Source organism: Triticum aestivum, chromosome 7D (assembly GCF_018294505.1).
Source record: "Triticum aestivum cultivar Chinese Spring chromosome 7D, IWGSC CS RefSeq v2.1, whole genome shotgun sequence".
Lineage (NCBI taxonomy): Eukaryota > Viridiplantae > Streptophyta > Magnoliopsida > Poales > Poaceae > Triticum > Triticum aestivum.
In genome coordinates, this window is record NC_057814.1 from 603,053,057 (window position 1) to 603,122,939 (window position 69,883).

A 69,883-nucleotide genomic window follows, 5' to 3' on the forward strand; every position below is an offset into this window, starting at 1 on the left:
AGCTAATGCCTCAAGGGCTAGGGATGCGGTTTTGTTTTCAACGCGGAGTGCTATCTCCGGATCACTGGTGAGAGTGATTATGCCGTTGGGCCCGGGCATCTTAAGCTTCATGTACCCGTAGTGAGGTATAGCTTGGAAGCGGGTAAATGCATCTCGCCCCAAGAGGGCGTGATATCCGCTGTTGAATGGGGCCACTTGGAAGGTTATCTCTTCGGACCGATAATTCTTCGGCGTGCCAAATACCACGTCAAGTGTGATTTTTCCCGCACACCGTGCCACCCGACTGGGAATGATTCCTCGGAAGGTCGTGCTGCTTTGCTCGATGCGGCTCCTGTCTATTTCCATTTTGTGGAGTGTACCCTCATAGATGAGGTTTAGTCCGCTGCCACCGTCCATGAGGACCTTGGTGAGCCGAAAGTCGTCCACGATTGGACTGAGGACCAAGGCGGCTGGTGCTCGGACTGTCCTGTATTTTGGTTCGTCACCGGCGTTAAAAGTTATAGCTGTGTCGTTCCAAGGGTTTATTGCTGCGATTTGGCAGACTTCGGTGAGTTCACGTAGTGCCCTTTTGCGCCTATTGTTTGAAGCAAATGTCTCAAAGACCGTCAATACTTTGAGGTTGTTGTCTTCTGGGGGGTGTTGTTCTGGGGTATTCTTGGTGAGGATATCCTTGCTGCTCTTGGCCACTTGCCGGAGTATCCAACATGCTCTAAGGTTGTGGGTTGGCGTGTTATCCGGTGTTGTGTGTATTTTGCATGGCCCATTGAGCCATCCGTCCAGAACGATTCCGCGCCCCATAATGGGCTTATATTTCTTTACTATTGGACCGGGCGTGCCATGAGGGTGCGCCCTTTTCGCATGAACGAGGGGTTGAGTGGGGACCGATGATTCCCAGCAGGCCGCCTGAGTTTTCCAGGCGCTTTCCATTGTGCTGTATTTTTGTACGATCGTTGCCAAGTCAGCGAAGTGTAATATGCGACGACGATTGATGGCGTTAAGGATTCCATCGTCTGTGTAGTTGTTGCGGAATGCTGAGATCACATCCTCATCGCGGCAATCTTTAATCCTGTCTTTGACAAGGAGGAATCTGGCCCAAAAGTGATGGACCGTTTCCTGATACTGATGTTGTATGCTCATGAGAGCGCTTATGTTCGGGTGGGTGGGTGGATTTAAATCCGAACCATGTCCCAACTTTGGATCCGGAGTCTGAAGGTCTTCTTGACTTAACAGTTCGGGCTCCGAGATATCAACTGATTTTTTAGGCTTGCCATGCGATTCTATGTTCGGAGAACAAGGCGTATCTTTCTGCCGGTGAGTATCCGGCTCTACGAGGTCGGAGATCCGAACATAGTTCGTCCTCAACATAGAGGAAGGGTTGTCTTGCTCATCGACTACCGCTATCTGGTGGGTGATCGGCGGGGTTTTAATCTCTCTCTGGTCGGGTTTAAGCCCAATCCGATCATAGTCTATAGCGACTCCCAAGGCGGCAATGCGATCTAGGAGTTCGTTTAAAGATGATAACTCCGTCGAATCCATCCTTTTGGAGTATTCGGGATCAACGCGGAGGCGATTTTGGATGACTCGAGAGGTCATCGTCGGCTTAAGGGCCGAACAGGCGGTCATGACGAAGCCGGCCAGCCGGAGGGTTTGACCTGGGGCCAGGGCTCCTCCGGAGGTGATATTTTCCTTAACGACAAGGCGAGCCATCAATCCTTCTGACGACGGCACAGTGGAACTCTCAATGAAAGCACCAATGTCGGTGTCAAAATCAGCGGATCTCGGGTAGGGGGTCCCGAACTGTGCATCTAGGATCGATGGTAACAGGAGACGGGGGACACAATGTTTACCCAGGTTTGGGCCCTCTCTATGGAGGTAATACCCTACTTCCTGCTTGATTGATCTTGATGAATATGAGTATTACAAGAGTTGATCTACCACGAGATCGTAATGGCTAAACCCTAGAAGTCTAGCCTGTATGACTATGATAATGAGTATCCTCATCCGGACTAAGCCCTCCGGTTTATATAGACATCGGAGGGATCTAGGGTTACATAAGGTCGGTTACACAGAAAGGAAATCTTCATATTTGATCGCCAAGCTTGCCTTCCACGCCAAGGATAGTCCCATCCCGACACGGGTGAGAGTCTTCGGTCTTCGTATCTTCACAGCCCATCAGTCCGGCCCATGGCTAATAGGCCGGACGCCCGAGGACCCATTAGTCCAGGACTCCCTCACATGTTGTGATGTGATATGGTCAAGACATGATGCTAAATTTTATTGTATGAGATGATCATGTTTTGTAACGGAGTTATCGGCAACTGGCAGGAGCCATATGGTTGTCGCTTTATTGTATGCAATGCAATCGCCCTGTAATTGTTTCTACTTTATCACTAAGCGGTAGTGATAGTCGTAGAAACAATAGTCGGCGAGATGACAACGATGCCACGATGGAGATCAAGGTGTCGCGCCGGTGACGATGGTGATCATGACGGTGCTTTGAAGATGGAGATCAAAGGCACACGACGATGATGGCCATATCATATCACTTATATTGATTGCATGTGATGTTTATCTTTTATGCATCTTATTTTGCTTTGATTGACGGTAGCATTATAAGACGATCTCTCACTAAATTTCAAGATACAAGTGTTCTCCCTGAGTATGCACCGTTGCGAAAGTTCGTCGTGCCGAGACACCACGTGATGATCGGGTGTGATAAGCTCTACGTTCACATACAATGGGTGCAAGCCAGTTTTGCGCACGCAGAATACTCGGGTTAAACTTAACGAGCCTAGCATATGCAGATATGGCCTCGGAACACTGATACCGAAAGGTCGAGCGTGAATCATATAGTAGATATGATCAACATAGTGATGTTCACCATCGAAAACTACTCCATCTCACGTGATGATCGGACATGGTTTAATTGATTTGGATCACGTGATCACTTAGATGATTAGAGGGATATCTATCTAAGTGGGAGTTCTTAAGTAATATGATTAATTGAACATTAATTTATCATGAACTTAGTACCTGATAGTATTTTGCATCTCTATGTTGTTGTAGATCAATGGCCCGTGCTACTGTTCATTTGAATTTTAATGCGTTCCTTGAGAAAGCTAAGTTGAAAGATGATGGTAGCAATTACACGGACTGGGTCCATAAGTTGAGGATTATCCTCATTGCTGCACAGAAGAAATACGTCCTGGAAGCACCGCTGGGTGCCAGGCCTGCTGCAGATGCTACTGATGACGTTAAGAACGTCTGGCAGAGCAAAGCTGATGACTACTCGATAGTTCAATGTGCCATGCTTTACGGCTTAGAACCGGGACTTCAACGACGTTTTGAATGTCATGGAGCATATGAGATGTTCCAGGAGTTGAAGTTAATATTTCAAGGAAATGCCCAGATTGAGAGATATGAAGTCTCCAATAAGTTCTACAGCTGCAAGATGGAGGAGAATAGTTCTGTCAGTGAACATATACTCAAAATGTCTGGGTATAACAATCACTTGATTCAACTGGGAGTTAATCTTCCTGATGATAGTGTCATTGACAGAATTCTTCAATCACTGCCACCAAGCTACAAGAGCTTCGTGATGAACTATAACATGCAAGGGAGACAATTCCCGAGCTCTTCGCTATGCTAAAGGCTGCGGAGGTAGAAATCAAGAAGGAGCATCAAGTGTTGATGGTCAACAAGACCACCGGTTTCAAGAAAAAGGGTAAAGGGAAGAAAGGGAACTTCAAGAAGAACGGCAAGCAAGTTGCTACTCAAGTGAAGAAGCCCAAGTCTGGACCTAAGCCTGAGACTAAGTGCATCTACTTCAAAGGGACTGGTCACTGGAAGCGGAACTACCCCAATTATTTGGTGGATAAGAAGGATGGCAAAGTGAACAAAGGTATATTGGATATACATGTTATTTATGTGTACCTTACTAATGCTCGCAGTAGCACCTGAGTATTTGATACTGGTTCTGTTGCTAATATTTGCAACTCAAAACAGGGACTACGGATTAAGCGAAGAGTGGCTAAGGACGAGGTGACGATGCGTGTGGGAAATGGTTCCAAAGTTGATGTGATCGCCGTCGGCACGCTACCTCTACATCTACCTTCGGGATTAGTTTTAGACCTGAATAATTATTATTTGGTGCCAGCGTTGAGCATGAACATTATATCTGGATCTTGTTTGATGCGAGACGGTTATTCATTTAAATCTGAGAATAATGGTTGTTCTATTTATATGAGTAATATCTTTTATGGTCATGCACCCTTGAAGAGTCGTCTATTTTTGTTGAATCTTGATAGTAGTGATACACATATTCATAATATTGAAGCCAAAAGATGCAGAGTTGATAATGATAGTGCAACTTATTTGTGGCACTGCCCTTTGGGTCATATTGGTGTAAAGCGCATCAAGAAACTCCATTCTAATGGACCTTTGGAATCACTTGATTATGAATCACTTGGTACTTGCGAACCATGCCTCATGGGCAAGATGACTAAAACTCCGTTCTCCGGAACAATGGAGCGAGCAACAGATTTATTGGAAATCATACATACTGATGTATGTGGTCCGATGAATATTGAAGCTCGCGGCGGGTATCATTATTTTCTCACCTTCACAGATGATTTGAGAAAATATGGGTATATCTAATTAATGAAACATAAGTCTGAAACATTTGAAAAGTTCAAAGAATTTCAGAGTGAAGTGGAAAATCATCGTAACAAGAAAATAAAGTTTCTACGATCTGATCGTGGAGGTGAATATTTGAGTTACGAGTTTTGTCTTCATTTGAACCAATGCGGAATAGTTTTGCAACTCACGCCACCCAGAACACCACAGCGTAATGGTGTGCCTGAACGTCGTAACCGCACTTTATTAGATATGGTGCGATCTATGATGTCTCTTACTGATTTACCGCTATCGTTTTGGGGGTTATGCTTTAGAGACGGCTGCATTCACGTTAAATAGGGCACCATCTAAATCCGTTGAGACGACACCTTATGAACTGTGGTTTGGCAAGAAACCAAAGTTGTCGTTTCTTAAAGTTTGGAGCTGCGGTGCTTATGTGAAAAAGCTTCAACCTGATAAGCTCAAACCCAAATCGGAGAAATGTGTCTTCATAGGATACCCAAAGGAGACTGTTGGGTACACCTTCTATCACAGATCCGAAGGCAAGCCATTTGTTGCTAAGAATGGATCCTTTCTAGAGAAGGAGTTTCTCTCGAAAGAATTGAGTGGGAGGAAAGTAGAACTTGATGAGGTAACTGTACCTGCTCCCTTATTGGAAAGTAGTTCATCACAGAAATCAGTCCCTGTGGTCCCTACACCAATTAGTGAGGAAGCTAATGATAACGATCATGAAACTTCAGATCAAGTTACTACCGAACCTCGTAGGTCAACCAGAGTAAGATCCGCACCAGAGTGGTACGGTAATCCTATTCTGGAGGTCATGTTACTAGACCATGACAAACCTACAAACTATGAGGAAGCGATGATGAGCCCAGATTCCGTGAAATGGCTTGAGGCCATGAAATCTGAGATGGGATCCATGTATGAGGATAAAGTGTGGACTTTGGTTGACTTGCCCGATGATCGGCCAGCCATAGAGAATAAATGGATCTTCAAGAAGAAGACTGACACTGACGGTAATGTTACTATCAACAAAGCTCGACTTGTCGCGAAAGGTTTTCGACAAGTTCAAGGAGTTGACTACGATGAGACCTTCTCACCCGTAGCGATGCTTAAGTCTATCCGAATCATGTTAGCAATTGATGCATTTTATGATTATGAAATTTGGCTTATGGATGTAAAGACTGCATTCCTGAATGGATTTCTGGAACAAGAGTTGTATATGATGCAACCTGAAGGTTTTATTGATCCAAAGAGTGCTAACAAAGTGTGCAAGCTCCAGCGATCCATTTATGGACTGGTGCAAGCCTCTCGGAGTTGGAATAAACGTTTTGATAGTGTGATCAAAGCATATGGTTTTATGCAGACTTTTGGAGAAGCCTGTATTTACAAGAAAGTGAGTGGGAGCTCTGTAGCATTTCTAATATTATATGTGGATGATATATTGTTGATTGGAAATGATATAGAATTTCTGGGTAGCATAAAAGGATACTTGAACAAGAGTTTTTCAATGAAAGACCTAGGTGAAGCTGCTTATATATTGGGCATCAAGATCTATAGAGATAGATCAAGACGCTTAATTGGACTTTCACAAAGCACATACCTTGCTAAAGTTTTGAAGAAGTTCAAAATGGATCAAGAAAAGAAAGGGTTCTTGCCTGTGTTACAAGGTGCGAAGTTGAGTCAGACTCAATGCCCGACCACTGCAGAAGATAGAGAGAAAATGAAAGATGTTCTGTATGCTTCAGCCATAGGCTCTATCATGTATGCAATGTTGTGTACCAGACCTGATGTGCGCCTTGCTATAAGTTTAACAGGGAGGTACCAAAGTAATCCAGGAGTGGATCACTAGACAGCGGTCAAGAACATCCTGAAATACCTGAAAAGGACTAAGGATATGTTTCTCGTTTATGGAGGTGACAAAGAGCTCGCCGTAAATGGTTACGTCGATGCAAGCTTTGACACTGATCCGAATGACTCTAAGTCGCAAACCGGATACGTATTTATATTGAACAGTGGAGTTGTAAGTTGGTGCAGCACTAAGCAAAGCATCGTGGCGGGATCTACGTGTGAAGCGGAGTACATAGCTGCTTCGGAAGCAGCAAATGAAGGAGTTTGGATGAAGGAGTTCATATCCGATCTAGGTGTCATACCTAGTGCATCGGGTCCAATGAAAATTTTTTGTGACAATACTGGTGCAATTGCCTTGGCAAAGGAATCCAGATTTCACAAGAGAACCAAGCACATCAAGAGAAGCTTCAATTCCATCCGCGATCAAGTCAAGGAGGGAGACATAGAGATTCGCAAGATACATATGGATCTGAATATTGCAGACCCGTTGACTAAGCCTCTCTCACGAGCAAAACATGATCAGCACATGACTCCATGGGTGTTAGACTCATTACTGTGTAATCTACATTATTGACTCTAGTGCAAGTGGGCAACTGAAGGAAATATGCCCTAGAGGCAATAATAAAGTTGTTGTTTATATTTCCTTATATCATGATAAATGTTTATTATTCATGCTAGAATTGTATTAAACGGAAACTGAGTACATGTGTGAATACATAGACAAACAGAGTGTCACTAGTATGCCTCTCCTTGACTAGCTCGTTAATCAAAGATGGTTAAGTTTCCTAGCCATAGACATGAGTTGTCATTTGATGAACGGGATCACATCATTAGAGAATGATGTGATTGACTTGACCCATTCCGTTAGCTTAGCACTTGATCGTTTAGTATGTTGCTATTGCTTTCTTCATCACTTATACATGTTCCTATGACTATGAGATTATGCAACTCCAGAATGCCGGAGGAACACTTTGTGTGCTACCAAACGTCACAACGTAACTGGGTGATTATAAAGGTGCTCTACAGGTGTCTCCGATGGCGTTTGTTGAGTTGGCATAGATCGAGATTAGGATTTGTCATTCCAATCTTCGGAGATGTATCTCTGGGCCCTCTCAGTAATGCACATCACTATAAGCCTTGCAAGCAATGTGATTAATGAGTTAGTTGCGGGATGATGCATTACGGAACGAGTAAAGAGACTTGCCGGTAACGAGATTGAACTAGGTATTGAGATACTGACGATCAAATCTCGGGCAAGTAACATACCGATGACAAAGGGAACAATGTATGTTGTTATGCGGTTTGACCAATAAAGATCTTCGTAGAATATGTGGGAGCCAATATGAGCATCCAGGTTCCGCTATTGGTTATTGACCGGAGACGTGTCTCGGTCATGTCTACATAGTTCTCGAACCCGTAGGGTGCGCACGCTTAACGTTCGGTGACGATCGGTATTATGAGTTTATGTTTTTTGATGTACCAAAGGTAGTTCGGAGTCCCGGATATGATCACGGACATGACAAGGAGTCTCGAAATGGTGGAGACATAAAGATTGATATATTGGACGGCTATATTCGGACACCGGAAGTATTCCGGGTGATTTCGGAGAAAACCGGAGTGCCGGAGGGGTTACCGGAACCCCCCGGGAAAGTATTGGGCCTTAGTGGGCCTTAGGGGAGAGAGAGGGCAGCAGCCCAGGAGGTGGCGCCCCCCCCCCAAGGGGAGTCCAAATTGGACTAGGGGAGGGGGCACAGCCCCTCTTTCCCTCTCCCTCTCCTCTCCTTCCTTCCCCCTTCCTCCTCCTAGTTGGACTAGGAAAGGGGGAGTCCTACTCCTACTAGGAGGAGGACTCCTCCCCCTCCTTGGCGCGCCCCAAGGGCCGGCCGGCCTCCCCCTTGCTCCTTTATATACGGGGGCAGGGGGCACCCTAGAAGCACAACAGACATTGTTCTTAGCCGTGTGCGGTGCCCCCCTCCACCATAATCCACCTCGGTCATATCGTTGCAGTGCTTAGGCGAAGCCCTGTGCCGGTAGCTTCATCATCACCGTCATCACGCCGTCGTGCTGACGAAGCTCTCCCTCGACACTCTGCTGGATCGTGAGTTCGTGGGACGTCATCGATCTGAACTGTGCTGAACTCGGAAGTGTCGTGCGTTCGGTACTTGGATCGGTCGGATCGTGAAGAAGGAAGAGGGAGAGGGAGAGAAGGAAAGGGGGCGGCCCCCGTCCCGATTCGGATTGGGCTTGGGCGGGGGCGCCCCCACCTTGGACACCTCCTCCTCTCTTCCACCATGGCCCATTAACTCCCCGGGGGGGTTCCGGTAACCTCCCAGTACTCCGAAAAAATGCCCGAACCACTCGAAACTTTTCCGGTGCCCAAACATAGCCTTCCAATATATTAATCTTTATGTCTCGACCTTTTCGAGACTCCTCGTCATGTCCGTGATCGCATCCGGGACTCCGAACAACCTTCGGTACATCAAAACACATAAACTCATAATATCGATCGTCATCGAATGTTAAGCGTGCGGACCCTACGGGTTCGAGAACTATGTAGACATGACCGAGACTCATCTCCGGTCAATAACCAATAGCGGAACCTGGATGCTCATATTAGTTCCTACATATTCTATGAAGATCTTTATCGGTCAAACCGCATAACAACATACGTTGTTCCCTTTGTCATCGGTATGTTACTTGCCCGAGATTCGATCGTCGGTATCATCATACCTAGTTCAATCTTGATACCGGCAAGTCTCTTTACTCGTTTCTTAGTGCATCATCTCGTGACTAACTCATACATTGCTTGCAAGGCTTATAGTGATGTGCATTACCGAGAGGCTCCAGAGATACCTCTCCGAAACACAGAGTGACAAATCCTAATCTTGATCTATGCCAACCCAACAAACACCATCGGAGACACCTGTGGAGCATCTTTATAATCACCCAGTTACGTTGTGACGTTTGATAGCACACTAAGTATTCCTCCGGTATTCGGGAGTTGCATAATCTCATAGTCATGGGAACATGTATAAGTTATGAAGAAAGCAATAGCAATAAACTAAACGATCATAGTGCTAAGCTAACGGATGGGTCAAGTCAATCACATCCTTCTCTAATGATGTGATCACGTTCATCAGATGACAACACATGTCTATGGCTAGGAAACTTAACCATCTTTGATTAACGAGCTAGTCAAAGTAGAGGCATACTAGTGACACTCTGTTTGTCTATGTATTCACACATGTACTAAGTTTCCGGTTAATACAATTCTAGCATGAATAATAAACATTTATCATAATATAAGGAAAGATAAATACCAACTTTATTATTGCCTCTAGGGCATATTTCCTTCACGGCCCCCCTCCCAATTCGGATTGGGCTTGGGGGGGGGCGCCCCCACCTTGGCCGCCTCCTCCTCTCTTCCACCATGACCCATCAAGGCCCATTAACTCCCCGGGGGGTTCCGATAACCTCCCGGTACTCCGGAAAAATGCCCGAACCACTCGGAACCTTTCCGGTGTTCAAACATAGTCTTCCAATATATCAATCTTTATGTCTCGACCATTTCGAGACTCCTCGTCATGTCCGTGATCACATCCGGGACTCTGAACAACCTTCGGTACATCAAAACACATAAACTCATAATACCGATCGTCATCGAACGTTAAGCGTGCGGACCCTACGGGTTCGAGAACTATGTAGACATGACCGAGACTCATCTTCGGTCAATAACAAATAGCGGAACCTGGATGCCCATATTGGTTCCTACATATTCTACGAAGATCTTTATCGGTCAAACCGCATAACAACATACGTTGTTCCCTTTGTCATCGGTATGTTACTTGCCTGAGATTCGATCGTCGGTATCTCAATACCTAGTTCAATCTCGTTACCAGCAAGTCTCTTTACTCATTTCGTAGTGCATCATCCCTTGACTAACTCATTAGTCACATTGCTTGCAAGGCTTATAGTGATGTGCATTACCGAGAGGGCCCAGAGATACCTCTCCGAAACACGGAGTGACAAATCCTAATCTCGATCTATGTCAACCCAACAAACACCATCGGAGACACCTGTAGAGCATCTTTATAATCACCCAGTTACGTTGTGACGTCTGATAGAACACTAAGTGTTCCTCCGGTATTCGGGAGTTGCATAATCTCATAGTCATGGGAACATGTATAAGTTATGAAGAAAGCAATAGCAATAAACTAAACGATCATAGTGCTAAGCTAACGGATGGGTCAAGTCAATCACATCATTCTCTAATGATGTGATCCCATTCATCAAATGACAACACATGTCTATGGCTAGGAAACTTAACCATCTTTGATTAACGAGCTAGTCAAAGTAGAGGCATACTAGTGACACTCTGTTTGTCTATGTATTCACACATGTACTAAGTTTCCGGTTAATACAATTCTAGCATGAATAATAAACATTTATCATGATATAAGGAAATATAAATAACAATTTTATTATTGCCTCTAGGGCATATTTCCTTCACAGCGCTCCTTCGGGCAGCGGCGGTGCTGACCTAGAGAGAGAGAGGGGGAGGGAGGGAGGGAGGGAGACAAACCTGACAAGGGGGCCCCACCCAGGTCAAAACCGCCATTGACTAGTGCCACATCAGCAGCGGGTGGAGAAAATCCAGCCAGGGGGTGTTTTGTCCGGTTTAGGTTTGTTTGGGGGGTAAAAGAAGCCGAAAAATAGATCAGGGGCTAAAGTGAACCACCCACTTTATTCAGGGTAGTAAAATGGACTTTTTTCAAGGAAAAACTTGACGAGATGCCTCTTTATATGCAAATGAATATAAATTGGGATTAAAAGGTTGCTTGAGACACTCGAGGTTTGAGAGAATAAAGGAATCTAACGCAATTCTATGACCTGTGTAGAGTGAAAGAGACATGGATAAAATGCACTAGTAAATGAGAATGAGAAAAGACGGTCATTTGGGCTTTCAGAATCAGACGAACGCATTAAGAACACGTGAAGCCTAATCAAATGGTTAGACAGGGACTTCTGTTCTACGCCTGGAGTGGATTGGATGACGTCAAGACATTTACAAATAGCAAAATAAACCTAGGATGACGTGACTGCTTGAGAGTGCACGAAAAAAATAGTTCATGGTTATTTGTGGCAGACTGCATGCGCATGAATAGTTAGTGGGAAATGATTTTTAGATGGTGGACCTATTTGATGATGTGGATAGCTTGCATGGCAAGATAAATAAGATAGTGAGGATAAATCTCTTAAGTATATAGGATGTGTTTGCTCTTCCAAAAATGAAATTTGTTTTTCTCCTGGAGAGACACGACGTATGGTTTCTTGACTGATGGATGTGGGACTTGATCAAATGCATTCTTGCCAAGTCCTTCTATTTAATCTTTCTTGTTACTACTATCAAAATGTGTCTGATGACCTCAGCAACAAAAAATAAACCAACCTAAAAATAAGCAACATATAGTTTTGCTATGGACAATTTTATATTTTATGTCTGCCAATATATATTTTCAGCAGTACCTGTCATTTAATTGTAAAACTTGTCGGGCGCAGCAACGTGCTATCATGGTCTAGTCTTTCATGTGATATATGATTTTTGAAATTAGCATGTGAACACATAAATATTACTGGATTGGTTCAGTTTCCAGAGGATTGGATATTTTCAGTGAGTAGAGAGAAAGGCCACACCATAGTATACAAAACTTTAGATTTCAAATAGTCATGGATATTACCAGTACATGATTTTGATAAAGGAAAAACAGATTATGCATTGGATAAACCTTTTTTCTAAATGTCACGACATTTGTATGAAACACATAAACATTTTCTAAAAAATCTAATACACATTTTTGCTTGCTATAAATAAAATTGTTTTTGAATTACACGAACATTATTTTTACATTGTATAACATTTAATAAAATCACATTTGTTTCTAAAACGCGTGACCATTTTTGAATTGTCACATACATTTTTTCAAGTCGTATAAACATTTTCTTAAAATTTTGAGTGAATATTTTTTAATGTGCAGTGGACACTTCTAACTACATTTACGATTTTTATTGTGCAATGAAAAGTGTTCAAAATATTCTTTTTCATAATAGATGCATTTAGTTAAAAAAAATAAGAAAAAATACGTTATGCCAGTGTGACGTTAGCATAATGGGGCCATGTGGTTACTGGGCCGGCCCAGTACCAGCTCCCTGCAAGCGACCCTCAAATAGGAGTCTTTCTTTTTCATAATAGATGCATTTAGTTAAAAAAGAAGAAAAATTACGTTATGCCAGTGTGACGTCATCATGATGGGGCCATGTGGTTACTGGGCCAGCCCAGTACCAGCTCCCTGCAAGCGACCCTCAAATAGGAGTCTCTGTGGGCGGCGCTTCGAGCATCTCCAACAGACGCCCAAAAAGAGCTCCGCGCACTAAAAATTCATTTTTTTTTTCGGAGCCCAACAGCTCCAGCAGATGCTGTAGCGCTAAAATATTTTGGGTGCGCACTGAAAAACGCTATCGCCGCAGCATATTTTGGGCTCCGGATTGCGCGCGCTTCACAATTTGCACTGTTTGCTTTTTGGGCGCGCGTCTTTGGGCGTCTGCTAAAGCAATATTGGTGCCGGCGCACTAAAAGTGCTAAAGTGGCGCACTATAACTTTTATTGGACGTGAGATTTTTGTGCGGCCGTTGAAGATGCTCTTGGGCGCGGCTTGTAAATAGTGTATAGATACGCTTGGTGCAGGCTGCGCGTGGATTGTGCAAATAAGACGGTACATTAAGCATATCGGCAAATAGTCTGCACATATATTTTCACATGTTTCGAAAGCACATCGTCTTTTTTTCCTTTAGGGAAAGAGGGGCCTCCCCTCCGATTTCATATAATGAAATCAGACGGTTTAAGTGGCAAATCAACAAATTCAATGTTAAAAACAATACTCATAAAAATATAGGAACATAACTGTAGCCTCCTTTTTCCTCAAGAAAGGTCTTCATCCTCCTCTTCCGCCAACCCGTCCCACTTCCAATGGTCTTTGGGTCATGGAGGTGTGGAGGATCTCGCCCCCCCCCCCCCCCCCACACACACACCCTCCCGCGCGCGAACGCTGGCGGGAAGGACCCCGCTCTTGTTTTTATTAGGTTCAGCGTCTTGGTTGGGACTGTGTGGCGGTGGCGATATCCCTCAGTAGGAATAATGTCTTTCATGTCTGATCCCCGTCTAGATGGTGCGAATAGCATCGTCCGAGGACATGTGGAGCTGTGTCTCCGTCGTATCTCGCGGGATTCGGTGCGTGTTGGCCTTCGGTGGTTCTATTTGGATCCAATTTGTGTTCATCTTCGTTCGTGTGGTTACAAATTTGATCTTTCCGATCTACAACTCTCTTCATCGGCGATGGTTGCTGCTCTGATGCGTTGGTCCTTTGGGGCCTTAGCACGACGACATCCCAACTGTCTACTACAATAAGGTTTGTCTGGCTCCGATGAGATAGGGGCGATGACGGCGGAGCGCCTTCGGCTCGCTCCCGTGTTTGTAGTCGTCGCTAGGTAGTCTATGGACCGGGTTGTAATTTTTATTACCTCTGTTCTTTGTACTGCCATGATTAATGAATAGATTAGAAATTTCTATCAAAAAAATAATGGCAAATCAAACCTTCAAAAGTTCACATGTGTACTACAAAATACTATACTCCGTCCTTCGTTCAGTTGCCGATCAGAGAATGGATACGTTTTTCTAGGCAACATGCATGGCCTCCACCTTATCACGCTCCACCACCAGCGGCGAGTCCGCCGTTACCTTGCCGTCGGCCACCATCTCAGTCTCGGCCTCAGGCGTCCCCATCGTGCCGTTGTCCTCCAGGAACTCTTTCTTGTACTTGTACCGCATCGCGACCCACACGAAGAGCGCCATGTTGGCCACGGAGAGCACTAGCAGGAACACGTAGTAGTAGTCGAGGTGTGAGTCGTTCAGGTTGTCGCCGATCCAGCTCTTGCCGACGCTCGCCCTGGTGGTCCGGTCGACGAGCGTCACGAGCAAGCTGTTGAGGAAGTTCCCGACGCCGAGCCCGCTCGTGTAGAAGGTGGTTCCGAGGCTCTGCATCCCCTCCGGCGACTGGTCGTAGAAGAACTCGAGGACTCCGATGGTGTTGAACACGTCGCCGATGCCTAGGAGCACGTACTGCGGCAGCATCCAGAAGACGCTCATCGGCACCGTGTCGTGGGGGCCGTGGATGGAGCGCTCCCGGATCACGCGCATGCGCCTGACCTCGACAAGGCAGGCGCATGCCACGACCAGCGCTTGCAGCAAGCACCCGACGCCAAGGCGCTGCAGGAGGGTGATGCCACGCGGGTCGCCGGTGCGCCGCCGGAGGAGCGGCACCAGCACGCGGTCGTAGATAGGGATCGAGATGAGCATGGAGATGGTGATGAAGCTGCCGAGGGAGGCGGCCGGGATGCGGACGGCACCGAGTGAGCGGTCCAGGGTGGTCCCTTGCTTCACGAAGAGGGTGTTCACTTGCGCAGGGATCATGCAGGGCACCAGAGTGACAAGCCATACCACGATCATTCCGGCTATGAGCTTCACCTCCTCGACCTCGGTCACTGTGCATGGCGCATGGCTGGCCGTCTCACTGTCTGTGTCTGACACCATGGCCGCCTTGTCCAAGAACCTGAAATTATCCCGCGTGTGGAGTAAAAGCCGCTTCCCGTCAACGGCAGCAGCCGTGCCATGCTCGTTCAGCTCCCCGGTGAGCTGACATCCCCGGTTCGCATAGGCTGCCCTGAGCACCCTGCCGATCAGCCTTGCTGGACCTGCCGCCGTGCTCCGCCTGACAGGCTTGTGCCGGTAGAACGGCATGCCCACATAGAACAGCACAAGAGACAGGGCAAGGCCGACCGTCGGGATCGCGTACCCGACGCCCCAGCCGACCTCCTCCTGGACGTAAACGAGGACGAGCATGGCGACGAGGCCGCCGGTGAAGGTGCTGAACGTCCACCAGTTGAAGAAGGAAGCCTTGATCTCGCGCTCCCGTACGTCCAAATCGTCGAACTGGTCCGCGCCGAACGTCGAGACGTTGGGCTTGGTCCCGCCCGCGCCGACGGCCATGGTGTAAAGCGCCGCGTAGAAGAAGGCCACCTGCCGCCGGGTCGCCGGGGCGCAGTCACCGTCCGCGGTGCAGTGCGGGTGCAGTGGCTTCAGGGAGACGGCCAGGCTTATCATAACCATGCCCTGCAACAAAATTATACGTACGTGCTACACATATAAGCTCCACCTGATGTTCTTATCTATTAATTGGACTGGACTTATGATGAGATGATTTTGTGGCTGGAGCTACTGAGTACTGACCACGAGGTATATGAGCGAGGCGCCGGTGAAGGTCCAGAAGCGGCCGAGGAAGGCGTCGGCGACGTAGGCGCCGGCGATGGGCGTCATCCACACCGCCCCCGTCCAGTTGTTGACGCTGCGCACCGACGACACCGTCTCCTGCCGCATCTGAGTCGTCAGGTACACCACCAGGTTCGATGCCACCCCGTAGAACGCCATCCGCTCGAACGCCTCGTACCCTGCGCGCGTGCGTGTGTTCACCGGGAAATCAGATGGATCGAGGGAAGGTCTCCGGCGGATGGACTCCGGCGTGATGTACGGCAAACAGCTTCGTACCTAGTAAAAAGGAGCACGCCTTCCACCGGCCGGTCCGGGAGGCGATGATCGGTTGGCCGCGGAGGTCGACGGAGCCATCCTTGGTGAACTCCATTGGTGGTCGAGCGAGCGACGTAAAGTTTTTCGTGGTGTGTCGAAATCGGCTTGGCTGGAGCAAAATAATTTAGTTTATGTATAGATAGAGAGTGGCGGGTCGCTACTTGGTAGTTGCTACGGATGAAATGCACCAAGTCACAAACCTTGGTGGCGGGGTCTAGCCGTATCCTCTTGCTTTGATAGTGCAAATTACTTTTCACTTTAAAAACATTAACAAATTTCCAACGCCAAGACATATGACGCTAGCATAGACAGTTTCAGCGCCGGAAACATTGACGTTGAGCAAAAGGGGTAGATTTTGATAATATTCATGAGGGTTATCTTTTGCCCAATTTTCAAAAATGGTCCGTTTTGTCAGTTTCGAGTTTCGACGTGGCTCCATCTTACAGCCCGTAGGCAACGTTGGTGGGAGAAGAGGCACGATCATGCGTTCACCAAGCGTGCATCAGCATCAGCTGTTTTTTTTTAGCAAAAGAGGGTTTTCGCTCCGATTTCATTTAGAGAAACCAAAGTCGTTTTAACATCATTCAGCGCATTCTCACGCACACACTAGCCTAAAACACAGACACGTTCTACTACGGAACATATTACAGACCTGGCCTGTCGTGACGCTCATCGACCGGACCACCAGCAGGGCGAGCGTCGGCAAGAGCTGGATCGGCGACAACCTGAATGACTCACACCTCGACTACTACTACGTGTTCCTGCTGGTGCTCTCTGTGGCCAACATGGTGCTCTTCGTGTGGGTCGTGATGCGGTACAAGTACAAGAAAGAGTTCCTGGAGGACAACGGCACGATGGGGACGCCTTAGGCGGAAGCTGAGATGGTGGCCGACGGCAAGGTAACGGCGGACTCGCCGCCGGTGGTGGAGCATGATAAGGTGGAGGGCATGCATCTTGCGTAAAGGACGGAGTATCATATTTTGTAGTACATGTGAACTTTTGAAGATTAATTTTAATAAAAGGCTAAAAATATGAAATTGATGTTAGGCCTGTTCGAGCAAGAGTGAATTGCACAGAACATCAACTTCATAGACACTTATAACAGCTAAGTTCTTCGAGAATCGTTTTTCGAGATCAACGGAAACGGTCCATCGAAAGTTCAAAGAGGTCTTGAATTGCTTGTGCAAGTTAGTAGGACATGACATAACACCTCGAGATGATACTTTCACAACCGTGCATGCAAGAATTCAAGATGAGAGATTTTGGCCTCATTTCAAAGGTGCGAACGGTGCAATAGATGGCTACCACATCCCATGTACAGTGCCATCGGATGAGGTTGTTAACCACACAGGTCACCATGGATGTTATGGCGGTTTGCGACTTTGACATGAGGTTTACTTTTGTTGTGGCTGGTTGGCCCGGTTCAGCACATGACACAAGGATCTTAAATGATAGCTTGGTAAAGTATGCACATCGCTTCCCTACACCACCACCGGGTACTAATATGTGTTGTTGCCCTTACTTGCTTGATGCCATTACGTACTATCCCCTTTTATATTGCTGCCATTACTTGCTCCTCAACAAACATGCATAACAATGTTGTTGCCTTTTTTATAGGAAAATATTACCTCATCGATTCGGGATATCCAAACCGTGAAGGATATCTTGCTCCTTACAAAGGCCAAATATACCACATACCATAATTTCGTAATGGACGAAAACCGGTGGGCAAATATGAGGTGTATAATCATAGCCACTCTTCACTTAGAAATGCTGTTGAGCGATCATTTGGAGTGCTCAAAGCTAAATGGCGCATCTTGAAGGGTGTACCTAGTTTCAAACCTCGTACACAGAGAAAGATTATTATTGCTTGTATGGCGTTGCACAACTATATTCGTGAGACCAAGTTGCCCGACGAGGAGTTTGACAAATGTGATGAAGATGAAGATTATATTCCTGATGAGGACTTGGAAGTAGCGCCAGTCCAAGGAGTTCGTGATAGAATTGCTAACTCCTTGATGAGCTCTACTGCATCATAGAGTTCTTTTATCTGCTCATGGATGAACTACTATTCTATTTTGTGATATGTGTAGAAGTGTATATAATATTTTGGGCCGCTACTAGTTGATGGGCTTTCGCTTGTAAGAAATGTAAGCGTTCTAATGTACTAACGTATTGATCAACGTTGAAATACTTGGATTCAACGGCTAGTTCATTCTATCGTAAGTTGTTTGCTATTTCTTTTTGTGTGCTGTGTATTTAACCTTATAAAAATATGCCACTCTCTTGCCGTGTCAAAATATCATGTCGATCATAAGACTCATCTAATTATTTAATTAATTTTTATTAGTGCTCTAAATCAACTTATAATGATGTTATTATCATTAAACAGCGTGCAAGCAATCTTTCAGCTTTTAGGGGTATTTCAGCCATTTATCTCCACAGCCACAGCTCATACAGCTAGTTTGCCAAACGGCCTACAGCTTTCTCACAACAGATTTTTCACAGCTGCTTTCAGAAATCTACAGCACAACCAAACAGGGCCCAACTCCGGCTACTACTCCTCCTAGCCGTCCTGATAGCCACGGAGTCATACACGCACACAAGCACTGGCCAGTCACCACTGCACTACTCTATGGCACCACGGTTGCACAGGCCTTAAATAGCACTCAACAGGCAACGCATGCACTAAGCCACACACCAGCTAATCCTAAATGTTGCAGGCGCTCATCGTGACCAGCGCCTACCTCGTGGAGGTCCGGCGCATGCGCGTGATCCGGGAGCACCCCGTCCGCGGCCCCCACGAGACGGTGCCGATGAGCGTCTTTTGGATGCTGCCGCAGTACGTGATCCTTGGCGTCGGCGACGTGTTCAACACCATCGGAGTCCTCGAGTTCTTCTACGACCAGTCGCCGGAGGGGATGCAGAGGCTGGGGACCACCTTCTACACCAGCGGGCTTGGCGTCGGGAACTTCCTCAGCAGCCTGCTCGTGACGCTCGTCGACCGGACCACCAGGGCGACCGTCGGCAAGAGCTGGATCGGCGACAACCCGAACGACTCACACCTCGACTACTACTACGTGTTCCTGCTGGTGCTCTCCGTGGCCAACATGGCGCTCTTCGTGTGGGTGGCGATGAGGTACAAGTACAACGGCGCAATGGGGACGCCTGAGGCCGAGGCTGAGATGGTGGCCGGCGGCAAGGTAACGGCGGACTCGCCGCTGGTGGTGGAGCGTGATAAGGTGGAGGGCGTGCATCTTGCGTAATGGACGGAGTATAGTATTTTGTAGTACATGTGAACTTTTGAAGATTAATTTTAATAAAAGGCTAGAAATATGAAATTGATGTTAGGCCTGTTTGAGCAAGAGTGAATTGCACAGAACATCAACTTCATGGACACTTATAACAGCTTACACCACCTTTTGAGAAAATTTCAGAGAACCACACCTTTTGGGTAACTATCAACACACAGCCCAAATCCTTTGATTAGCGGAACGAACAGCTTAGGCCCACCGGGCAGGCCACCGTGGATCGAGCTACTAGTTCCAACTTCCAACTCGTGCGTGTGCTTCTCTGTCTGCCACTTGGAGCTCCTGTGTGCGCCTCCTTTCATTTGCTTCTCTCTTGTCTGGTGGCAACTGCGCGGCGGCTGGGTGCTAGCGGCGGCGACTGGCCAGCGCAGCACCATGGAGTCATTCACTTGCAGACGGACGACGGGGTCCCTTGTCATGCCGACAGCGAGAGCCTTTGTAAGGCCGGCGTCGCTGGGGACGAGCTATGTACAGGACGGCTGGCGGCGTTGACCCGAGAAGAACAGTGTGGGGACGACGGCGCTGGTGATGATGGGCGGACGAGAAGGCGCCGAGGCGGAGGAGGAGGCGTTGGTGGCGCTTGGGTGGAGAATACGATATTGTGGCGGAGGATTCAGCGGGCAAGCGGGTGCCGGTTTGCAGCGAGGCTGCGGGGGCGGCTTGGCTGCCGGTTCGGAGCGAGGAGACCGCATGCGCGTACGAGCTGGAACTGTGGCTTTAGGACTTGGTCTGTTTCGGTCGATCCAAGCTGTTGGTCAGGTTGATCAGAGAGATTGGAGCTCTGTGTTGATGATTAGCACAAAAGTTGTGGTTCTCTGAAATTTTTCTCAAAAGGTGGTGTAAACTGTTATAAGTACCACTGAAGTTGATGTTTTGTGCAATTCACTCTTCGAGCAATTGTTGGATTGAAGATTAATTTTAACAAAAGTGAACTGTTCTGATTTGGGAGAGCCAAAGACGAACAAGATGGAACTGGGTACCCTACTGTTTAGTTATCTGGGCATATCAATTCACAATCGCAAGCTTTCTAACAAGGAGTGTAATTGTATTGAAGATCGACTTGAAAAAAAACTAAGCTGCCGGAAGGGTAGGCTTATGTCTTATGGTGGTCGGTTGGTACTGATAAACTCAGTGCTCACAAGTTTGCCGATGTTTCTTTTGTCTTTCTTGAAGTACCTGTAAGGGTACGGAAAATGTTAGACGTCTATCGATCACGATTATTTTGGCAATGCGATGAAATAAAGAGAAAGTACATGCTCACTAAGTGGGATATCACCGAAGGACTAGGGTGGGCTCGGGATTGAGAATTTAGAGGTAAAGAATAGATGTCTGCTCAGTAAATGGATGTACAGGCTTTCTATTAAAACCAAAGGCACGTGGGTACAAATTTTGCGTAATAAGTACCTACAATCTAAGACCTTGGCCTAGTTTACCGTTAGACCAAATGATTCGCCTTTCTAGAAGGGATTAATGAGAACGAAACCAGTCTTCAGCAACTCGACTAAATTCTGGGAGGATACTTGGTTAGGGGAGACGTCTTTAGCCACACAATATCCGTCTCTGTATAATATTGTACAGTGTAAGGAAGCTTATGTTGCTACAGTTCTACAGTCTACTCCTCTATACATTCAATTCCGGAGATTTTTAGTAGAAGACCGATGGGACGCATGGCTACATCTGGTGCGGAGGTTGATGGACGTTTAGCTCTCGGATGAGCTAGATACTATTCATTGGAGACTATCTACGAACAAAATTTTATCAGTGAAATTTATGTACGTAGACTTAATTGACTCTGATCTAATCCTGAAATCGATACATATTTGGTAGATAAAAGTTCCATTAAGCACAAGGAGGTGATTCTGACTAAGAATAACTTGGCAAAGCGAAGATGGGAGGGTAGTCAACGATGTCGCTTTTGTGATCAAGATGAAACTATTAAACACCTCTTCCTCGATTGTCCGCTAGCCACACTACTAACAAGGCGCCTACGCGCCGCCCGCAAAGACTCCTATGTGAGGGTTGCTTGCATGTGGGAGCTCGTACTGGGCTGGCCTAGTAACCACGTGGCCTCATCATGCTGACAGCACAATGACATAACGTGTATTTTCCTTTTTGAACTAAATGCATCTATTACGAAAAATAATATCTTTAAAAATGTTCTTTTCACATAAAAAATGTAAATGTAGCTAAAATTGTTCATTGCACATTAAAATAAATGTTCGCTCAAAATTGTAAAAATAATTGTTATACGATGTATAGAAATGCTATACAATGAATAACATTTTTCGTGTAATTGGAAACAATTTTTTACCATTAAAAATTGGGTGCTCAATTTTTTTAAATCACGCGTCTCATACAAAATGTTATGACATTTAAAAAAAGGTTTATCCAATGTATAGAAATGTTCACATAGTTTAAATTATTTTTTTGTATCATAAAAATAAGGTTTCAACGTTTATTAAAAAGATGTTCAGACAGTTCATGTATTGCAAATGTTGAATGTATATAAGAAAATGGTTTAGATGTATGAAAAATTGTACAATGTGTGTAAAAAATTAGGCATCAAAACACATATTTGAAAACATGTTAATCAGGGATTAAAAAGATGTTAAACATGCATACAAAATGTTGTTGATGTATACAAAAAATATACAATGTGTTAAAAAAGATATATGTTGATCAAAAAAGGAAAAAAACAAAGAAAACCCAAGGAAAACCTTGCTACAAACAATGAAAAACCCAAAGAAAAAGAAAAGAAAAGAACTCACGCTTGGCTATAGCATTGGGCCAGTCCGATAGCCGCTCGATGTAGGGTTTTTTTTTTAGTCTAAACACACTTTATTAATTAACGATGTTCATAGGGATACAATGAAGTTCCGGTGAAGCCAGGAGCCAAAGATGGCGTCCATGATCCAGACCGAAAGCATGTTTAGCGAGGCTATGTGCCTCAAGATTTGAACTACATCCTTCGAAGATGAAGGGACACTGCACAAACTGTCTCGTGCAAGCTTGAATCTCCTTAATGATGCCGACATAAGTACCTCCAGTGCCTCGGTGGATGTCATTGACCACAACATTGCAGTCAGAAACGATCCCTACATGCAGTAATGCCAGGTCAAGAGCCAGTGCCTGAGCCTCGTGGCAGGCGAGTGCTTCGAGTGATGAAGTATCTGTTATACCCGTTGTTTATAGACTACAGAAGCACCAAGGAACTTCCCGGGTAAGCCGCTCGATGTAGGCGATTCCTAATAGGAATCAGTATGTGCGACACATCGCTACTCACAAGAATGTGTCTGTGGGCGCGGCTACGTCTCGCCTATTGCAAGATAGATGTAATGGACCGGCCCAATCATAGTTAGTTCTTTCATTAGGTTCTTTTCTTTGCTTCATTCTTTTATTTCTTACTATTATTTATATTTTTGCAATGAAAAATAATTACTTAAATTTTAAAAACATTCATTGCACATTTACAATATTTTTCTGCAATAAAAATATTTTGATCGTGGAAATTTTCTAAAATATCCATACATTCAGAAAAGATTCTTCCCAATCAAAAAATATTCACACATTTAAATTTGTGTTTATGACATTTAAAAAATTCTTGAAAATGTAAAAAATTGTTCACTTGGTCTCTAAAAAATGTTCGCACGATTCTATAAATCTTTCATGTCATTTAAAAACTGTTCACATATAAAGTGAACTATCGAAATGAATTTCTCCGCCCCTCTAATTACATGCACATATTTACTGGAATGACTCCCTCTCCTCCCACATGCACTTATTCCTCTAATCACATGTATACATGCACTATTGGTTAGAAACCTGATGTAATTCCTGATTAGCACAAGTCGTATTCCTAAAACATTGGCACAAGTAGCATTCCTAAAACATTGGGATTGAATCTGGAAATTAGACTTACTATTGCATTTAGAGTGGGCGGCGGACGTTACCTAGTTACCTTGGGTGACGGATCCAAGGACGGATGGGATGCAGGAGGGACGGCGGTTGAGGCGGCAGATCCGGCAAGAGAGGCAGCGGTGGTCATGAAAGGTGGTTTCGGCAGTCGAAGCGGCGGACGGCGCAGAATGCGGCTCCGGCGGTCTAGGCGGCAGACCTCGTGGAAGGTGGCACCGATTGTTGAGGCGGTGGACGGCGTGGAGGAGGTGGCTCCAGCGATGGTGGTGGTGCCTTGCAGGGAATGCGCGGTGGCGGCGGCTCGTATGGAAAGCGGGCGCAGGCACGATTTTGAGATTTGGGGAAAATGAAACGGACTAGGTTTGGGGGAAAACCGACCGTGCGTCCACAACTGGATAAGGCAATGTAAACCTGTCACAGGCCCCACACACTGTCCGCCACTTCTACTTTGCAGTGGCGGGCCATAATTATTTCCCGCCACAGCAATGTAAACATGTACACGTCTAATATTTTGAATATTTATGGTGCGGCTCTTCTAAATGTTGTTGTGGCAGGTGTATTACTTGCCCACCACTGGTTCATGCCACACTAGTGGCGGGCACATAATGTATGCCGGCCACTGCTGTTTCCACCCCCTCGGGCGAATTTAGAAGAGGTTACGTGTGGCGGGTGTGTCCCAGGGCCTGCCACTGGTCGGCGCGGAGCAGTGGCGGGCAGTGTTTGCTACCCGCCACTGCAACTTTTCTGAAATAGCAGTGGTGAGTTTCAAGCCATGCCCGCCACTATTTTGAGACCACCTATAAGCATTTTCCCAGTAATGTGAAGCGCGTCGTGAAAGCCCGCTGAACCTCTGCGGGATCCACCTTGGGACAAGCTCCCATCGGCATTGCCAGCACCGCCATCTGGGTGAGGCCTCTGTCCATCTCCGCCATCTCCGACGTGCGCGCGCGAGGGGGGGGGCACGCACCAGCCCCTGCCGCAAAGTGCCGGCGCCTCCATGACCCGCTTATCTCCGCCTCTCCCTCCTGGTGCGGCAACCAGAGCGACAACCGGTGAGCTCTGCCCGTCGCACCGCGTCGTGCACCTTCGCGCCTTATGCCCCACCCCACCACACAACAAGCACTTAGCAAGGCTATGACAATCTTTGATCATGTGGCCTTTGGTGAGACACTTGAAGCACAGACCCTTCGCCCTCACCCTCTTTAAGATTAGCTCGTCGAATCGGTTGTCCCCCTCCTGGGATCAGGGCTTGGGCTCCTGGTTCTTGCACTTGTCCTTGCCATGCACCTGCATCCACCCACCACCATCGCCCTCATCAATGCCATCAATGCGCCCATCCACCTTATCAGGGACAATGATGACGGATCTGAGCCGCGGACACGAGGGATCCACGAAACTCGATTGTGTGACGTGCCTAGACGGCGGGGCCGAGGCAAGCATGCAGGGCCTCCCTGTACGAGGCAGGGCTCGCAGTTGACGGCATGGGCGAGGGGGACGGATCCGCCATGGGAGATGTGCGCCGTCGCCGAGGGGGCGACGGGAGCGGGGGAGCGGGGAGGTGGGCAGATCTAAATATGGATTGAATGATAGTATAATTTTGTAACACACAAACCACCTTTTGTTCGTTAAAATTGAATCTCGAAATACATCGACACTAGTAAATAGGGACAAAGAGAATAAATCTTTTTCTCAAAATTGTCTGAAAGCACTCTCTCTCCCAAAAAGATATAGTACACCAGTTTGCCCTTAAAGCCATTCAAAATTAATAATTAATTGATGTGACTCAGCATTGGATTACACTACTTGTCCAGGTCACCTTTTAACTCTGATCAGAACCCTGAACTCCCGCAAGAGTTCGTCGATTCAAATAGAGACCGGAACAAAATTCACTAGTTCAGTAACTGTTTACATATCGACGCATCTAAAACTGAGAACGTGATTCACACCCATCCATTGCAAACTATAGTACTAGCTGTTAATTTCTAGCATCGAGAGTACGTTAATCCACAGCCGAAACAATTATACAGCACATCACCAATCCAATCAAGAAAGAAAGAACAGTGGCTAATTCCTCAAAGCACTGGCTACGTCCACACACTAACACACAGCTTAATTACAAATCATCTCCAATTCAACCAATGGCGACACAGTATGCAGCGAGCGAGCTAAACTACAGTAGCATGTACGTACGCTATGCTCGAAGGAGCTTCTCAGGCGAGGATGTAGTAGGGGCGGTCGCCGTCGATGCTCGGCAGCTCCGGCGGCGCCTTCAGGATGACATAGAGGGAGTAGATGATGCCGGGGACGTAGCCGAGCAACGTCAGCGGCAGCGAGATGAAGAACTCCGGCTGCACATGTTTAGGCACGCATCAGCGGCACAAAATTCAGCAAATCAATCATTACGACGGACTCAGGCAAGACTGGTGTGGAGCTAAGTGGATCAGAAAGGAGTAGCGGTGCTTACGCTGCACCAGCCGTACCGGAAGAAGACGCCGAGCGGCGGGAGGACGGCGGCGAAGACGGTCTCCAGGCACGTCGAACAGCCGCCGGAGCTCATCCTACCCGGCCCTGCCCTTGCCCAGGCTTTACAAAACTAACTCTGGCGGCAGAAGCAAGCTCGGTTCAGTTTAGCAAAGTCGTCGGAGCTTTTAAACCAGAGGTGGCAGCCGCCAGCAAGCAAATACCGATGCCGACGGGAATGATGCGGAACCGGACGATGGCTGTGGGAAGAATATGCCGATTACCCGTGAGCCTCTTGGTGTCGCAGACTGACCGGAGGGACCGTTCCTTGCCGCCACGGCGACCGCAGGTAGCTGTGTGCGAATTTATGGCCAAGAATATTCCACTTCCTCGTAAATATTACCTCCGGCCCAAAAAGTTTTTTCTTAGATTTGTCTAGATGCGGATTTTGAAAGGAGTAGCTGTTTTTTTTATTGGCCGGAGATGCCGATGAATCGGAAAGTCCTATCTGCCGCAATGCGGCAGATTGTCAGACACTTCACACAGAAGGGAGCGACCAGCCATCAACATGGCCCGGCCCAATTATTAGGTATGTGCTACAGTACTGGGCGGGTTTGGGAAGGTTCTACGAGGTTCTAGTCGGTATTTTTCTTGTGTTAGAAACCTTCTAGAAGGTAAGGGAAGATTCGTCAACCGGTTTTATGTCTTTCTCTGTTTTTTTCGTTATTTTCCTTTTTTTCTATACTTTGTTCAGTTTTCTTTCCTTTTTCGTTCTTTATTTTCTTTGTTTTTTTATTTCCTTTTCCTTTTTATTTTTTAACAAATCTATAGAAATACAAAAAAATATTCCTTTTTCAAATTTGGTTCACAAATTTCAATGAATGTTCAGAAGTTCAAAAATTGTTTACTTCATTTTAAAAAAGTTCTAAAACTCAAGAACGTTTTGTATTCAAATTTTCAAAAATGATTCCATTTTTTCATTTTATTAAAAACTGTTCACATTTTCAAATTTGTTTAGTATTTTACAAATTGTCCTTGATTTTAATTTTTTGTTCTGTAAATTCAAAAAGTGTTCAGGATTTTTTTTTGTTCCCATGTTCAATTTTTTTTCTCGATTTCATTTTGATTTTTTTCTCTAAATTAGAAAATACTCAATGTTTCAGAAAAATTTTGTTCTCACTTTCAAAATTTTGTTCTCTAAATTCAAAAGTAGATAGGGTTTTTAAAAAAATCCCCATTTTCAAAATTTGTTCTAGATTTAAATTTTGTTTTTCTAAATAAGAAAAATGTATTTTTCCTAAAATGTTCAGTATTTTGAAAAAAGAAATCACATGCGTCATATATTGTTGAAAACTAAAAAGTATTCAGAATTTTTCAAAATTTCATCGCGTTTTGTTGAAATTGGTCGCGAGTTCAATTTTTTGCTCCAGTTTTTGAAAATCTAACCGTGATTTGTATTTCAAGTGTTAAATTTTGCGTCCATATTTAGGTGTTTTAGCATTGCGTTGTACTTTGTTCAGTTGACTTCGACAGACAAGTTGGCTAGTAGGTCACACACATGAGGGGGCAGTCGCAGGTTCGAATCTCGCCGGCTTCCTTTCTCTTTCATTATTTTTCCACCTTGCGTCTGTGGGCCGGCCCAGTTTGTATGCCCCCCTCTAAGTCAGGTTCTTACATGACGTAGAATGCGTCCTATAGGAGGTCTCCGATGAATCATAGGCATCAAATAGAGTGCAAACCGTATGGGACGAATACCCCCACTAGTTCACTAGTCTACGTGGTCCACCGGCTCGTTATCTTCTCTTCACCAGTTGGAACCTTTTACGAGGTTATCATCCATTTCTAGGCTGGGATTTCCAGCATGTTTGGTTCGTGGGAATTAGTGGTTTTTTCAGTGTGTTTAGTTCGTGAATTAGAGATGGCAAATGAGAGTTGTAGGGTGAGGAGATTAAAAGTTCACTGTTTCATTAGAGCGAATGAGAGTTTAAGTGGGAAAGGAAAATGAGAGTTAAGGAAGCCAATTCCCAACGATTTCTTCCCACGGTACCATATTACTTCGCGAGCGGAGTATTATCCCATGCTAATTCCCATCATATACTTCCCATCCATAATCCCTTCATAAACACCGTTGGGCAAACTTCCATTTCCCTGCCCGAGTGGTTACCAAACAGGCTACATGCCTTTTTTCACAGGCTTTTAGATCGGTTTTAGTTTTTATTTTCACGTTCCGTTCTTCTTTTTGTTTTTCTTACGATTTATTTTTTACTTTTTATCAAAAAAGTGTTGAATTTTTTATATAAATTCATGTGTTTTTTCAAATATATGAACTTTTGAAGTTTGCACATCATTTAAAAATTTATAAACTTTTTTTAATTTCATGAACATGCTATAATTTTTGATCTTTTTAAAAATAGCAAAACAATTCTCAAATTCTCAAGATTTAAATTTTGTGGACCATTTCAAATTTTATGAAACCTTTTAATATTTGTGGGTTTTTTAAATTTTATGAACTTTTTTTCAAATTCACACAAAGATCAATTTTATGAACTTTTTCAGAATTTATATTTATTTTTTCAAATACCTTAACTTTTTCAAAAAATCCCCAAATTTATATATTGCTTCTATTTTTTTGAGCGGTGTTTCTATTTTTTTAAGTCAACTGGTTAACCATGTGAGCGAAAGGTGAGAACGAGCGAACGAGCAAGGTGCTCGTGTAGTTGGGCCAGCCCGCGCGGGAGGCACACATGTGCGCTAGTTGGCCGTCCAGCGCTTGAAGCTCTAAACAGGATGTCTCAGAGATATATACAGACGATCTTCCAGCCGTATCATTATTGTTCGTTCCAATAAACAAACCTCTAACTAAATTAGTACTCTAGTTAGCTAGAGCATCTTTAACAAAATACTTCTGTCGTGTCAAAATAATTTAAGTTATATGTTTTTCCTAAGTCAAACTTGTTCAAATTTGATTGAATTTGTAGAAAATATATCAATATCCTTCATACTATGTATATTTAATTTAGTATATCTTACTATGTTTTCTATAAATTTGGTCAAACATAAACAAGTTTGACTTAGGACAAAAGTAGAAGTTCAATTATTTTGAAACATAGGTTGTAATTATTTAGACATCACATTTTTTTCAAACTTCAGAGTAAAAACACTCCTTTTTGCATGTGAAAAACCTTCTATTACTAATAGGAATGTCCTTACAATCTAGTAGAGCCAACTCTATCACATCAGGGGGACCCGACCTAATCCAAGTCATCGTCCTTCCCTCTACTTTAGCAAAACCAGCTAAGAATCGCTAACCATATTCGGTTAGCGTAAGTAATACATGCACTTTGATGCATGGTTTGTTCACCTTATTACACTTGAACACTAAATACAAAATTATCGATTGCACACCCTATTTTTAGAGCTAGTATGTTACTTCTTGGTATAAGTTATGTCGTTGCAAAGTGCTAAAGAATAGTATGTGTTGGTGCAATATTTGCCCTCTTGTGTTTTGGAGATTGTTGGCAGAAACAGGTGTGGACTGATTTGTTTGCTAGTGCATACAGAGAGAAATAGTCCATACATAATTGAAGAGAGGACCATCTTTGGTGTCAAGTTCGAGAAACTTCACCGAAGAATATCTGAGATACAGAGACAATTGGGTTATATCTTTCGAAGCCTTGTAGGAGAAAAGATTGATGTGAAGAAGTTGACCGCTTGAAATTTATTGCTGACATTAAGAAATTGGTTCGGTGTTCGTCCGAAGAAAATTAACTGCGTGTGAGAAGGTCGAAGGCGAAGTGAAGACGTAGCATTCATTTCGTTCTTCTTCTTCTTCTCTTTCTTGAGTCACATGACCTCCATACTATTAAGAGGGATATAGGTTCTCGAAGCTTAGATTTGATGTGATGCTTAGCCCAAACTATGAAAGACTGAGAGAAATCTCTTTATGCTCTAAATGATTATCTGTCATCAGAAGACGTAGTTCTTCGGTGCAGCAGGAGATATCTTTCGGACTGGGGAGTTAACATTTCTTTCTCTACAAAGAAATGTTACCGTTGTGCCCAAATTTTCCGACCATTGGACTCGTGTCATTCGGCCATTGGCTAGCCCACATGTCCATTCTGGTCATTTCCCATCAGGGAAGGCTGCGACTATAAATAGCCACCCCGCTCCAACATTGTTCGTGGGCTGGTCCGCTTAAGATTTCTAAGAAGAATGATGGAGCATCCCCTCTCCAAGAGACTTGAGTTTAAAATTCACTGAGAGAAAACCAAGAACCGGAACTTAAAAAGTGGTTGAGCATCATAGTACTTCTGAGTTAGGGTTCTTGTATCTATTACTCTTGAGAGTTGTGAACTCTCTAGACGGATAGGTGTCGGCTCGAGTATTGAAGAGTTGTTGTCTTCATCAAGCAAGATCTTCAGCAACCAAGAGTAATTATGGTTGAGTCTGTCGAAGGTTTGGAGATCGTCGATAAAGCATCTACCACGAGTGAAATCAACTGGAGTCTGATCAGCTCCCAGTTGAAGGAGAATATGAGAGAGAGAGGTTTTCTCCTGTGTTCAATCACAAGTCCCTCCAACCAGACGTAGTCCTTTGGCAAAAGGACAAATCAGTCTACCAAATTCATGTGTCACCATCGAGCACCACTAGTTCATTCTACTTACTTTGTATTTCTTTAAGGGATTATCTTTCGTGCTCTGTGATGATTGTGTATCCGTTTACTCATTGGGCATTTATCTTTCGCTTGTGAACTGCTTCATATCTTTATTATCTTTCATGCAGTATCTCAGTGTATTCACCTCTGCCAGCATTTCCTCGCTGATCGCATATAGTATCCATTAATGTTGTTGCAACTCTTTGTTGCGTTACCATCATGATAGTCAAGCCCTTAGTCTACTATGCTCGAACTATTATTGCTTCCTATATCGAAAGATTTGTTCCTCAGTAGAATATCTGCTTAAGTTTCGTATCTATCAAGTTATTTCTGTTGCTGTGTTTGGGCTCGATGCAAAGCATTCATACAAACATTTGAATCTCCCATTCACCCCCCCTCTGATTGATATACTCTCAGTCCCAACAATTGGTATCAGAGCAGGTACTCCCTGTCTCTGTGTTTTAAAGGTCTAACAACCTTGGAGTTTTGAGTATGTCGTATGTAGGTAGATCCTTGCACTCTGAAAGGGTTCCTATATTCGATGAAACTGACTATGTCTATTGGCAAGGAAGGATGAGAATTGAACTTCAAGCTATCAGTATTGAACTGTGGGAAATTGTGGAGAATGGATATACAATTAAACATCTAGAAACACTCATTCCAGAACACGAAGCTAATATTCGTCTAAATGCATAGGCGAAAGATATCATATGCGACAACATATCTAGTGGAATGTTCATTTGGTTCAGAGACATTGAAACTGCTAAGCAACTCTGGGATGCCATAAAAAATGTCCATGAAGGAATAATCCTCCGAACAGAATCTCACACCGGTATGCTTTTGCCATGTTTGCCAACTTCAGAAGTCTTCGAAAGGAAAGTGCCATGGAACTCACAGATCAGTTGACAAACCTTGTCGAAAGGCTCCATCAAAGAGGAGTTACTGATATCACTTATAGAGATGTAGTTAAGAAGCTACTCAGCGATCTTGATGCATTGTTTGATTCAATCGCTGCTGAAATAAAGCAAAAACCATACTTCAAAGAGCTTCACTATGTTGAGATCATGAATATGTTAACAATTCATGAAGAAAAGTTGGAGCTTGAAAATGGTCAACCAGACACTTCTTCCGTAAGTGAAGGAGAAATACTTTCTCACTGCAGTAGCTCTCAAGATGAAGAAGAAGATGTCGAGAATCAACACCCAATCACAAAGGAACTTGAAATGCTCACGGAAAGAGTGAATAACCACTGAAAGCAAAATCTACATCTATCAAATGTTGATGAAGATGAATCATCTAGGTCCTCAAGAAGATTGCCTCCAAAGGAAATGAAGTGTTACAAGTGCAAGCAGTTTGGTCACTTTATAGCCAACTATCTGAACTGGAATATGAGCCGAAAACCAAGCCGACATGAACCGTCACACTAAGATCCTGAAGAAAGAAGAATCGTCCTCTTCATCTTATAGGAGACCAGTCACTAACACCCGTGCAAGAGGAACCATTGAAGCTGACATGAAGAGAATGTCACAACTGGCTAGTACTTATGCTGGAATGACAATGGACTCCGAGGATGAATCATCACAGTCAGAATTAGATACTGGGAGGTTCTATAGAGGTCTGGATGGAGCAAATGCATTCATAGCTATTGAACCCTCCGAATATCATTCTGAGACAGATACTGATGATGATGCATCAAGTGATGACGAACCCTCACCTTTCTGCCTCATAGCAAAATCCTCAAAGGAACAGGTATCATCCAAACACCGGAGGCTTGGAAATGAATTCTCCTCTGATAATATTGTGTATGCTAATCTTGTTAAGACTGCCAAATCCCAGCGAGATGAACTTAAAAAACTTGAGAAAAGTCTATGGAAATCTGAAGTATTACTGGTCGAAGAGATGAAGAAAAATCAAGAGTTGACCGAAGAGCATGAAGCTCTCTCTTCAACTGTTGATGATCTTCCCAATCGATGTAATTCTCTTGCAGTGGACTCGAGAGTTTGTCAGATGAACTCCTTAACAGGAATCAAGAACTCAAGTCGCTAAAAGAGTCTTATAACATGCTTGCAAAAGAAAATGATTCTCTCTTCGCTGAGCAATCTGAAAAATGTCCTGATGATTTTGTGCCCCCTTGCATAAAATGCTTGGAGCGTAGCAATGCTGCTCCACTCTTGAAACTTCTACTTTTATCATCGAGAACATTGCAACTACTACGAATGGTATCACTAATCCCTCTTCCAAGGAAATTGTTGCTATCTCTGAAGAAAATTTCAGGTTAAGGAACTTGCTCAAGACTGGCATGCTAAAGAGCCTTAAGGGGCATCAAACGTTGTGTGATGTACTAAAGAAGTCTATACTACACAAAAACCCCAGGAAGGAAGGCTTGGGTTTTGAAAGGAAACTCAACGTTGTTGTAACGTACTAGACTCCCGAGCAATATCCTCATACAAGCTGGGTTTTTGCGACAAACAACTCGAACCAGCATGACTGTCCGGTTATGATTGTGCCATCCCTGTTGTTTCTGATGAGTCAGATGACTCAAACTACAAAATTTTCAAACAACAGAATGGTTAGGTTTTCGCTCGGTATATTGGGACTAACTGCAGGTGGCTCGCCCAAGAAGCATATTTGGGTGAAGAAATGCTCCATTGAATCTTTATCCATTGTCACAAGCCTAACCATGCAGGATAAGCATATGAAGAATAATAATTTTATCGATTGCCACAAGCATAACCATGCAGGATAATCTTTATCGATTGCCCTCGGCCGACGCGCCGCTTCAATGGCGGACGACAGTGAGAGGTCGCGTCCGCTTGAGCCGCCTTCAATGTGGAGCGGCACGCTCTACAGGCTACATCGGCATGAATGCGGGCAACTGGAGCGGGGCGGGAAGCGCGCGCGGGAGGGGAGGAGTTTTAGGTGGGCCAGGGCGGGCGAAGTAGCGGTCCGGATTCCCGAAAACCTCCCCCACGTTTGTCTCCGGTTTGTGGGAGAAAACATGTCCGGACCATTCCACGGACCGATACAGGACCGTGTTGGATGGCTTCCACGGTCCGGACAGTGCAGTTCAGACGGTTGTGGGAGATTTACGGGTCGCCTTGGAGATGCCTAAGAGCATCAAAATCAAATTTGACGATTAAAAAGAAAACAATCAGCACGAATCTACAAGCAGATCCAAACGCCCCAAGAGGCCAAAATCCAGCCCACTGTCACTGAAGCACTCCCGATTTTTCGAACCCATCTTCTTCCTCCTCGAGCCACCCGAGCCGGATCGGCCTAGGGTTAGGGTTCCGCCGCCATGGACGCCGCCGCCGCCGCCGCGCAGAAGCGGAAGCGGGCGGAGCAGGAGGAGGAGCAGGCGGCGACCGACGGGCTCGACGTGCTCGACCTGCGGGCGGCGAAGCGGCTGCTGCTGGGCTTCGAGCGCCGCCTCCGCGACAACCTCGAGGCCCGCATGAAGCACCCGGACGACCCGGCCCGGTTCGCCGACTCCGAGCTCGCTCTCCACGCCGAGACGGACCGGCTCCGCCTCCTTGCCGGCGCGCCGGAGCTCTTCCCCGACCTGGTCCCGCTCGGCCTCGCCTCCTCCCTCTCCTCGCTCCTCACCCACGACAACGCCGACCTGGCCGCCGCGGCCGCCTCCCTTCTTGCCGACCTCACCGACTCCGACGACCCCTCGGACCTCGCCGGGGTGCAGGCCCTCGCTGACGCGCTCGTCGACGCCAACGCGCTCGACCTGCTCGTGCACAACCTCTCGCGGCTCTCTGAGGCGGACCCCGACGAGGCCGAGGCGGTGCACCACTCCCTGGCCGTCCTCGAGAACCTCATCGACCTCCGCCCGCACCTCGCCGACCTCGTCTGCGATCGCACCAAGGTGCTCCGGTGGCTGCTGGCCCGCGTCAAGGCCCGCGACTTCGAGGCCAACAAGCAGTACGCCTCCGAGATCCTCGCCATCCTGCTGCAGAACAGCCCCGCCAACCAGAAGCGGCTTGGCCAGATGAACGGCGTCGACGGCCTGCTGCAGGCCGTCGCCATGTACAAGTCCAGGGACCCCAGGACCACCGACGAGGAGGAGATGCTTGAGAACCTCTTCGACTGCCTCTGCTGCGTGCTCATGCCGCTCGGGAACAAGGAGCGGTTCGTCAAGGCCGAGGGGGTCGAGCTCATGATCATTATCATGAAGCAGAAGAAGTCCGCCTACAGCTCCGCCATCAGGACGCTGGATTTCGCCATGACCAGGTTCCCGCCTGCCTGCGAGCGCTTTGTCGACGTGCTCGGGCTCAAGACTGCTTTTGCGGCGTTCATGGGTAAGGCAAGTGATAGACAGCTGCTCCATTCCTTCTTATTTTAGTTCATATATTATGTGATTTCAGATGTTTGAGTAGTAGGTACACCTTAATTCAGTAATTCACCACCATCCCCTGGAATCTCATATGTTCATCGACTGCCGCTAGGTTCATATTATAGTTTGTGTAGCCAATATAAAGCTGAAAATGGATGAATATTCATGTATTGATTAACTGATGCTAGAATTTTCAAACAAGCTTGTATCATAATTGTATACGCTATATTGATTTAATAAACGTAAAACATGTAAATATTAGTTCTGCTCAATTTCTGATAAGGCTGGTTGTTATGTTGCCTCATGCTGTTCCGTTTGTTTCTATATACATCTGCCACAGTAACATACATAACGGATTCTTTGGAAAATACAAGTAACTGAATTAGAGAAAAGAGCAGATAAGAAAATTGACTGATAAGCTGCGAGTCAGGAGCTTCTTTGTTTGAAACTGGCCTATATTACAGAACAGCTCCTTTTCAGTGATAAACAACTGCTCCTTGCCTTGTTCCTTTTTTCTATCTTCAATGATTACAGATATTCGACTAGTACAACTTAATTCAGTAATTCATCACCATTCCCTGGAATTGCATATGTTCATGGACTGCTGCTAGGTCTATTATAAATTTACAGCCAATGTAAATAAAGCTGAAAATAGATGAAATGTTTATGTATTGATATCTGGCGCTAGAATTTTCAATCAAGCTTGTATCATAATTGTGTAAGCTGTTGAGTTAGTAAACCTAAAGACTGTTAATAATTATTCTGCTCAATTTTGTGACAATGGCTGGTTGTTATGTTGCTTCATGTTTTGTCCCTTTTGTTGTATATATCTGGCGCAGTAACATACATAATGTTCTATCGAAAAATAGAACTGTAATGGAATTAGAGAAAAAAAGTAGATCTGAAAATTGACTGATAAGCGAGCTGGCGAGTCAGGAGTTTAATTGTCTCAAGCTGGCCTTAATTACAAAACACGCTCCATTCGCAATTTTAACTTGAGACTGTTTTCTGATATATTTGTAAGCATGTTAATTGCTTCTGAAATATGGGTTTTCAGATTCCTGTGAACAAGAAAAACAAAAATGAGAGCTATCAGGAGGAGCTAGAAGAACGCATCATTTCACTAGTTGCTTCATTGTTTGGTAAGCAGGCAAGTCTGTTCCAATGTCCGTTATACACTGCTGTTCTGGATTGTATGTATATGAACCTGCGGCAGAGGATCGACAAATATACTTATATTTCTACAAATCAGCTTATGAACCACCAGTTATCTACAGAGTTTCTCTTAAACTATTTCCCTACTAGAAGTTCGAGTATGCCGTGAACATGATGGCTTATCTTCTCCAGTCACTTTTATCTGATTAGAAAAATTGCTTTAATTACATTACTGATTTAACTCTAGCGTGCAAATTTCAAATCTACATTCTGACAGTACTTCTGAATATTATGGTTGCACTTGAAGATTCGATGTTTTGCCATGCTGTTTACTGTCATTTCAGTTTTCACAACACCATGCCAAAGCCTGTAGTTCATGGTTTCCCAGGCCACTGAATTGAAATATATTACAGAGAAAACGTAGTTTACATAATATTTACAAGGTGTCAAAGTTCCACAGGAAACAGGGCATAACCTAAACAGATTGAAAACTGAAGAGACAGAAAACCAGGCCTCATACCACAACCAGAAACAGCAAACTAAAAGTGAATTTGGCATAGGAAAATTAACAATATGAACAAATGCCTTGTTTCTTACTTAATGAACTAATCAAACTTGTTGAAGTATCTGTCAGTTGTTGAGAAACCCTAGTAGCCTGCCACCATTCCACCTTTGTCCCCATATAATCCATCTCATTATCAGTGTGTGATTTGGCTAAATAAAGTACATCGAAAACTTGGTTAGATGTGCCCTAAGTTCCAGTGGTGCTGAATAAACTGGCACTGAAAGCTACTTGTTTGAGTGCACCTACTTCCTCAGACCCACAAATAAGCATAGATCCTGATAAATTTGCGAATCCTTGTTTGCCATGCAAATAGGTTGTTGGTGCTGCAGTAACAAGGACAAATAGTTCAGCATTTTAATTCATGCAATCATCATCTTTTTATTTTTGTACAAGGACTTTACAGCTCATGTTTGATTGTTACCCTCTTCTGTTAGGTGGTATCACGAAAGGTTCACGAAGGATCAGGTTACTAGGCAAATTTGTTGAGAACGAATGCGAAAAGATAGACCGTCTGATGGAGCTATACATACGGTAAATCTAGTTTCAAGAGAGCCAAGGGAACTGCTGTCATTTCCTCGTTATTAATTGCTAGTATGATCTCTTTGCGCCATGCAGGTATTCAGACAGAGTGAAAGCTGAGACCGAAAGGTTCGAAAGCCTCGATTTAGATGATTTAGAGGTGCCCTTTCTGTCTTGTGACCTCCATGTCAAATCCAAACAGATAATTTATTGCTAAATTGCATGCTCTTATCTCTCAGATGGACGATGATGAGCGGTACAACCGGAAACTTGAAGCTGGGCTTTACACGCTTCAGGTATTACCGCAGTGGCATGGCAGTGCTGCATCTGATGATATTTTCCAGCCTATATTCGGTTGATTCTTGTTCACTCCACCAAGCTTCTGAAACATTTGTTTGTATGTTTCAGCTAGTGGCGCTTATTCTTGGGCATATCTGGCACTCCGGGTAAGCAAGGCTTCATTCAGTCTTTCTTCCCCCCCTTTACTGCTCTGTTGTACAGAGAGCCATGAATGAGATTAAAATGAACTGCGGTGTTCATCTTTTGCTCCCTGTCATTAATTTTCAGGAACACACAGATGAGGACAAGAATAGAGTTGCTCCTGAGACAGAACAAGCTGACAAAGGATGATGTCAAGGAGATACTTCAGGCATGTCATTCCTTCCTCGAATAAATCATATGTTGTTGAGTAGTTTCTGATGGGATCTAGCGTGAATGGTCGTTCGCCGGTTTTCTGCCTTGAACAATAGGGAGGCTGTCTGCATTCTTCAAGTAGGCAATGTTTTCGACAGTTTATTAATCAGCTTGTTGATGCCTGATTCGGATGTGATGCAGGAGTACCACGACAACATCGGGGACCTGGATGGGCCGGAAGAGAAGGAGAAGGCGCAAGGGCGGACCAAGGAAATCATAGCCGCGTTGTCGTGATGCATCGTCTTCCCGTAGCATTCCACAAGATGAATCCATGACCGGATTGAAATGTGCATCTCATTTGCGCTTTGTTTGTAAACTAGCCAGCTGTTATCCGCAAAAGCCGTCTTCTTCTGAGAATACATACGTGTAGGCTGTGTTGTTCAACTTGTGGAGGAGCAACAAACTGGCATTGCACCTGACCTGTGCTGTGTAGCTTCAGACAGTTACTTACTTGCATCAGTTTTGACAGAATGGTCTTGTGATTTTTGTGTCATTGTCACTCCTAGATTTAGTGGCGCTTCCAAGTTTATCATATCTTTGGCAGTTCTAGAGAACAAGATACAATTCCCATATATTCACGGTTCTTTTTCGTAACAAATTCTCTTAAAAAAGATCATTTGCCTTGTTACTGTCAATTTTTTTTTAGAAAAATACTGTCAGAAACAGTTTCTATGCCTCGATTAAGTGATGGAAGAAACTCTTAAAAATATCTTCTTTTAGTGAAGTAGTACTATAGTAGTGTCAGCTTGGAAAGAAAGGCAAAGCTTTGCTTGGCTCACTCCAAGAAGAGGATGGTGTATTATCCTCTTGGCGTCGGTGCCGCCGTACGCTGCCACTGCTCGCCCCTCTCCTCCCCCCAGCGCTCTGCCGGCGACGGTGGCCATCCTGCCCCGTGTCACCCCCTCCACCACCTGCTCCAGCTCCGTCCTCTTAGGAGCTCGAAGAGTTGGACAAACGGGAGGCTGCGGCGTGGTGGGGGTAGTAGCCGTGTGCCTACGGCGTGGTCGACATGCGCGGCGAGTTTGGAAGTGGGGGATGAAGGGGCGACGAGCCGGTGCTAGCTAGGGTTTAACCCTAGCATCAGTAGGGCCTGCCTCGTGGCCTCACGGACGAGTTGGCTGGTCTTCGCAGCGGCGGCCTCTTGCTTTGCGGTGGCGGCGAGGGTGAACGCGGCCACGACGTTGATCTTGGCTTCCTGCGCGTGTCGGCGGCCCTTCCTCTTGGCCGACTGGACGATGCGCTGCTCGTCCGTCAGCGGAGGCTTCTTCTTGGCCGCGCCGCTGCCTTGCGGGGGGCACGGGCCTTGCCTCCTTTGCCGGAGATGGGTCTAGCGGAGGCGAGGGAGGTGAGGCCGGCGGCGTCGTCGAGGGTGGGCATGTCGTCGTCCATGGCGCGCACGCGGGTGGGAGGTTTTTTTGGGAAAGTGGGGGAAAATGGTGGCGCTGTGCCACCGACCGCGCGCGCGGGGGGGGGGGGGGGGGGGTGGGAGGGGCGAGTGTCGTGCACGTCTGCTTGTATCCATGCCGACGCAAATGCGGCCCAAATTTGGGCTTGAAATGGGCTGCAGGCTGGGCGAAAAAAACTGACGCACGTTTGTTTGGGTCGTCACGTTGAGCCAATTTTTATGTCCGCCGTGATCTAAACCGACCCGCACGGGATTTGCTCTTACTGAAACTTCCTACGGAATATTTTTATTTTCACGGAAGACGACTACACCAATCCCTGCCCTCTGATTTCCATCGGTGGCTCCCCTTCCCCTTAATCTCCAACCGTAAAGCTACACTTCAGTCTGTAACAAAAAATTCCGTACAAAATGTCCGTGAGTGTAGCATCTCTCCTTACTCCTTAGAGAAAGAAAGGGAGAAAGAAGACGAGAAGATGGTGTATTATCCGCTCGCCGCCGCCGTGCGCTGCCACTGCCCGCCCCTCCTCCACCCCCGCCGCGCCCCGCCGGCGACGGCGGCCACCCCGCTCCGTCGCCGCCCCCTCCAGCTCCGTCCCCTCACATCCTCGCCCGGACTGCGGACCCGTGGCCGCCGCCACGCCGTCGACCCCGAGGACGACGGCGGGGAAGACGACGGCTTCCTCACCCTCGACCTGGAGGACTTCGAGGGGTTCGCCGACGGGGACGGGGAGGAGGAGGGGCCGTCGCCGTGGGAGGGGGCCGTGGTGTACCGGCGCGACGCGTCGGCGCAGCACGTCGAGTATGCCACCACCCTGGAGCGCCTCGGCCTGGCCGACCTCTCGTCCCCGCACTCCCGCGCGCGCACCGCCGCCATGGGCATCATGCCCCCCTCCAAGCCGCGCCGCCCCGCCGGGGACGCGCCCGCGCCCGCGACGACGCCCGTGCTCGTCTCCGTCGACGTCGCCCGGCGCCGCGGCCGGCTCCGGCTCGACGGCATCCTGCGCACCGTCATCACCCTCGGCTGCTACCGGTGAGCACCCCCGGTCCAGCACCCACCTCCTCCTGCCGCTGCTTCTCGTCCCATCTTATCTGCTGTTGCTGTATGTCTGTCTGCAATGCATCATGGACAGAAATTTCAGAGCCAAGTGAAAGAAAGTCTCGACACTTCCATTCTGAATCCTACTCTACATCATAGCACTAGTTGCGTGCTAACTGCTTAGCAATGACTAATCATCCGCCGCCCAAATCGCTAGCACCGCCCCGTTGTTACTGCCGCGCACCGGCGCGCGCGAGTGCTTAATCTGCCCGGCCACCGCACTTCTGAAACCATGTCGCTTACCCGTCTACAAACATCCTACAGAGTTTCAAACTGCCACATTTTACAACTAGCTAGCTCGACAAAGTTTAATCTTGCATGCTAGGACTCAGGGAGGGCAGTTTGTGCAATCTCACTATATGGGTAAACTCGCATCGTATCGCATGGTCTTCCTTCATTCCTCCTTGAACCCCAGCATCATGGATATAATGTGCTATATTTCTCCAAGCATGAAAAGTTGCTCTGTTTCTAGTAGAGTATTGTTTCCTTTTTATTATCTCAAAGGCATCATATGTACTGATCTTTCAGTTGGAGCTGGCATGGCGGCATGTACTGATGCATTTGCCAGAGATGATAACTGAAAGAAAGGTTCTAGTAATTGTGAAACATGGAGATACTTTGGTTCTAGTAATTGCAAGAAAGGTTTGTTGAATAAGTATCTCATACCGCAACCGATGTACTTTGGTTCTATTAGCAAGGCTGTTTTTGGTCATTAGATCCATTGTTGGCTGTTAAGGGGGAATACTATGTTCTGACGTTGTTGACTCTTTTTGAAAGAACCGCGACGTAGTTTTTCTCTTGATAAAAGTAGCGTTCCATTTATGGCCTGAATTTCGACTTGGCTGATTTGAGGGTAGGGTACAACTTAGCAGTGTTTTTGTTGGTTCTGAAACCCATTATTAATTATTATGCTTCCTTATGCAGGTGTGCCGAGCCAGCTGCCGAAGGCGTATTCGCGAATTTCTCTCTCCTGCTGACAGAAGACCCGGTGGAGGAACCCGACGTGGTCGACCTTGGCACCATATACGAAGAAGACAGAACCAAATTCCCTTCGATAACTGGCAGCAAGGACGAGAACGATGAAGATATAGACTGGGATGACCGCCTGCATTTCCCGGCCGGGGAGAAGGAGATCGACATCTCGAAGAACCTTCGGGACATCATCCACCTGGAGATAACGCTGGACGCCTTCTGCAGCAGCACCTGCAAGGGCCTGTGCCTCGTCTGCGGCGCAAACCTCAACACGAGCAGCTGCAGCTGCAGCACGGAGGAGCTGCAGGCCAAGGACGCCAGGCGTCCGGGAACCCTCAAAGACCTGCTGAAGCCTATGCAGAGAAGATTATGATGAGGCAGACAGTGCATATGTAGGTATCTTGTAGCCTGTGTGATAGTCTTTAGGATTGCCATGAGCAAGATATGCAGCCCGGTGAAAATGCAAATACTTGATGGTGGCGATAGAGGGGAACTAGACCTGCGACATTTGAGTCGCGTCTCATGCTTCGCTGCACCGACAGTGCAAATCTCTCTGGCAGTTCCTCACAAGTTCATGATTATCATCTGTATTGCCTCATCTTACTGTCTGAAAGTAGAAGCCTGCAATGCAATGCTAGGATATTATGTTGTACCGCAAAACTTGAAATGATATGTGGGTGAATTTGCGTGACACGTGTGCTTTGTCAAATTAACTGTGTGTACATTTATCACTGGTTAACTCCCTGGGAAAGTTAGATTAAATTGCTCTAACACAAGGCAGAATTCTTCATGCTAGCAAGTGTTATGTTTTTGCTGGAACACTTGCATCTTTCAGGTTTTACTTCTTGTACCAACAGGTAACAGCCCAAAGTAGGCCAACACAGGTTTACTTACAACTGAGCAAAGACAAGTAAAAATAAATAGCATGGCTATACAGAGAAACACTTCAGAAAAGTAGAAGCGAAGAAACTAAGCAGACAAGAGCAGCTCTGAAACAAGGCTAAACACAGAGAGAAAAACCTCCCCATTCCGATGATTGCTTGGGTGGAGCACCGCAAGAAACAAAGAACATCCATTCATGGCTTTTCCTCTATGAGTTTCGCGGCGGCGCGCCGCTCATTCACCAAGCTCGAAACAAGGGACCAGGCAACAATGACCTCCACCTTGCAGAAACCAAGATCATAGGTGGCATTGCTCATGCCGGCCCTCTTCGGCGCCAAGACGGCCTCGCCTCGCGCAACGACATCAGCACCACCATCATCATCTTCTTTTCCACCAGTCTGAGAGGAGACCACCAGCTTCCCCTCGCCCTTGAGGTCCACCGACACGACGCGCCTTGAGAGGTCGGTCGCGCCGGTCGAAGAGTTGATCGGCATCTTCCCGTCCTGGGAGTTGAGCAGCAGCAACTCTCCTTCCCTCACGGTGGTGACTCCGGCGACGACGCGGCCCCGGAGACCCTCCGGCCACACCCCGTCGATTACCCGGACACCGACGATGGTCGCCTTGACCGAGGGGGTCAGCGGCGCGTAGGCGATCTCGATCGTGCACCGGTTGCAGAGGATGCCCGAGCGGATCACGGATGTGGCGATGGATAAGGACGATGGATTATTTTAACATAAAAGAACAGACATCGAGAGATGATGCACAGTGCTTGCCTCTTGGGTGAGGACCTGGCAGTTATCCCTGGTGCGGTTGAAGAGGAAGGTGACCCGCGGTGTCCCTGGCGGCGACAATGCCGTGGACATGCAGCAGCCACTCGAGACCGTCTTCCAGGTCGGCCACCCGGATGCCGACGATCTGCATGGTACAATGAGGTCTCGCGTAGCTCGGGATGGGCCCAAATGTGAAGCGCATGGGACCAAGACTTGCTGCATTGTAAGAAGCAAAATTAAGAGATGTGTTGCAGGAATCACTAGAGCTTGTTGTTGTTTGTTGTCCCTAGTACTTCGTACAAAAGGTGAGGTGGTTTGCTCTTAGTCTGGAAGAAGGAGGTTAGGATCTACTCCCAGACTATCACACTTGATGGGATTGATGTTTTGGTTCATGAAACAAAAGGTGATGTTTGGAGAATGATTGGAATCTACGGGGAGCCGAACTGGTGGACTGTAAGGAGCGCACATATCGCTACGTGGTGGGGCCTTGCTATCCTTAGTTGGCGGATTCTTCTTTTTCAGATCATCAAAATACTTAATTAGGATCAGTTGTGGGTTCTTCTCAATGAGCGCAGCCAAGAGGTCATCGGCGCTCTTCTCCTCGACTGCGGAGTCGACCCTAAAGGAAGCCGCGTCGTCGGAGGAAGCCATAACCGCAAAATCTATCGGCGCTAACACCTTTCATCACACAATGAAAAATAACATAAGAATCTAACATCAAAGATTACTTCTAAGCAAGTTTATCATGGTGGACACTCTCATGGATATTTCGACTTTTGGTGATAGTTGAGTTGGGCAAGCACGTCATGCGTACTCAAGGTATCATGGGATGAACTTGCCCAGATCGACCGTCATCGTCAAAAGTCGATTTCTTCCTCCAAGAACAACTCTCATATGTCAAATATGATGGACACTCTATCTGGTGGTTGTATATATGGTGGACACACTCTCACGAGTATTTCAACTTCCGGTGATGGTCGAGCTGGGCGAGCCCATCTTGCGCTATCAAGGTATAACAGGACGAACTCGCACTGATCGATCGCAATCATCAGAAGTTGATTTCTCTTCCTCCATGAACAACTCTTATCGACTATCGGTGGTGGTCGCTCTTCCTCTGCTCCTCCTGCTTTAAAATGATCACAGACGAGGAGCAGAGGAAGGGCGACCCCCTACGACAACAGTCGGTAACATCTCTCATCTTTCAAATATGATGGACACTCTCTGGTGGTTGTATATATGGTGGAAACTCTCTCACGGGTATTTTGACTTTCAGTGATGGTCAAGCTGGGTGAGTCCATCGTGCGTGACAAAGGTATATCACAGGACGAACTCGCCCAGATTAACCGCCATCGTCAGAAGTCGATTTCTCTTCCTCCTGAAAACATCTCTCATCTCTCATCTACACAAAAAACTACAAGAAACTAATACAAGAAAAACTACCACAAAAGAACTACTACAAGAAACTACAACAAAAAGCTACAACAAAAAAATACAACAAAATCCATGCATCCATGTATGCGTCCATGCATCAATCGATGCATTCATCCAACCTTCTATGCATCCATCTATGCATTCGTACATCCACCTATTGATTCATACAAAAAACTACAAAAAAACTACTACAAAAAAATCCATGCATTCATACATACATATATACATTCATACATCCATACAAAAAACCATGCATCCATACAAAAATCCATGCATCAATACAAGCTCGGGGGAGGGGGGAGACGAATCTCACCGAGGGGGAGAGGCAGCACGAGGGAGGGGGCGCCGGCGGGGTGGGGGGGGGGGGCTGGGAGGCGCTAGCCGAGGCGGGGTGGGGGGGGGGGTGCCGGCTGGTGGGGGCGCCAGCCGGTGTGGGGTGGGGGGCGATGGTGGGGTGGGGTGAGAGGGGGCGCCGGTGGGACGCGATACATCCATTTTGCATCATGTTTTCATGTTTATATTTATTTATTGCATTATCGACTGTTATTTCACTTTATGGTACAATTCTTATGCTTTTTCTCTCTTATTTTGCAAGAATTATATGAAGAGGGAGATTGCCGGCAGCTGGAATTCAGGACCGGAAAGGGCTATATCGGAGGCAACTTTTCTGAACATCTCCAAATGAGCTGAAAATGGACGAAGAATTATTTTGGAATATATTAAAATTATTGGCGAAAAAATACCAGAGTGGACCCACCAGGCTGCCACAAGCCTGGGGCGCGCCCCCCGAGCTTGTGGTGATCCTGGCAAGCCTCCAGGGCCCATCTTCTGGTATATAACCCCATTTGCCCTAGAAAAAAAATTAGGAGAGAGCTTTCGGGATGGAACCCGCTGTCTCGAGGCGGAACTTGGGCAGGAGCGCTTTTGCTCTCTGGTGGAGCGATTCCACTGGGGAAACTTTCCTCCGGAAGGGGGAAATCGAAGCCATCGTCATCACCAACAACCCTCTCATCATGGGAGAACCAACCTTCATCAACATTTTCACCAACACCATCTCATCTCAAACCCTAGTTCATCTCTTGTATTCAATCTGTGTATCAAAACCTCAGATTGGTACATGTGGGTTGCTAGTAGTGTTGATTACATCTTGTAGTTGATGCTAGTTGGTTTACTTGGTGGAAGATTATATGTTCAGATCCATTATGCTATTCAATACCCCTCTGATCTTGAACATGAATATGATTTGTGAGTAGTTGCTTTTGTTCTTGAGGACATGGGAGAAGTTTTGTCATAAGTAATCATGTGAATTTGGTATTCGTTCGATATTTTGATGATGTGTATGTTGTGATTCCCTTAGTGGTGTTGTGTGAACGTTGACTACATGACACTTCACCATCTTTGGGCCTAAGGGATTGCATTGTGGGGTAGTTATTAGAAGATGGGTTGCTAAGAGTGACATAAGTTTAAACCCTAGTTTATGTGCTATTCCGTAAGGGGCTGATTTGGATCTATATGTTTAATGGTATGGTTAGATTTATCTTAATTCTTATTTCGTAGTTACGGATGCTTGTGAGAGGGGTTAATTATAAGTGAGAGGCTTGTTCAAGTAAGAACAACACTCAAGCACTGTTCCACCCACATATCAAATTATCAAAGTAGCGAACGCGAATCAAACAAACATGATGAAAGTGGCTAGATGAAATTTCCGTGTGTCCTCAAGAACGTTTTACTTGCTATAAGAGCAAGTTCCGGCCCGTCCTTTGCTACAAAAAGGATTGGGCTACCTTGCGGCACCTTTGTTACCGTTACTATTATTTGCTCGTTACAAATTACCTTGCTATCAAACTATCTGTTACCAACAATTTCAGTTCTTGCAGAAAATACCTTGCTGAAAACCGCTTGTCATTTCCTTCTGCTCCTCGTTGGGTTCGACACTCTTACTTATCGAAAGGACTATGATTGATCCTCTATACTTGTGGTTCATCAGGAAGACAGAGAGAGGTGAGAAAAAAGAGACCGCGGGGAGAGTTTAAGTGTCTCGCGGACCTATACCGAGCGTCTGTTGGTGCGGCTCTCGGTAAAGGTATAAAACCCTAGATCTAGGTTCCACCCTTTACTGAGAGCTATGCTCAGAATAGGCACCAATGCCGAGAGCAACTCTCGGAAAAGACAAGCCCCCCTCCGCAAATGGCCTACGAAAAATGTGGGGGCCTAGCATGTGTCATGTGATGGCCTCGTTTGAGGGCACGAGAAGTTTCGAGGCCAACAGAGCAACAGGACCAACACTTCCTTCACAAACCGGACATGTTCCCTCTCGGTACCCATATACTAGCTCGGAGATGGTGCGGTTTACAAGCGGCCTGAGTGGAGGCTTATTCGAAACGCGCCCAGACTTTTACCACACCATGCATGGGCTGTGTCATGACACCGTGCCAGCTCCCGAGGAATTCCACCATTGTATGATTTTCCAAGGATTATAAAGGTTGCATCAGGCATGCCACAGAGGTAATTTCGCACCCCGGTTGCAGGGCCTACCCCCCCCCCCCTCATCAGCACGTGACATACGGATGTCGCAAAGACATCACGTAGGATTTCCCATGTCGCTTATGGGCATGATTTCATGTGCCGCCTTGCAGATCATGACAGAATTGCGCATAGTTATGATTTAATTCGAGGCAGTGATCATGTATATAGGCATCACGTCCGAGACAAGTAGACCGAAATAATTCTGCATCTGCTACTATTACTCCACTTTAGAGCTCTTCTATGCTTGCCTCTCTAGGTATTAAGTTCATGACAAATAGAGTAATGCATGAAGTATGCCATGAGGATGCTTTGGCGGGCATTCCTGGAACAACTCAAGGCACCAACAACCTAAAACATGATCTGGTACTATAACCACGACGTAGAACACATTTTTTTATTACTACACACGTTGATCTAATTATCTGTGCACTCCAGGTTTTCCTACCTATAAACACTTTAAACGTCCACATGTTCCTTGTGGTCGTAAACTCCAGAAGGAAGGAGATTCAGGTTCTTAATTTACTTTTCCACCGTATGGTACACGGAGAAGTAAATAACGTCGTGAAAATTTTAACATCTTTAATTACAACAAAGGATTTAACATCGTACATAAGTATTAGTCGTAAGCAACTTCTCATCCTATGGACTCGCAGATATGTGGGATGGAAGCACATCTGAGAGCAGTGATGCAAATCAATGGAATACAAAGCAATGCATGGGAAGACATTAACTTGACCCAACGGCCAGTACCGTGCCAAAAGTCGATGACACGAGAGTCAACAATATTAACTTTTGTTTTTGTTTTTCATTGTTAATACGTGAAATGCTACTAACATAATAAAATGTTGCAGTTCTCATTGTGCACTCTACATGCTGAAGAACAACGAATTCTTTACGTGAGAAGAACTGACGCTGCAATATGACCAAGTATGTAGAGTAACACATAAAATTCTGTCAAATTCAGTCAATTTTTTAAACTTACAGAATGATAGTAACATATCCTCCCATGCAGGCCTACATCGACAAATTCAAAAGAGAGCTACATGTTGTGCTTGTCGATTCACCCTACAACAAATTGAAATACGAAAAGGTTCAAGATGTACCATGCTAGTCTATCAGATGCAGCTGCGGTTGAAGATGAATATGATGCAAGCAGTTAGTCCAACAGTGGTTCATTCTTACATGTGGAGTGTGGCTATAAAGCGATAGAGTAGGGTGTGGTTGGGTTTTAGTCCCGGAGAAGGTTTACTAGCCGTGTTCTTAGTCCATTACGGATGACTCATGCTGTAAAACTTCAATAATATTGGTTACAATACTTTTCTTGAAATAAATTTGGTCTCTACGGGAGCTCATAGAAATCTATATTTGCTTTTTACAAGCGCATGAGCAACCCTAGAAGAATAATGAATTATGATTTGTTTATTTTCATAATTTCCGGTCGCTAATTGCAAGTGAGGTGGCAGATTGAGCCCAAACAAGTTTGAACAAGATGTGCTCTGACATACGAGAGAGAAAGGTACGAGCGCGAGCATAGCCTCACAATAAAAGGTAAAATACTACATGAGTCAACACTCAATCCCAGCTATCCCAGGAAATGGCACAGCCAATGTCTCGTAGGCAGGCCACAAAGCCAATAAAAAAGAGTATAGGATAACAAGAGTAAAGCACATACCAAAGGGGGCCTCTGCCGGTGCTGCAACAACCATGGTGTGGCATGGCAGGGGCGTGCGCTGAATTGAAGGGATCTCCTGGTCAGTAGGCACCTTCAGGACCACAACGGGGTGGCCATGGTACATCCATCCTGCCTCAGGGGATCACATAGCATGTTGTGTCATAGCCCTGCAAAACAGGGGGAAAATTACTACTTGTACTCACCTTGTCAAATGTGTCCAGCTAACAAATGTTGCACATAACTAAACACGGAAGAATGAAATACAACATTTTCAAGAATCCAATGCTCATTCTTTCACTTTGTTTTTGCGAGGATCATTCCTCTATCTTTAACAAGGCTAAAACATCATAATAAGAATTTACACTAATCTTCAAATGGTGGATATCCCCTGTGAATCTAAAAAAATTATAAAGCACATGACAAGTCTGTTGACCCCACTCCAGCAACTGCACATGAAGAAGCGAGCATCGCAAATATTGAGCAACATAAGCTATGAATTGTTTATAGTACATTCAAAAATTAACAGATTAGCATCTCTCCTGATCTCCAAATCCAACGTCTCACCTATCAGCCAAATTGAAAGAATAAAGCTTGGATTAAATGTATAAGTGTACATATGCAACAATCAAACATTCGTATATCTTCCCGTGATGTGGATGAGGTCGCACGAATTTGGCTGGCCGTCAAGGCCGGCCGGCTTCATCCAGTCCCGCGGTACCCGCTAGCAGTGAGAACATGATCCATCTAGATGCCCAACCACCTTGCCTTCGGAGGAGATGCATGGCCAGATCAAGTTGCGGCCATGGCGGAGAGGTGAGCTAGAGGACGCAAACAACCAGGTGGGGAGTGGGAAGAGGTAGCTACTCACCTCGTGGCTATAGGCACCCGCATAGAGGGCTGGGAGGTGGGATGACGCCGAATCTTCGCCGGCGGCCGCCGTGGGGATGGCAGTCAGCCTCCTCTCGCGTTTTTCAGTGAAGAGGGGGTGTGAGAGCGTGAGGGAATTGGGGTGGAGGGAGGGAGGGGGTGCGACGCACGGCTCGATCCTGCCGGCGAGGAGTAAAACCCTAGCGAACCGGATAAAAATCAAACCGAAAATACGCCTGAAATTTGTACCCAGAATACCCTCGAAATATTTGAGAGGGAAAATCTGATCAGTTCGAAATATTTTTTCTTCCAAAAATGCCCCTCGAGCTCTGTTATAATACACGTGACGTCAACGTATTGCATTGGATATGGACCGTCGAATCCGCTCCGATGAACGGTGCATATCGACCTGTAAAAGGACTCTTTGAACCACTACTATTTGGTCTACATTCTCGAAGAAAAATGAAATTCTGGAGGAGAAACTTCTCACCGTAGTAGCACAGCGCGCGCGTACTGGTCCGATATTTCCAGCTACGACAGCTACGGGTCGAGTACCGACGAGGAAACAACAGTGTGTACACTTCTTTGTACGTGTCCCGTAGAGTAAACAAACACATAAATTCCATGCAAAAAAAACACATAAATTGAAGAAACTTTTTTTGCGAAAAAGAAAGTTTGGAAAGCTACGAGCACCACAAAACCGGGAGCTGGATCAGGTGCCTGGTCCAAAGAAACTGGACCGCGAAACATTCGAACTACACGCACTTGCACACGATGCTTCCCCGGCGGCCGGCGACCGGCGGAGGGTCGGGCAGCTTGACCTGTATGGTGTCCGCGAGCGCATCGATCGAAAGCTACATCGAGAAGCACAGGCGAGACCAACGGAGTCTTCTTTCTCTGGAGCCAGTGAATCTCGGGTCTTAGTTAATCAAGTAGGGACTTCAGGCGGTGTTCCCATATGCCGGCCATGCAAGTGCCGGAGCAGAGCACCGGGCCCGTGAACCTGCTGAGCCCGGGCCGCGCTTCGTCGTCGCCGCCCACCTCCCCGCCGCCGCGCCACGGGAGGCTGGTCACCGTGCTGAGCATCGACGGCGGCGGCGTGCGAGGGATCATCCCCGGCACCATCCTCGCGTTCCTCGAAAAAAAGCTTCAGGTAACCTTTTCCATACATACAGAGTATCAACCTGCCTGCTCTTGCATGCATCCAATTTTTCATATAGCATCATACTTGTATGTTGGGGTAACGAGTTGTTGGGGTGCGTAGGAGTTTGATGGACCGGACAAGAGGATCGCAGATTACTTCGACGTGGTCGCCGGGACGAGCACCGGAGGCCTGGTCGCCGCCATGCTCACCGCGCCCAACGCCGAGGGCCGCCCACTCTTCGCCGCCAAGGACATCAACAAGTTCTACCTCGAGCACTGCCCGAATATCTTCCCTGCCGTCTGGTGAGGATTATATACTATATAATTCACAGTCTCACACGTACAACGAAATCACTCTCGAATGGGCAATATTACTATGTCATCAGCATAAGCTCAGGTACCAGAGCTGTACCTGAGCTTATGCTGATTACATAATAACGTTAAAAACCTGAATGTCGTGTCAACAATTTTCAATGAAATTAGGGGTGGGTTTCTGACCCCTCACAGGCTCACACACATCCAGCAGCAGCAAAAACTCGTTGCCCTTCGGCTAAGCTATGCACTTCTAACGCCAAACTGAAAATGATTTTAGTAGCTCGCTATTTCCCGCTATAACGAGAGTACTTATGAGCTATACACAATCTGTTGTGCAGCAAAGGACCTCTGGGCTTGTTCAAGAGCATGATAGGACCCAAGTACAACGGCGAGCACCTGCACTCGGTCGTGAAGGAGCTGCTCGGCGACACGCGAGTCAGTCAGACACTCAAGAGCATTGTCATCCCCACTTTCGACATCAAGCTCCTTCAGCCTACGATCTTCTCCACCTACGACGTACGTAGAAGAACAGATACACGTGCATCTGTATAAACGACATGTCATCCACTCGGCCTACCTAACTATACACATGAAACAAAATCTGTACGTGCAGGCCAGGAGGGATGTCTCCAAGGATGCTCTTCTATCGGATGTCTGCATCAGTACGTCTGCCGCGCCGACCTACCTCCCCGGCCATCATTTCGAGACCAAGCACGAAAACGGCAAGACCCGGGCCTTCAACCTCATTGACGGAGGCGTCGCGGCTAACAATCCGGTACGCTGCCCAAATTAGGCTTAAGATGTATACCAGTTGACTTCTGTGATGTTGATACATTTCTCACCAACTTACATGGATGTGCACAGACCCTTGTGGCCATGACCCACGTAAGCAAGCAGATCCTAATGAAAAACCGACACTTTTTCCCTGTCAAGCCGGCGGAGTACGGCAAGTTCATGGTCCTTTCGCTGGGCACGGGCACCGCCAAGGTCGAAGAGAAGTTCGACGCTGCCAAGTGTAGCAAGTGGGGCCTTCTCGGGTGGCTCTACAAAGGGGGCACCACGCCGATCATCGACAGCTTCAGCCAAGCCAGCGCCGATCTCGTTGATATCCAGGCATCCGTGCTCTTCCAGGCGCTACACTGCGACTACGACAGGCGCTACCTCCGGATCCAGGACGATGAGCTCACGGGCGAAACGGCCTCCGTCGACGTGTCCACGATGGAGAACCTCAAAAGGCTCATCGATGTCGGCAAGGCGTTGCTGAAGAGGCAAGTGTGCAAGGTGAACATCGAGACAGGCAAGAATGAGCCCGACCTAGAGAGGGGCACTAACGAGGAGGAACTGACCCATTTCGCCCGCGTGTTGTCGGAAGAGCGCAAAGCCAGATCGACTTGCGGAGGTGGTTTTGAAACTTAGATATGACTCTATGAATATTCACCCCTGTTCGAATTTGATGACCTACGCCATCAAGTGCTAATGCTTATATGTTATATGTGTAGATATTGTTCTTGTGTATACAAACAATGATATCGTCGATATTTGTTGTACACGCTTTAAATAAAGATGTTGAATCTCGTCACACCAGCGAGGTTGCATTGCAATATAAACTACTTCCTCCGTTCTAAAATAGATGATTCAACTTTATACTAACTTCAGCACAAAGTTGGGTCATCTATTTTGAAACGGAGGGAGTAGTGGGGTGACCTGTGCATCTGGGTGGTAAGATTTGTGATGTCCGTTAAAACACTTGTATTTTTTGTATTTGTTTGTATATTAGTTTTTAGACATTAGTTGCCACTAAGTACACATACATACTTATAGAAAGGGGGCGCGTACCCGAATGTCATATGCAGAAACTTTGTTTGGGATTATTTTAGCTATTTTATTCGTTTCCATGCAAACCATTATTTGATTTTATTCATTACTACGATATATCACTACACATGTGGAAAATGATTATACAATTTTTTAAACAAACTCTATTAGAAGCCTTTCCATTAAGTGTCTACTTATGTCAAACTTTTTCTAGAAAAGAGGGGAGTCCCTCAGATTTCATTTTACAGAACCAACCAGCTTTACGGCTACTGAACATAAAAATAGATGGGGTTTGATACCTGGCGATCGTTCTAATTTTAGTAATAAAACCAAACACTACTATTAGAACTGATGCATGCATGTACGTGGCGTTCACCTTTTCTCCTTTCTTATGTGCACAAGTGGATCTTATTAGAATAACTAATTTCATGCATGCAGAAAAAGCAAAAAAGAAAAGTGATATTAACCTATATTCTCTTTGTTTAAAAACTTCAAAAATGTTTTGTATCTCAAGCCGTCGGTCCAATTGAAAACTCATTTTCACATAAAAAATTCATCACGACAAGATCTTCAAAACTAAATCTCATGTTGATATTTTCTGATGCCTTTTGTGGGGGCCAAAAGTTATCACACGTGGGCTATGTAACTTATCACAGCTATGATATACTGTAAGTTACCATGTTGTCTACACGTAAAATACAGGGACATAAATATGGTTCTTCCAACCCGTGCATGCATTAAAGGACAAAAGCCGATGCCATCCTAGATTCTTTTTATTTTAAAATTTCAAAAAAATGTAGGTCAAACCGCCGGTTCGATTAGAAATCCTTTTTCACTTAAAAGATCGCCACACAAGATCTTCGAAATTAGATCACATGTTGGTATGCTTCGATGAGTTCTTTAGGTCAAAAGTTAAAATGCTGAGCTAAGTAAGTTACCACACATGTGATGTGTATATTACCATGCTATTTGCACCAGAAATTTACAGGGTATGTTTTAAATCATTTTTGCCACCGGGGGTCAAAGTTATCGCGGTGTTTGTGTATAAGTTACCACCTCTGTGGTGTGTGTATTGTCATGTTATTTACACATAAGTTACGGGGTTATGTTTTCAACAATGTTTTTGTCAGATCAAACAAGGTGAGTTATCAGCATTTTATTTACACAAAAATTACCGTGGGTATGTTTTCTACAACTTCTTCTTCGGTAAAAAGTTATCATGGGGTTTATGCATTGGCTATCATGTTCGAGGTGTGTATATTACCATGTTATTATTTACACACAACTTATGTGGGAATATTTTCAACAACTTTTTCTGGGTAAAAGTTCTTATGTTTTTTGTACCTATGTTATCAGCTCGGTGATGTGTAAATTATCATGTTATTTATATAAAAGTTACCTATTTTGGTGTGGATGGCAAGCATGCCTATATTTCTTAGTTTCAATAGGACTTATGTTCTTCAACAACTTTTTTTACCTTGGGACAAAGTTATCGCGTTATTTGTGCGTAAGCTATGAGGTATGTGGTGCGTATATTACCATGCTGTTTACACAGAAGTAACCGGGGGTATTTTTTTCAACAATATTTTATTCTTCGGGTCAAAGTTATCGTGATGTTTGTATGTATGTTATCAGGCTTGTGGTGTTTTATATTATCATGCTATTTATACAGAAATTATCAGAGTATGTTATTCAACAACTTTTTTCACCAGGTCAAAAGTTACTGCGGTGTTTCTACCTAAGTTATTGACTTTGTTGTGCGTAGATTTCTATGTTATTTACACATAAGTTACTAGGGGTATATTTTTTTAGTAAATTTTCCCTCGGGGTAAAAGTTAGCTGGTTATTTGTGTGTAAGTTATAAGGTATATGGTGGGTTATTACCACGCTACTTACACGGAAGTTACCGGTATGCTTTCAACAACTTTTTTCCTTGGGGTCAAAATTACCGCGGTTTTTACGTATGTTCTCAGGTCCACTGTGCATATATTACCATGCTATTTACGTAGAAGTTATTAGAGTATGTTTTTAACAACTTTTTTCACTGGGGCAAAAGTTATCGCGGTGTTTATACGTAGCGATTTGTTCTGGAAAATACGGAGGAAAACCAGCGATCATGTTGCATCGGGTCGTGCAAATATTTTGGAAGGAAACTACTCGGCCAGATAGTGGGACGAGAAATTCGGCATCGACCGCACGGTGCAGATCGAAGCGTGAGCGGATCGTTAGTACCTGTTGCAGAAAAATTGTGGTTCGCGAGATACAATTCTCCAAAGTAGAAAGCATCATAACCTAAAACACTTTAACTATGTCAAGTTTTTTTCAGGAAACTTTTGATCCATTCATTTTCAATCATGGTAGTATAATGAATACCGAAAATAATAAAATTTAAATCTAAATCCGTAGACCACCTAGCACAACTGCAAGCACTAAAGCGAGCCGAAAGTGTACCGCCGTCATCGCCCCTCCATCATCGGAGCCAGGCAAAACTTGTTGTAGTAGACTTTCGGGAAGTCGTCGTGTTAAGGCCCCATAGAACTAGTGCACCTGACAGCTACCACCACCAATGAAGAGATGCGGAGATCGAAAGGATACAACTTGAAGACACGCGAACATATACGAACGAAGGTCGAGTAGATCCACCAAAGACAACCACCAACTGAATTCTATGAGATTACTTGGAGACACAACTCCACACGCCCTCCAATGATGCTAAATACATCACCGGAACCGGGACTAGTCGGGAGAACTTTATTCCATTTTTAGGGAGCAAGCTGCCGACGTCGTCTTCCAGAGTGCGACACAAACCCTAACAAAAATAAAAGGAACATATAAAAATGGAGCCCTCCCCCGACAAAGGCAAGGATCCACGGCATCCCCATTTTTAGGTGCTTTTTTGTGTTCGTCTAGGGTTTGTGTTCTGTTTAGGAAGACAAGACGACGGTGGCTTTCTGATGGTTGGAATAATATTCTCCCCGCCTATGCCCCGTTTGGTGATGCGTCTAGCATTATCAGAGGGCGTGTGGAGATTTGTCTCTGACGGATCTTGCGGGATTCGGTCGGCATTTGTTTTCAATGGATCCACTTGGATTCGGTCTTCGTTCGTATGTGTTCGTGTGTCTTTAGGTTAGATCTTTCCGATCTATACTTCTCTTCATCGGCGGCGGCTGCTGTTCTAGTGAGCTGGTCATCTTGAGCCTTAGCATGACGATTTCCCGACTGTCTACTACAACAAGGTTTGCCCGACTCCGATGATGGAGGGGTGATGACGGCGGCGCGCCTTCAACTCGCTCTAGTGATTGTAGTCATCGCTAGGTGATCTACGGACCTGGATATAATTTTTACCTCCAGTGTTCTTTGTACTGCCAATTGATGAATAGATCAGAAATTTTCTCTCAAAAAAAATTCCACCTGGGGACTTCTGATCATCATAAGCAGGTGCCTAGGAAGGTAAATAATAATGTTAGAGACACTGCTTATAACATCAAGCACAACATCAACTATTACAATATGTCAAATTTAGCCAGAGCAACAAAACAACAAATGACCATATGAATTTCTTCATCATTAGGTTTTGCATTTTTTCCAGATCCGTCACAAAATCCCGAGCACACCAAAACGCCATCCTTGAACTGCTCGAAAGACTTCACTTACTATTGGTTGTATCATTCCTACCACCACTTTAGTTTTCTTTGACTTTCCTGCTTTTCATTCCTACTTATAAAGGTTGAAGTTGATGGTGAGTTCACATGTAAGACAACACAAATAAACAATGCAATTCTACCCACATGTGAGATTAGCAACCTTCCAAAAGATATAATAAATAAATATTACTTCTACTCGGTGAGAGATGTACCCAAATAAACAAATACACTGCTACCGTAATATGAGAACAACTCTCATAAAAGCATACATTATAAATGCATACGACTCCAATTCAAATCATGCTCTTCAATTTAATTTCTCTGTTCAACAAACAAATTATTCCTGTTCTATAGCATAGCAGAAGACATCACACATTGCAAATTCAACGTGGTCATAGACTTCGTCCTCCTACCAAATCCATGATCTTGTGCGTTCAAATTACTTATGCCCATTCTCCTAAATTCAAATTGTTACCTCACTGTAACTCTTGCAAACTACAATGGCCGCTTAAAAATCATCAATGATTACAAACATGACATTTCATTCTATTTGCGTTCTCTTTTTAATCATAAACCATGCAGTAGAAGGAGACACCATCATTCTTTTGATGATCTCCTAGTCCAGTAGTATCTCATCGTCTTTTTATGGTTCCGTAGCAATACACGGGCATTGTGCTAGTTTCACTTAGCCATCTAGCAATCGTATTTATAGGGTCACATGGGTCAATAGTTTTTGCATCAGGAATATCAGTCAAATTGAAAATCACATTTTTATAATATTCATAGCATTCTTGCTAAAGAGCATTTTTCAATCTTGCTAAACATATTCCGTGGATTTTTTTTGAAAACTGATGAACTTTTTTTCGAACTCGATGTTTTTTTTCAAAATTGATGAACTTTTCAATTTTGTGAATTTATTTTCATATATAATGAACTTTTTTCAAGTTTGATGAATTCTTTTTCAAAATGAAAAAAACTTTTTTCAAACTTGTGGTTTTTTTCAAATTTGATGAACTTTTTTAAAAGGTGATGAACTTTTTTTGTAAATCAATGAACTTTGTTTCAAAATCAATGAACTTTCCCCAAATTGGATAAATTTTAAAAAATCCATGGTTTTTGCTCGAATTTGTGAACTTCTCAAATTCACGATCTTGTTGAATCTGTGAACTTTTTTCAATTTTGTGATTTAAGAAAAAAGATCGACCGGTCAAATGGTGATCAACAGGTTAACTGCAGAGAAATTGAACACGAGGGACGAGCAAGCAGAGGAAACGGCGACCAGCGAGCGAATGTGCTTTATTGGTCCGGCCCAAGTGAAGCTGTGTGAGCGCCAGTTTCCTAATCGGGCGCCTGAAGCGCCGATTAGGAGCTCCCATCAGCAAAACAAGGAAAATGCTAACGTGTGCTTTGTTTCTGGGAGTGGCCGCCTTCGTGCGAATAAATCGCTGTGTGTGTGTGTGTGTGGTGCATCCGTGCTGGGCTCTCAAGTAAATTTATTATTACGAGGCCTCTTAATCGTTGGGGGCCCTGTTCCATGGCACATCAGAGCTCGCTTATAAGAAGGAGGGAGTTTACCTCAAAAAGAAAAGAAAAAAGGAGGGAGCAACTGCCTGCCTGCCTGCCGACGAGCAGCAAATGGACACGACTCCGCCCGTACGTCGCCGTCGTCCTTTCCCTATCGCCGTCGCCGTCGCCGGAGCTCACACTGCACCTCTGCATTTTCCTCCTCTTTTCTCCTAGTACGACCGGGCAAAAGAGCCCTGGCCACATCGTTTTCGCCGTCGACCCCGTTGAAACCCCCGAACGTTTCGCAGACGACCTCCGACCGAGTCGATGACGCCGCACTGTACCCCTGTATACTCCGCTGGCACGACGCGACATGGCCACCGATCGCATCGCCGTTCGTTCCAGCGAGCGGACGGACGGCCTTCCTCCCTCCCTCCCCGACCGTGTCTCCTTTTTACAGGAATTTCCCCGCCGTGCGTGCCCTTATCCATCCGTCCGGCGGAAAAGTCGTGCCGCCACCACTTTACGCTACCCACAGCACACAACGTCACGTCACGAGCTCACGGAAACAAAAATCAATTCCGCAGCCCAGAAACCGCGGCGCGGTGACGTCACGTGCGAGCCGCCAGCACCACCCCCCGCACAAGAAAACGCTGCGGCCGCGCCGGCCGGTGACCCACCCCCACTCCCGATCCCCATCCCATTCACACTGTCAGCAGCCCAGCCCACACTCCAATCAATCCTTCCTTCCTCCCTCGCTCCCTCGCTCCCCCCTCCTCCTCCCCCCCGGCGATCGCAGGGAATTCGCCGCCGCGATCCGGCCCCGTCGCGCCCCTCGGAGCCGGTCCGCCTCAGCTCCAGCGCCAAGGTACTCGCCGCGGATCCCTCCCCCGCCCCGTCGCTCCGGACTTCCTAATTTCGCGCCCAGGCAGACGAGATCCCGCCGCCAGTCCGGCTGGCCGCCTACCCATATTTGGGTGTGGGACTTCTCCGCGTGGCTTGCAGTAGCTGCCAAGCTCAATTCAGCGTGTGCATAGTTTTTTTTTTTACTAGTTGCAGCGCCGAACGAACTTTCCCCACCTGCTCTCTGTACTCTGTAGCCTGTAGTCTGTGCTACTGTAGCTTATGCAGGTCTTTAGGAATCTGCTGCTGCCTGGTGCAGCACCGCACCTCGAGCTGATCAAGGAGTGGACGCTGTGCAGCGTGTCACACCCATGGCTGGCGCACGCCTCTCGTTGACTGCAGTGAGGGTGGACTCTTCTGTGCTGGCTCAACGTTTCCGTACCGAAATGTGATGGTGTTTCGCTCAGGCCGCATGATTACATGCTCCTACGAGTGGGCTGGTTTTGTTGCAACAACAGGGCAGGGTGTTTGCGCTTCCCTTTTGTGATCAGCATATATATGGCTATGCGTATGGAAGGCTTGTGAATTGTGATGCTATATCGAATGCACGCGTTTGGAAAGCATCGCCGTATAGAGCTGCATATTTGCTATATCGAATGCACGCCTTTGGAAAGCATCGCCGTCTCTGCTGACATGCTCTCATTTGTCTTCCTTTTCATGTCGTGCAGAGCATATTGACGACCAAGGGGCCTTGAGAGATAGGATATACCGGTACACACATTGGCATGTTAAGGAGAAGCATTGGAGCTACTTGGTGTAGCCATTATCGGACGTGCGCTACGCCGTTATCCGCAACATTGTGAGGTACTGCTTTTTAATTTTCTATCATATAACATAATGTTATACTAGTTCATTATAACAATCTTTACTAACAACCTCTTCCCCGATTTGTGCAGTAGAAGTTACGACCGTAATCTGTTTCCAACCTTATTAATTCTGGACCTGGTATGTTATCGCGCTTGGCAGTATGCTGTGGATTTACTTTACTGTTAACATATTCTTTTATCAGGTGCATTCACGAAGATGGGAGTTTACCTTAGTACCCCCAAAACTGAGAAGCTATCTGAAGATGGGGAAAATGATCAACTTAAATTTGGACTTTCATCTATGCAAGGGTGGCGTGCGAGTATGGAAGATGCTGTGAGTTTCTATTCATCACTGTTTGATGTTGCTTGATGAAAGCTTTTAGAAAGTTTTGGAAATGTACAGATGTAGAATTCCTAACATACACGCGGTGAGTCTAGTTTGTTATATCCAGAAATCATAAGTATAGCTGACACTAAGGTAGGTTGGGGAACTGTGCACAGGGATACTAGGTATACATATCCAAGTGCTTATTTGTTGATAATTGCTATGTTTACAAATCTGTGCACATGAGAGAACAGAGAAGTGGTGTCTTATCACTTATGTCTTTGAATTTTGAATGTAGCAAAACCATGAGTTGAATGGTGATATTTGATTGTTTGGTTTCTCTTCTTGCAAACTTGATCTGGTGTTGACATGGCTGTGCCAAAAATGATCAACTTTGGCATTATGTACCGAATAGCTTTTGAAGAGTACTTTTGGTTTTGTTATTGCAACAGAGCCTGGGTTGAGCCCCTGTTTGTAAAAAACCTTTGAAGAATATTATACAAAACACAAGCATACGCTAGAACCAACACTAAACACAATGACAAATTAGACGCTATGATCCTTAGTTAGTTGAAGCTGTAGCATAGTGCTAATAAAATCGAGGCACTGGTATTTTATCAATTTTTATTTTGCTATAGTTGTATACTTTCACTTCATTCTGAAGTCCCTAACCCTTTGAGCAACATTCCAGCATTCAGCCTTGCTAGATATCGATGAGGACACATCATTCTTCGGTGTTTTTGATGGACATGGAGGTAAGGTTACTTGTGAAGTCTAGTGCCTTTTCATTGTTCATGATCTTATCCACATCATGTCAAAATGTCCGTTTACATCATCATATCACATTCTTGCCTCAGGAAAAGTGGTTGCCAAATTCTGTGCAAAATATCTACACAGGGAAGTTCTCAAAAGCGAAGTTTATTTAGCTGGTGACCTGGGAGCTGCTGTCCATGGAGCTTTCTTCAGGTATAGCAAACTGTTAGGTAGCCAGCTTGAGTACTTTTCCATTTATTCTCTACTGAGAGTTTCTTCCTAGGATGACTTCGTAATTATGATTTGTTGATTCAGAATGGATGAGATGATGCGGGGTCAAAGAGGCTGGCGAGAACTACAGGCACTTGGAGATAAAATAAACCAGTTTACTGGCATGATAGAAGGGCTGATCTGGTCTCCGAGAGGCAGTGATTCAAATGATCGACATGATGATTGGGCTTTTGAGGAGGTAACGGTGCAACTTCCATGAACCACATGATCAACTACTCTTTGTAGGATAAGTAATCTGCATTGCAAAGTAATTTGGTGTAGCTCTTAAAATTGTTTTGTGAAGTCCAGGTGACTAATTTTCCATTTAAAGCCTTTTCTTGCTAAACCATTCATGCCTTAATCACCGGAAAGAAGCCACTACTCTCAGGTGTACTACACCCGAATTTGCAAAAGACTGAAAAAACGTGATCAAACCAAATCCAAAAAATCTGAAAATTTGAAACATCAAACCTTTCAAATGTTCAAGCTTCTTGCAAATTTTCAGCCAGAAATAACATCCGTGGAGCTCTCACTAAAAAAAACAAAGTCAATGCTCAAAAAGTGCACAAAACTTTGAACTTTGAACATTGATTTTGTTTTTTTCAGTGAGAGCTCCTTGGATGTTATTTTTGGCAGAAATTTTGCAAGATGCTTGAACATTTGATAAAGTTTGATGTCTCAAATTTTCGTTTTTTTTGGATTTGGTTTGATCACGTCTTTTCAGTTTTTTGCAAACATCCGAGAGTAGAACATTCACTCTCCTTAGTCATGTGTAATATATGTACGGTTCTTGACTAGTAGATAGTTTATGTACTGACGTCAGTAATTGTTCAAGTTGCAAATATGAGGTAGTATATGAAGAAAAATTTAAACTGAGAGGTTTATTGCTAGTACTTTTGGGGCTTATGGCTGGCTGTGGAAATAAGCTGCCTCCTCCCATCTTATGCTAGAAGTTGAACCTAAAATTTTGTTTTAGTTTGTCTACTAGTTAACCCTTAATTAGTAGGCTTCTAAAATAAAATGTTAGGTTGGGCTTCTAGAATAAGCTGGGGAGGGGGCAGCTTATTTCCACAGACAGACATAAGCCCCAAAAGAACTGGCCTTTAATTCAATTTGAAATGTTGTATTCTTGTAGTTGTTCTGCCAGTATTTCGGCATTCCTCTGTAGTACTGTTGCATTTTAAGATTTGGGCTACCCAGGCAGCCTTACGCTTACAGGATTGTTTTAACAGGGACCTCACTCTGATTTTAGCGGGCCAACCTGCGGGAGTACAGCCTGTGTTGCAATGATAAGGAATAGTCAACTTGTTGTGGCAAACGCCGGAGATTCCCGCTGTGTTATCTCAAGGAATGGCCAGGTCTGTAATGCTTATCCTTGCAGTATGTTTAACATGTGAAGTTATACACAGGATCATCTCATTATCTGGTTGAATATACTATAGGCATACAATTTATCAAGAGATCACAAACCAGAGCTTGAAGCAGAGAGAGAACGGATATTGAAAGCAGGGGGTTACATCCAAATGGGACGAGTAAATGGAACTATAAACTTGTCAAGAGCAATTGGTACTACATTTTACCTTTTCTTTTGTTCATATCATGCACCTTAGATGATTGCTAATATATGCTAATACTTTTGCAGGAGATATGGAATTTAAACAGAATAAATTCTTGTCTCCTGATAAGCAAATGTTGACAGCAAACCCTGATGTAAACACTGTAAGCAGTTCAGCTTCTGCCATTACTTTTAACTCCTGCGGCTAATCGATGGCTACCATTTTCTTGTTGCTGGTAGTTCATATGATTTAAATATTTTTGTAGGTCGAGCTTTGTGATGATGATGACTTTCTTGTTTTAGCATGTGATGGCATTTGGTAAATCCTTCTCTTAGTAGGGTTCAATAATTGTATTTGCTTTATTTGTTCTATCTCCTTGAACATTCAATGGAAGCTACAAGTTTTCTCATATCCCAAATTCCTACTTTGTTTTAAGTTATTAGCTATGAGCCTTCAACATCACAGTTGTTTTCATAAGTAAAATAATGACCATACGCTCTGATGATAAACAGGGACTGCATGTCGAGCCAACAGCTAGTCGATTTCATCCATGAGCACCTAAAGACAGTGAGTGCCGAGTTACTTCTGTAAAATTATACTTGTATGGATAACATGGTCTTCAGCAGCACTTAAGGGATGAAACAAATGCAGGAGAGCAGCCTTTCTGCAGTGTGTGAAAAGGTGCTCGATAGATGCCTGGCTCCATCAACATTAGGTGGAGAAGGATGCGACAACATGACGATGATCCTAGTGCAGTTCAAGAAGCCAATTGACCATGGCAAAAATGCCAGTGCTGGTGAACAATCAGCTGTTGGGGATAAGAATGTAAGTGCTGGTGAACAATCAACGGCCGAGGATAAGAATGCTAGTGCTAGCGATCAATCAGCTGTCGAGGACAAGAATGCTAGTGCTGGTGGACAATCAGCTGTCGGGGACAAGAATGCTAGTGCTGGAGGACAATCGCCTGGTGACATAGAACAGTCGTGAGTGAAACTGAACAACTCCACTTTGTTTCCATTATTTCTCTTTGACATCGATCATTCAGTTCCACTCAACTCTGCTGCTGTTGCCATTTTTTCTCTTCATTGTCGGTATTTGTGTTCGACACACTAACGTGTACTTCTGTGATCAGCGCGAACGAGGAGAAGAACTCGTGATGTCATGTCGTAGCCTGGTAAACCCTGTGTACTAAACAATGACTTCTGAATCCTGGTGTGATGTACTGATGTTGTAGTGGGTTGAGCATGCATGGTGAAGAAATTCATGTGTAAATATCAACCGTGTGTTGAATTGTTGATACAACCAGTGGATACCCCCATCAGTGAGGGGGGCACGCTGGTTTTTTGTGCTGTTTCTCTGTAACTAATCGATTATGTCTTGTCTCTTCTTTCGGTTGTGATTCAGGCTGCAGGTGGACACGGGCCGTCCACGGCGCCCACTTAAAAGCCCACATAATTTGCGTTCGTGGACGCCCATGTAATCTGCGATAGAGAAGTGGGATAAGTGGGCTAGCCCATGGACGCCACATAACCCACTTATCCTAGTTCCCCTCTTCCTTCCTCGTTCCTCTTCGCTTTGCCAGGGATGATGCTAGGGTACGCCGCCGCATAGCGCCGCCGTCCGCCTTCCCTTGGCCGGCCTAGGACAGCCGTCCACCTACTCCATGGACGCCACAGCGCCGCCATCCATCATCTCAACGGACGCCGCAGCGCCGCCTTCCACCTCCATCATCGGCACACTAGTGCCGCCGTCCACTTCGTGTGCCGCCGTCCACTTCCCCCATAGCTGCACCAGCACCGACGTCCACTTCCCCCACAGCTGCACCAGCGATGCCCTCAACTCCCCCACGGCCGGACCAGTGCAGCCGTCCATATCCTCCATGCCCGCCCCAACGCCGCCGTCAACCTCCACCATGGCCATCACCGGTGAGGCTTGCAAGAATCGACCTGTACATGAAATCCCAAGGCCTGGCTGCAAGAAGAAGATTGCTGCTGTCCAAGAAGAACCTGCCAAGGTAGTTATCCGGTTATCTCCTTGAGATCTGGACTTGCGTACATATAATGGTTTTTGTGCTGTCCAAGGAGGTTAGACTAGGTTTTAGTTAATCTTAACGCTGTTTGCATGCTTGTTTAGATTGCTTACCTGAATGTAGTTTAGCACTACTGACTACTCTGTTTTTTATTAAAAAAAACTACTCTGTTATTTACATTGAATAATTTGAAGAGAAAAGTATATTTTTCGTCCCTCAATTCTTGGCGGAGTTTAGATTTGGTCCCTCAACTCCAAAATCGGACAACTTGCACCCTTAACTTCTGAAACCGGACAAGATTCATCCCTGGTCACGGTTTTGACCGGTTTTGATGATGTCCCACCCCGGTTTTGACTGTGCCAACTCAAATTCTCATATTTTTTCCTAGTCCGTGTAATGTTTTCAAAGTTGGGTACTTTTTTCAAATATGTGAACTTTTTAAAAATTTGTGTACTTTTTTCAAATCCGCGTACTTTTTCCAAGTTCGCATACTTATTCAAATCTGCGTACTTTTTTTAAAGTTCATGTAGTTTTTTCAAATTCATGTACTTTTTAAAATTGACGTACTTTTTCATATCCGCGTACATTTTTTTGGAAAGAGTTCATGAATTTGAAAAATTTATGCGAACTTGAAAAAAGTACATGGATTTGGATTTTTTATGCAAAAACAAGTAGATTTTAAAAAATATGCAAATGTTAAAAAAATCACGGATTTGGAAAAAGTACGCAAAATTCAAAATTGTTCACTGATTTGAAAAAAGTATGTTTATTTTTGAAAAAAATATGCGACCTTGGAAAAACTACGCAGATTTGAAAAGTGTATGTGAATTTCAAAAATTCCACGGAAATAAAAATTACACGAATTTGAGTATGCAGTGGTCAAAACTGGGGTAAGTCAGCACCAAAACCGGTCAAAACCGAGACCAGGGACGAACCTTGTCCGGTTTCGGTAGTTGGGGGTGCAAGTTGTCCGGTTTTGAAGTTGAGGGACCAAATCTAGACTTCATCAAGAGTTGAGGGACGAAAAGTATACTTTTCTCTAATTTGAATGCAAGTCAACACATAGGTTAAGAAGAAAAGAGAGCCTGTGCTGGGGTAAATTGACTCTCTGTTCTGGAGTTTTCTTTAAACTTTAATCACCTCTTCTTCAAATGATTGCACATGTATTCAACAAGGAAACCCCTTTCCAACTTGTAGCATGTCAAATGATAATCAAGATTTTTAGCTTACCAATACATCCAGTTCAGTTCTGTTAACTGAAAACATCTTAACTCCCACCAGTTCAGTTTAGCTGTAATTCAATGGATGCAACATGTAACAGTTTTTATTTTGTGTAATGGCTCTATGTAGTTAATGTTTTCTCTGATATAAATATGGTGTTTGTTCTTTTTTTTTGACATATCCAGTCATTTAACCTTCTGTCAGATTGTGCACTTCAGTACATCTTTGCCTACAAGTGTTTCTCTGTGTTGTATTTTCAGAATTTTGGCATGTTCCGAGTGCTAATTCTTCTCTTTTTGGTTACTAGCTTGTACTTTGAGTTGAAGAAGCAAGTGTTCACCCGGGCATGGTGTTTGGGCTCTGGGGGTCCAAATAGTCCCTTTTTCCTGGACGTTCAGCTGCTCCTCTCGATCTGGACGTCCAAATAGTCGCCGGCGCTGCTGTAGTCGTCCGTGGCAGGAGGTGGGTCGAGGTCGAAGCCGTCGGAGTCGGACCTATCGGAATCGGAGGAATAGGAGATGGTGATGTAGCCCTTCAATTGTCAGACAATGCGGTCCTGCTTGCGCTTGAGCTTGGCCACCCTCGTCGCCTCCCGCTCGGATTGCTCAATGCCGAGCCGGAGCGTCTTGGCATTGATCCTTCGGCCCCGTCGGGCGTCTGTGTCCGTTGTCGTAACTGATCAGCGGTACACCCACTGGAGGAGACGCTCATCCTCGCCGGGCACCGCCGGCATCACGCGTTGGCGGCCGGAGGTCCTCGCAGCCGTGTACGACGTGCCCCCCATCTTCCTTGCCCTCTGCCTCTCGCGGCGGGCGGCGCGCGCCTCACGTTCCACAGTGCGCATCCGCGACGAAAGCAAAGCGAGCACTAGAACCCACCGCTGCCCACGCGGAGCAGCGGCCAGAGGTGGAGGAGGCAGACGGAACGGGCGGCGCTGATTGAGCTGCCTAGTAGATCCGCGTGTGGGGCGGGAAGGGTCGGCATCAGCATTGGCGTTGTGGCTGCGGGCGACAGGCCGCGTCGCGCCTGAACCAGAGTTGTCGCTCGTATCCACCTGTGAGGGCTCCAACGCGATGCGGAGGGCCAACTCGTCCTCGTCTCCGGCACCATCGCAGAGGAAGGCATCCCAGTCACCGTCGTCGGGGCCGTCTGAGTGGCTGCCGGTGCTGGACATGGTCGCCGGCGCTCGGGAGTTGACGGATTGGAGCGAAGGGGAGCGAAGCGGAGCTTGCTACTTCTTGAGTTTGCTTTGGTTTCTCCCTTGAAGAGGAAAGGGTGATGCAGCAAAGTAGAGATAAGTATTTTCCTCAGTTGAGAATCAAGGTATCAATCCACTAGGAGGAACATACAAGTCTCCAATAATTGCACCTACACAAACAAACAAATACTTGCACCCAACGCGATAAAGGGGTTGTCAATCCCTTCACGGTTACTTGCAAGGATGGGACCTGATAGTGATAGATGTAAAAGATAAGTAAATTGAGAAATAAAATAAAAGTAAATAAATTGCAGCAAGGTATTTTTGGGTTTTTGATTTTGTAGATCTGAAAATAATATGATAAAAGATAGACATGGGGGCCATAGTTTTCATTAGAGGCTTCTCTTTTGAAAGAAAGCATACGGTGGATGGACAAATTACTGTTGAGCAATTGATATAGAAAAGCGCATAGTTATGACGATATCTAAGGCAATGATCATGTATATATGCATCACGTCCGAGACAAGTAGACCGATTTCTGTCTGCATCTACTACTATTACTCCACACATCGACCGCTATCCAACATGCATCTAGTGTATTAAGTTAACAAGAATAGAGTAACGCCTTAAACAAGATGACATGATGTAGAGGGATAGATCCAATCAATATAAACAAACCCCATCTTTTTATCCTTAATGGCAACAATACAAATACGTGTCATGTCCCTTTCTGTCACTGGGATTGAGCACCGCAAGATTGAACTCATTACAAAGCACCTCTCATATTGCAAGAAAAATCAATCTAGTTGGCCAAACCAAATCAATAGATCGGAGAGAAATACAAAGCTATATAAAACATGCATAAAAGAGTTCAGAGAAGACTCAAATAATATTCATAGATAATCTGATCATAAACCCACAATTCATCGGATCTCAACAAACACACCGCAGAAAAAGATTAAATTTAATAGATCTCCAAGAACATCGAGGAGAACATTGTATTGAAGATTAAAGCGAGAGAAAAAGGCTTCTAGCTACTAGCTCTATGGACCCATATGTCAGTGGTTAACTACTCACACATCATTGGAAGGGCAGCAAGGTTGATGTAGAAGCCCTCCGTGATTGAATCCTCCTCCGATAGAGTACCGGAAAAGGTCCCAAGATGGGATCTCACGAGGACAGAAGGTTGCGGCGGCGAAAAAGTATTTTTGGCATACCCTCTAGTCTACGGGGAATATTTGGGTATTTATAGAAGAAAAATTAGGATTGGAAGTGCCACGGGGGACAAGCTTGGGGGCGCCCCTCCTGGGGCGCGCCCCCTGAGCTTGTGGCCACCTTGTGGCTCTTCTGGCCTCCTCCTGAAGCTTCCAGGGTGTCTTGTGGTCCAAGAAAAATCGTCAAAAAGTTTCGTTCCATTTGAACTCCGTTTGGTATTGATTTTCTGTAAAGGCAAAAAACAAGAAAAAACAGCAACTGGCACTGGGCACTAGGTTAATAAGTTAGTTGTAAAAAAGATATAAAATAGCATAATGATGCATATAAAATATCCAAGATTCATAATATAATAGCATGGAACAATAAAACATTATAGATACGTTGGAGACGTATCAGAGCTAAGTGAAGTGAGTCTAGGATTTGCTTAGGATGGGGATTTCATGAGGTCAGGGTGGACCGGACGTGGGCCGGGTGGATGTGGCGGACGTGCTCGGGCCGCCTCATATCTACCCTAGATTTAAGCTGAATATGATGGGTGACGGTCAACCCAGGCATTTGAGGGCAGTTTGAGAAGTCTGATTGGAACGGTTTTTTATGACCAATCCGCCCGTCAGAGTGTTTGAGGCGGGCTTGAGACGCCTGGCCGTGGATACTCTAATCCGTGCAATGTGTCGGATGCACGGGACATCCTACACCGTCGGCTACATCTAGCCCAACATCCCGACTGCCATGTCGGGAATGTGCTCTTTGCAATCTTTTCCACAATACTGGACCGAGCAAACCACCACAGAACAAAACAAAATATGAAAAATTATAGTTTGTGCTTTTCACGAATTTAGGTTACATATGTGCAAATAGTACCATTAGATTTGTGATAAAAATAATTCACAATATTATTATCTATCATTTCTTACTTACAAATTAACCCAAAAATATAATAAAATAAAATAGAATCTCCATTAATTTTTTAATGAAGAGATAATAAATTATTTTAATTTCGTTTAAAATTGGACTACCGCGTGCTATCATATTTGCCCCAAATCTCGATAAATTTGCTTAATTGCAGTTCATAGTTGACATCTGACAAAAGGTGGTGTAGGAAAATTTTTAATCGCAGACAACCTGTGGAGTGGGAGTGTGGCGGTGTCGTACAATATGGCGACCCCCTTGGCGGTTTTGAAGGTGCCGAGCCACACTCACACGGACTTATTCGGATTACGGTTTCGGTTGCATTCTTGACCAACATCAGCCTCTATGCACCACAAAACTTCAACTCATCGGACGATGTATCAGCTCTCCTCTTGGCGTGGACGGCATTGGAAATCTAAACTGAAAAAAATTCTATTTGTTCGACGATTGAGTACTATATATGTATTTTAAATAATTCAAATATATGAAACTAGCATATTTATATTAAATTCTTATACTTTTTGATGACTAACTATGTTTTAGTACAAATACATTTTGTTTAAACTCAAACATTGACAAACACAATCTTTCCAAAACGCAAAACCACATTTTGTCACAATTTATGTTGATTTTTCAAAGTTAGTTCTGCATTTACAAATATTTTGCTAAAGCAAATTTGAGAGACGCAGAAGGTGAAACAAAATAACATTTCTCCTTATCTTACTTCTTTAGTATAGTGGCATGCGTTCAAAATCACTTTAGTTTGCTTTTAAATATCATTTTAGAGGCTTCTTAATAATCTAACAAATATCTTGAGATGTGCTTATACCATGACTATATAGAGAATTACGAAGTGTTAG

General features: G+C 45.2%; 6 protein-coding genes, 1 long non-coding RNA gene and 1 pseudogene across 9 annotated transcripts; 6 read left to right on the forward strand and 2 right to left on the reverse strand.

The window, feature by feature from the left end:
• Window positions 1-14,156: 14,156 nt before the first annotated feature.
• Window positions 14,157-15,697, reverse strand: LOC123163701 (protein NRT1/ PTR FAMILY 5.1-like). Its single transcript, XM_044581055.1, has one exon. The coding sequence runs from the start codon at window positions 15,584-15,586 to the stop codon at window positions 14,216-14,218; it is 1,371 nt and encodes a 456-aa protein (XP_044436990.1). The 5' UTR covers window positions 15,587-15,697; the 3' UTR covers window positions 14,157-14,215.
• Window positions 15,698-16,578: 881 nt separating this feature from the next.
• Window positions 16,579-17,142, forward strand: LOC123171391 (protein NRT1/ PTR FAMILY 5.1-like; annotated as a pseudogene).
• Window positions 17,143-18,894: 1,752 nt separating this feature from the next.
• Window positions 18,895-19,446, forward strand: LOC123170433 (protein NRT1/ PTR FAMILY 5.1-like). The gene has a single exon (XM_044588300.1). It carries the CDS (start codon window positions 18,895-18,897, stop codon window positions 19,444-19,446), a length of 552 nt encoding a protein of 183 aa, XP_044444235.1.
• A 5,929-nt stretch (window positions 19,447-25,375) lies between these two features.
• LOC123164802 (uncharacterized) lies at window positions 25,376-26,022 on the reverse strand. The gene is made up of 2 exons (XR_006482644.1): window positions 25,887-26,022; window positions 25,376-25,754 (listed from the first exon to the last, which is right to left on the reverse strand). It is a non-coding gene; the product is annotated as an uncharacterized lncRNA (long non-coding RNA).
• Window positions 26,023-33,711: 7,689 nt separating this feature from the next.
• LOC123164803 (beta-catenin-like protein 1) lies at window positions 33,712-38,280 on the forward strand. The gene is made up of 8 exons (XM_044582381.1): window positions 33,712-34,832; window positions 35,920-36,004; window positions 37,017-37,113; window positions 37,198-37,261; window positions 37,341-37,397; window positions 37,510-37,547; window positions 37,669-37,750; window positions 37,936-38,280. The coding sequence occupies exons 1-8, from the start codon at window positions 33,819-33,821 to the stop codon at window positions 38,026-38,028; spliced, it is 1,530 nt and encodes a 509-aa protein (XP_044438316.1). The 5' UTR covers window positions 33,712-33,818; the 3' UTR covers window positions 38,029-38,280.
• Window positions 38,281-39,585: 1,305 nt separating this feature from the next.
• On the forward strand, window positions 39,586-41,958 carry LOC123167629 (large ribosomal RNA subunit accumulation protein YCED homolog 1, chloroplastic). Its single transcript, XM_044585463.1, has 2 exons — window positions 39,586-40,229; window positions 41,220-41,958. Exons 1-2 carry the CDS (start codon window positions 39,673-39,675, stop codon window positions 41,638-41,640), a joined length of 978 nt encoding a protein of 325 aa, XP_044441398.1. The 5' UTR covers window positions 39,586-39,672; the 3' UTR covers window positions 41,641-41,958.
• An 8,400-nt stretch (window positions 41,959-50,358) lies between these two features.
• Window positions 50,359-52,464, forward strand: LOC123166383 (patatin-like protein 2). The gene is made up of 5 exons (XM_044584180.1): window positions 50,359-50,568; window positions 50,680-50,861; window positions 51,212-51,389; window positions 51,487-51,648; window positions 51,738-52,464. The coding sequence occupies exons 1-5, from the start codon at window positions 50,374-50,376 to the stop codon at window positions 52,287-52,289; spliced, it is 1,269 nt and encodes a 422-aa protein (XP_044440115.1). The 5' UTR covers window positions 50,359-50,373; the 3' UTR covers window positions 52,290-52,464.
• A 5,995-nt stretch (window positions 52,465-58,459) lies between these two features.
• LOC123165044 (probable protein phosphatase 2C 58) lies at window positions 58,460-63,838 on the forward strand. 3 transcript variants are annotated; one of them, XM_044582669.1, is made up of 14 exons: window positions 58,460-58,706; window positions 59,410-59,545; window positions 59,638-59,686; window positions 59,751-59,881; window positions 60,564-60,627; window positions 60,730-60,838; window positions 60,941-61,094; window positions 62,128-62,253; window positions 62,338-62,461; window positions 62,538-62,614; window positions 62,717-62,769; window positions 62,964-63,018; window positions 63,103-63,434; window positions 63,584-63,838. In XM_044582669.1, the coding sequence occupies exons 4-14, from the start codon at window positions 59,765-59,767 to the stop codon at window positions 63,606-63,608; spliced, it is 1,236 nt and encodes a 411-aa protein (XP_044438604.1). In that variant the 5' UTR covers window positions 58,460-58,706; window positions 59,410-59,545; window positions 59,638-59,686; window positions 59,751-59,764; the 3' UTR covers window positions 63,609-63,838. The 3 variants fall into 3 exon arrangements, with proteins under 3 accessions (XP_044438604.1, XP_044438606.1, XP_044438605.1); XM_044582671.1 differs by having other exon boundaries at window positions 59,641-59,686; XM_044582670.1 differs by lacking the exon at window positions 59,638-59,686 and having other exon boundaries at window positions 59,410-59,540.
• Window positions 63,839-69,883: the final 6,045 nt, after the last annotated feature.

What these genes read in the sequence shown, in the direction of transcription:
- LOC123170433 (XM_044588300.1), top strand. Translation starts at nt 18,895, where the DNA reads ATGTTGCAGGCGCTCATCGTGACCAGCGCCTACCTCGTGGAGGTCCGG.
- LOC123165044 (XM_044582669.1), top strand. Translation starts at nt 59,765, where the DNA reads ATGGGAGTTTACCTTAGTACCCCCAAAACTGAGAAGCTATCTGAAGAT. An exon ending in ATGATTGGGCTTTTGAGGAG is followed by an intron (nt 61,095 to 62,127) that starts GTAACGGTGCAA and finishes TTGTTTTAACAG; the next exon opens with GGACCTCACTCTGATTTTAG. An exon ending in CCTGGTGACATAGAACAGTC is followed by an intron (nt 63,435 to 63,583) that starts GTGAGTGAAACT and finishes TTCTGTGATCAG; the next exon opens with CGCGAACGAGGAGAAGAACT.
- LOC123167629 (XM_044585463.1), top strand. Translation starts at nt 39,673, where the DNA reads ATGGTGTATTATCCGCTCGCCGCCGCCGTGCGCTGCCACTGCCCGCCC. An exon ending in ATCACCCTCGGCTGCTACCG is followed by an intron (nt 40,230 to 41,219) that starts GTGAGCACCCCC and finishes TTCCTTATGCAG; the next exon opens with GTGTGCCGAGCCAGCTGCCG.
- LOC123166383 (XM_044584180.1), top strand. Translation starts at nt 50,374, where the DNA reads ATGCCGGCCATGCAAGTGCCGGAGCAGAGCACCGGGCCCGTGAACCTG. An exon ending in TCCTCGAAAAAAAGCTTCAG is followed by an intron (nt 50,569 to 50,679) that starts GTAACCTTTTCC and finishes TGGGGTGCGTAG; the next exon opens with GAGTTTGATGGACCGGACAA. An exon ending in GCGTCGCGGCTAACAATCCG is followed by an intron (nt 51,649 to 51,737) that starts GTACGCTGCCCA and finishes GGATGTGCACAG; the next exon opens with ACCCTTGTGGCCATGACCCA.
- LOC123164803 (XM_044582381.1), top strand. Translation starts at nt 33,819, where the DNA reads ATGGACGCCGCCGCCGCCGCCGCGCAGAAGCGGAAGCGGGCGGAGCAG. An exon ending in ACTAGTTGCTTCATTGTTTG is followed by an intron (nt 36,005 to 37,016) that starts GTAAGCAGGCAA and finishes CTCTTCTGTTAG; the next exon opens with GTGGTATCACGAAAGGTTCA. An exon ending in CTGGGCTTTACACGCTTCAG is followed by an intron (nt 37,398 to 37,509) that starts GTATTACCGCAG and finishes TGTATGTTTCAG; the next exon opens with CTAGTGGCGCTTATTCTTGG.
- LOC123163701 (XM_044581055.1), bottom strand. Translation starts at nt 15,586, where the DNA reads ATGGCCGTCGGCGCGGGCGGGACCAAGCCCAACGTCTCGACGTTCGGC.